This window comes from Bacillus rossius, chromosome 1 (genome assembly GCF_032445375.1).
Source record: "Bacillus rossius redtenbacheri isolate Brsri chromosome 1, Brsri_v3, whole genome shotgun sequence".
Classification (NCBI taxonomy): domain Eukaryota; kingdom Metazoa; phylum Arthropoda; class Insecta; order Phasmatodea; family Bacillidae; genus Bacillus; species Bacillus rossius.
The window spans coordinates 261,978,089-262,040,016 of record NC_086330.1 but is presented as its reverse complement, the minus strand read 5'-3'; the positions used below and the strand labels follow the sequence as shown (position 1 = coordinate 262,040,016).

The 61,928-nt window shown below is 37.6% G+C and overlaps 1 protein-coding gene across 1 annotated transcript; it reads right to left on the bottom strand.

Annotated features, from left to right (window-relative positions):
- Positions 1 to 26,378: 26,378 nt before the first annotated feature.
- On the bottom strand, positions 26,379 to 56,068 carry LOC134527536 (CLIP domain-containing serine protease B4-like). Its single transcript, XM_063360295.1, has 7 exons — positions 55,909 to 56,068; positions 43,240 to 43,372; positions 41,303 to 41,547; positions 38,487 to 38,586; positions 37,851 to 38,047; positions 31,604 to 31,702; positions 26,379 to 27,573 (listed from the first exon to the last, which is right to left on the bottom strand). Exons 1-7 carry the CDS (start codon positions 55,964 to 55,966, stop codon positions 27,263 to 27,265), a joined length of 1,143 nt encoding a protein of 380 aa, XP_063216365.1. The 5' UTR covers positions 55,967 to 56,068; the 3' UTR covers positions 26,379 to 27,262.
- Positions 56,069 to 61,928: the final 5,860 nt, after the last annotated feature.

The following is a 61,928-nucleotide window of genomic DNA, read 5'->3' as shown; positions in this document are numbered from 1 at the left end:
GGAACACTTTTTTCGTCTATTGAGAAAAAGTCTGAGTTTGGACTGAATGTGTGTGGAATTGGCAAAAATCATCACACTTGGGCATCTGTATCGTCAGCATTTAAATGTAATGATATAGCAGGATCGAAGAAATGACAGCAAGATACAGTATTACAGGAAGAAAATAATGACAAGTTTTCTAACATGAGTCATGAAGGATTTGATCTTCGTACAGAATTCTCTGATGGATTTTATGTTAATGAAGCTGAAGGATTGAATAATATTAGTGTAAACAATGACAGCAACAGTGACTTTACAGAAAATGAGAGCAATATAGAAGAATTTTAAGCTACCAATGATGATGCACTGAGACCAAAACGATGGAAACTTCGTGATAAAATACATTATTCCGATAGAAATGAGGCCGGGCCCCATCAGAGTCCCAATTCCCACTGCAAGCATAAACTGTTGTTACCTTCCACAAGGTAAAAACTTGCCCAGATGGGGCCTAACCTGCATATTAAATTCAAACAAAGGGATAAAACCTATGCTTATAGTGTAAGGTGGCAGATAATTGACCAAAATATTATAATTTACACACAATAAATACTATATCTAACTTTATAGTTTTCTTTGGTATAAAGCCAATATTTATAAGGTACATGCTTAATATCTTTACCAACAAAAAATATTAACCAACCCATAAGGCAAGGTCTTTGGAGTGCTAAATAAAGTTATTGAAAACAATATGGCCACCAAACAATAAAATGCACAGGAGGTGCAGAAAAATGTAACAAGTGCAAAATCCACATTATGAGCACCTAAACAACACTTTAAGTTTAAACAGGTGCATCATATTCACAAAAAAAACACAAGTCTAACAGATACTACACACTATCAAAGTTATTATCATCATCAAAAATTCAAACTCTACTGGCCATTTCATGATTACAACCCTACCAATACTTATCTCTCCAAAACACCTGTCCTGCTGTCAATGTGTCTCTTTCTCTCTCGCTCTCTCTCTCTCTCTCATGCCTCATGATGTTGGTGGTGATGGTCCTGCTGCTCCATGCCTAACTGGTCAAAACCCCGAGCTTATGTACCCATTTTCTCTCTCCCCTTCCCTCCTATTGCCCCTCCAATAGTCTGGTTTAATAAAGATGATTTTCGAAAGTTCTAGAAGGTTCTTCATACCAGTTCACATAATGGATATATAACCTATTTCCGGGATTTATTCTTCTTCTAATTCCGGAGTTGGTAACACTGAATTCGATGTTGTGTTGGAATGAAGTCTCCTTTTTGTCTGTGGTTTTTGTGTGAAAGTGCACTGTCTTTTGCCGCACACAGCCGTAGCCTATCTATGAGTCGTGGCATCACAAGATGTCAGTTTATTTCTACCCGCTAACATGAAAGGTAAGCTTCTTCATGTCCTTAAATGGTTGTGTGTAGAATCTTAAATTAACGTCTCGTGACCATACACGGTCACAAAGCTTATGATGATCACTGGGATGATAGTGATATTAAAAATATTTATAATAAATATGCAAGTAAGATAACAGCGTCAGAAGAGATTGATTAGGGCAGGAAGCTATTCGCACCTCAAAGAAGTAGCCACCATACTCAAAGAACTAAGAAATGCAATAATGAAAATAAATGAATTATTTGGATTTGAAAAATTATTGTTTTATTCTCTTAATCAGATGTCTAACTGAGAATGAGTTCTCATAGTATCCTACCAGTCGTATCCTTGTGTCGTATCCCTCCAATGCAATCGTATCCATGCGATGAGATTGTATCCCTGTGACTAGATCGTATCCCTGTGACCAGATCGTATCCCTGTGGCAAGAATGTATCCGTGTTGTGAGAACGTATCCCTGTTGCGAGAAAGTATCCCTGAGGCGAGAACATATCCCAGTTGTGAGATAATATCCCTATGGCTAGATCTGATCCCTGTGGCATATCTCTGCGACGAGATCGTATCACACTGAGTTAAATTTTCGACCAAAGCTATGTTCTTTTCGTTAAATTTCCTCCAAATGTGCTTTGTTTTTTAATGTGCTTCCTTTTTTGAAAGTGCTTCCAAATGTGCTTACGTTTTCGAATGTTCTTCCTGTTATGAATGTGCTTCCTTTTATAAATGTGCTTCCTTATTTTTCTATGTGCATTGACAAGGCTGTAGTCAGGCCACGATTGATCTCGTGGTTCGGAGATGCCTGGTATATATACCTGACATTGAACATGACCTGTTTAAATGTTCGTCGAGTATCGTCGAAATATATATCTTGGGTTGGAGACGCTTGGCTTAGACGCATGATTTTGTACATGAACTGTTCAAATGCTCGCCGAGGATCGAAGAAAAGTACTTCTTGGCTACTGCCTGGATGTTTCTGACCATCTACTGGGCGCCTGACTACCAACTAGATGTGGCTGGCCACCTACTGGACATGAGTGTCTGACCAACTGTAGTGTCCGGCTGCCCTCTGGATAACCTAGAAGTCGCAGCTGGACCGTGGAGTATTCATACACCGAGCGGACGTGTATCGTTGCCAAGTTTAAGGGGTAGGTACCCCAGAGAAGTAACCGCAGACATCAACTTGAAGACTATCTTTTATTGAGCATATCTCTACTCTAACTCCATATACGTTTTCTACTTAACAGATTACAGAAGAATTACATGGCACGTCCGACGCCAATCAGTCCCACACCCAAGAGTGTCCTCCCGCCTTCTCTTGCCTTGCCCTCTACCACAGATTTAGATTTCCCCTTCCTCCAAGTCCATCGGGCAGTTCTTGGTCACGAGGCTTGCCTTCCCTCGAAGCTTCCATTTTTCCACGAGCACACAAGCAGACTCACGCGTTTGTTTACACAGGGCAACGAACAAGTATACATGTTTATTGACATGGCTGCCACTGTGTGGTTCCTTGACGTCAGACCTTAGTACACTATGATTAAGATTTTCACAAACATTCTACGCGCATCATCCAGCCTACTGCGCGTGTATTTTAACTATAAGCTGCGTTTTAATATACAATATGTATAATCCTTATAAAACATTATATGTTATATAATTATTTATCCGCATGATATAATATTATAATAAACATCAATTATAATTCTGTCATATTCCCTGGTACATGTATCAGGAGTCGTTCAGCGACTCCGGGTCACCACACAACCTATCTGACTTTCCCAGACAACCAACTGTACGTGGCTGTCCACCTACTGGACATGACTTCCTGACAACTGGATATACGTGTCTGGCCACCGACTTGGCGTACCTTGCCACCAACTAGGGGTGGTAGCCTTTCCAACCGACTGGTCATGCGTGTCTGGTCAACCGACTGATGTGCATAGTCACCGACTGGACGTGGCTGGTTAATGGACTGTCATGTGAAGATGCTCTGAAAACACATGTCAAGGCACGCAAAGGACCCGCTTCGCCTTCTAAGAAGACTGCAGACATCGAGAAATGTTAGTACTTTGATGTTTTTGTACTTATAGAATTTTTGTATTTAATTTTTTATTTCTAATTTTGTGTTGTTTTATTTATAGAACCTTTAACTTTTATGGTATTTTTAATTAATTCAACTTTTTTTAAAATCCATCAAGGATCGAACTGTGGCGATCGAATCAATCAGATAACGTAACAGGTACCTAAATGTTTTGCTGATTTTTTGGAATTTTTTCAGAATTTCTAGGTTAAATATTAGACCATATCGACTTACAGAAAGCTGGTAGACTAGGAACCTAATCTGCTTTTAGGATTTTGAACATGATTGATTAGATTACTTAATTTTACATAAAATTAATTTTTTTTAGCTTTAGTGAAGTATAGAATCAAGAAAAGGAGCCAATCGAATCAATCAGAACATAAATAAGTTATTTTTGATGATTTTTGGAATTTTTTTCCGAATTTCTAGCTGAATAATTACAGATTTCCAAGATAGTGGTCAAATATCAAGATGGCGTACGCCACAGTAATAAATGATTCCTGCACTCTAGCTGTCCTAATAATGTCAACTAATATGGCGACAGTGCCATCTAGCAAACGAAACCAATGTGTCGGATGCAAGATGGCGGCCTCCAGCAGACGAAAACAAGATGGCGGCCATGACACCATACGACTGATGTAATATCTACCTTGGTATTAGTGGCGGGAAGTCTTTCTGCCGGTGACTTCTATGGAGGAGGGATCCGTCATCATCTTTAATTGAATGACCTCACCAGGTCTGAACCAGTACTTTTTTATAAATTGTATTATTACAATTCGAATAAGTAAATTTTTTATGATAGTAATAACGGAATTTCAATATGTTAGACGAATAAAAAAAGATGTTCTTTTTATTAAAATGTTATTAATTAATATCTTATTAATTATAAAAAAATTCCCGATTTTCTAGCATAAAATATACGGATTTTTAAGATTGCGGGCGTAATGAAAAGGGCAATGTTTCTAGAATACAAGTTGGTGGTGTGACATAAGCAATTTTTTTTATTGTAAATAAGAATTTTTAAAAAATTTTCGCCAGCAATCGAACCGGGGACTGTGATGGATTGCATAACCAAAAAATTGAAGTAGGCTAAGCAATTTTTTAGTAAATTCTATTCAATTCAAGAAATTATTGACACATATGTACACTTTACATTGATTTGACATGGTACATTTTATGTTTATGTTCAAGGTCAAAGTCAGGACGTCGGCGGCTTATGGCGGCTTGTAGATGTGGACTTTAAGCACCTTTGCGGACTTTGGGTTCTTTCAAAGGCAAACGTATTTTTAGGTTTTTAGAATTTCGAATTTTAGAATATTTGAGAAATAAAACGAGAAATTTTTATCTAAAAAGGGGAATTTTACCCTTGAAATAAGGAAACTCTTTATTTTTCACATTTTTTGAGATTTTTTTTTGCGGAATTTTTTCATAAGAACTGGAAATTGTGGTGTATTTTGGCGAATTCTGGACAATTTTTGGCAAATTTGAAGGTCAAGGTAAAGCTAATCCAGGATGGCCGCCGTGTGTCATAATCCACTACATCCGACCCCATCTTCCATCCTCAGCCTGAAGCCTGTTCCCGGACCAACATTAACATACTACTAACGTGTAGATACCTTTTGAACAGTGAAAAAGGCTAAAACCAATGTTTTCACGGACTTTTAAGGTAAAAAAAATTACAAAGTATTGTAAACTTGTAAAGGGAATTGCAGGGAACCTCTATCTTAAATATTCCACCATAAAATGGTAGTGTTACCACTTCAAGCTCCATAGAGGCGCATTATCAACGTGAAGAATGCACGCCAGTTCGGTGATGCGCGAGCCAATGTCACCCTTAGGGCCACCTCCCTTCTAGAGCCAGGCGGCCCCTTAAAGGATACGATGAGCTACAATCTGCGCATGCGCAGTAGGATACCACACACAAAGTGTGGAGGGGTGTACATCACAATATAGTCTCTCTTGTGTCCGGGTGGACGTCATCGAAGCAACCGCGTGCAGTTTGTAGTCGACGAGCCATCTCCTCCGCCACCAGATCAAGTTAGACCGTTTATTAAATTAGAACCCTGCTACCCCCAGTTCGAAATATTTTTTTTTGTCAGAAGTGGGATTAGTCATGGCAAGTAAAATGTACAAAAATAATATTCAGCAGTAATTAAAAACATATTTAAGTAGTATGCTTTGGGGGCTCCGAGATCAGGCTTCAGGCTGTAGTGCTTGGTGCCGACCGCCATCTTGGATTGTGACGTCACGGTGGCCATCTTGGATTGTGATGTCACGACGGCCATCTTGGATAAGCGTAACGTGACACTTTTTCGTGCGTGCAGCCGCCGTAACGGGACACAGCGTAACGGGACACAGCGTAACGGGACACAGCGTAACGGGACATAACGTAACGGGACAAGTAGATCACGGCGTCCATCTTGAAACCGCCATTTTGTATGACGTCATTGTGTGTTCTCGAAAATTCCGGTGATGTGTTTTCCGCCATTTTGAATTATGACGTCACCGTTGCAATTTTCGTTACGGCCGCCATCTTTAACTTTTTTATTTATTATCCGATTTTAACGATTTTTTTTAAATTTATAAAAAAATTCACTTAATATAAATTTAATAAATTATTTATAACAAAATTACATAAACGACACGGAGTTCGGAGTCCTCGGTTCGAACCCGACAGAGGCAAAAAAAAATAAAAATGGCGACCGATCCAACCCTCACAGTGGACGCAGGCAGACTGACCCCCACCACTTATGTCAATGCACATATACCATCAGGTAGTATGACATCATGTCCGCCATCTTGAAATTCGGACGCCATCTTGAAAATCTTTATTTATTATCCGATTTTAATGAAAAAAATTCCAAAATTCATCAAAAAATTAACGTATTTGAATTCTGTTTGATTATATCGATGCACGTCCTTGGTTCGATTCCCGACGAGAGTAAACAGTCGATCCTTCCTCCATGAAAGCTACCTAGACTGATCTACCACCACCAATACCAAAGTATATACCGTCAACTGGTATGACATCATGTCCGCCATCTTGTCTTCATCTGCTGGAGACCGCCATCTTGTTTTCGTATGCTAGAGTGTGCCGATACCATGTAGTATAATTATCTGGTCACCACACCTTTGACCTTGACCTTGAAATTTGACCTTGACCTTGAAATTTGACCTTGACCTTGAAATTTGACCTTGACCTTGAAATTTGACCTTGACCTTGAAATTTGACCTTGACCTTGAAATTTGACCTTGACCTTGAAATTTGACCTTGACCTTGAAATTTGACCTTGACCTTATAATTTGACCTTGACCTTGAAATTTGACCTTGACCTCGAAATTTGACCTTGACCTTGAAATTTGACCTTGACCTTGAAATTTGACCTTGACCTTGAAATTTGACCTTAACCTTGAAATTTGACCTTGAACTTGAAATTTGACCTTGACCTTGAAATTTGACCTTGACCTTGAAATTTGACCTTGACCTTGAAATTTGACCTTCACCTTGAAATTTGACCTTGACCTTTAAATTTGACTTTGACCTTGAAATTTTACTTTGTCCTTGTCGACCATCATTGACCCGACATTTAATGTTCAGTACATGCTACCAGGAGCGACCAACTGCTGGAGTACGTCATCTTGTGTGTGTACTCATATTATAGAGTACATTTACATCTGGTTAATTTTATTTTAACCTGCTACAGTGCAGTAATCATTTATTACCAAGGTGCCCACCGCCATCTTGAAATTCGGACGCCATCTTGAAATCATGTAATAATGTAGCTAGAAAAGCGGGAAAAAATCCAAAATTCATCAAAAAAATCACTCATTAACTTACAAATCGAATCGATGGATCCCTGTCCACGGTTCGATTCTTGACCAGAGACAGTTGTAACTAATTATTAAATAAATGTTAGGTTCTGTTTTCCATTACCTTTCGCGGAGTTTATTAATCATTCACTCTAGGAAAATCAACTCAAGTCAATATACCGGACCAACGAATTAAATCAGTGCCGATTAGCCTATTATGAAAGTCTAATTTTTCATTAATCTGAATAACATATAAGCCGTTCATGTACAAAGCCACACATATAGCTCAATTGCCTTCAGTCCATGAGACCGAGTCATGTCATTATCAGACGTATAGGCTAGTCATTTCAGGACCACATGATCTTCGTAATCCATCGTGACATTTTTATACATTCTAAAGGACCAAGTAACCTTGTAAAATATTTTAGTAACACCAAGAGGTGATAAACTAGTAAATATTCAATCACTACATTTTGTACTACGCGCAATCAACAAAAAAGGAAGAACCAACAACGAAAAGACAGCACCACCAACGAAAAGGCAGCACATTTGGAAGCACCGACTACGAAAAGGCAGCACATTTGGAAGCACCGACAACGAAAAGGCAGCACATTTGGAAGCACCGACAACGAAAAGGCAGCACCGACAACGAAAAGGCAGCACCGACAACGAAAAGGCAGCACATTTGGAAGCACCGACAACGAAAAGGCAGCACCGACAACGAAAAGGCAGCACATTTGGAAGCACCGACAACGAAAAGGCAGCAGCGACAACGAAAAGGCAGCACATTTGGAAGCACCGACAACGAAAAGGCAGCACATTTGGAAGCACCGACAACGAAAAGGCAGCACCGACAACGAAAAGGCAGCACATTTGGAAGCACCGACAAAGAAAAGGCAGCACCGCCAACGAAAAGGAAGCACATTTGGAAGCACCGACAAAGAAAAGGCAGCACCGCCAACGAAAAGTAAGCACATTTGGAAGCACCGACAACGAAAAGGCAGCACCGCCAAAGAAAAGACAGCACATTTGGAAGCACCGACAACGAAAAGGAAGCACCATGAACGAAAAGGCCGCACCGCCAACGAAAAGGAAGCACATTTGGAAGCACCGGCAAAGAAAAGGCAGCACCGCCCACGAAAAGGAAGCACATTTGGAAGCACCGATAAAGAAAAGGCAGCACCGCCAACGAAAAGGAAGCACATTTGGAAGCACCGACAACGAAAAGGCAGCACCATCGACGAAAAGGAAGCACATTAATTTGTCATTGACTGCAATATTCATTGGTTCCAATATTCATTGGCTCCAATATTCATTGGCTCCAATATTCAATGGCTCCAATATTCATTGACTCCAATATTCATTGGCTCCATCAGTCATTGACACCTACAGTCTTTTGGTTCCAAAAGTCTTTTGGCCCCAAATATATTAGGCTAGAATTCTTCGAGTCTAAGAGACTATGAGACCACATGGCTACGAGTCTAAAATGATCTAGCTGGTTACGAGTTATACATGGCTTGCGAGGCTACAGAGCTACGAAGTTTCTAGTACACAGGTTTACATGACTGCGAGGATACAGGACTACAAGTCTGCAAGAGTACTTGACTACGAAGGTACTCGTCTACATGACTCCAGTTACCGCATCTGTCTTCGACAGAATTTTCTCTTTTGCTCCAACTGCTCCATCAGCATTATGTTATAAGATTACAAGGCCTCTTGCTTACGTAGCTTCAAGTCTACGAGCCTCCAATGCATCATGACTACGAGACTACGAGCCATGAGGTTACGAGTCTATGCGATTGCGAGTCTTCTAGGTTACGTGATCGCGAGGCTATAGGACTACGAAGCTTCCAGAACGCATGGTTACGAGACTGCGAGGCTACAATTCTACGAGGTCCCAAGACATCCTGGCTACGCGACTACGAGCCATGAGGTTACGAGACTACGTGACTACGAATCTTCAAGTTTACGAGACTGCGAGGCTGCAGAGCTACGAAGCCTCTAGTACACAGGTTTACGTGACTGTGAGGATACAGGACTACCAGTCTGCATGAGTACTTGACTACGAAGCTACTCGTCTACAAGGCTACAATTACAGCATCTGTTTTCGTCAGAATTTTCTCTTTTGCTCCAACTGCACCACCAGCATTATGTTATAAGATTACAAGGCCGCTTGCTTATGTAGCTTCAAGTCTACGAGGATACTTGAATACGTAGCTTCAATTCTACGAGGTCCTAAGACTTCATGACTACGCGACTTCGAGCCATGAGGTTACGAGATTACGTGACTACGAATCTTCATGTTTACGAGACTGTGAGGCTACAGAGCTACGAAGCCTCTAGAAAACGAGTTTACGTGACTGCGTGGATACAGGAATACAAGTTTGCATGAGTTCTTGACTACGAAGCTACTCGTCTACAAGGCTCCAATTGACACATCTGTCTTCGATGGAATTTTCTCTTTTGCTACATCTACGCCATCAGCATTATGTTATAAGATTACAAAGCTACTTGCTTACGTAGCTTCAAGTCTACGAGGCTCCAATACATCATGACTAAGAGACTACGAGCCATGAGGTTACGAGACTATGCGATTGCAAGTCTTCAAGGTTACGTCATCGCGAGGCTATAGGACTACGAAGCTTCCAGAACGCATGGTTACGAGAATGCATGACTAATTGGCCGCATGGCTACGAAACTTTATGTCTCTAACTGACTACAATAGCACTATTCAGTGGTGAGAGTTAATTTATTTCATGCAAAGGTACTTGCTGCAAGCTGTTCCGCTTTTCAACATCAGATGACGTCACGTTTTGCTTGCAGGTAAAATAATATTTATTTATTTTATGCGGGATGCGGGTTGTTCACTATCGATCGCATAAGAAGAATGGCATCGATAGTCTTCAAGGAGAAGGAAGTTCGTCCTTCCTGCTAGTGCTTCTCAGATTTCTCACGGTCCGCCATATTGGATTGCGACGTCACGGCTGCCATCTTGGATGGGTGTGACTTTGACCTTTGACCGAAACCGCAGGAATGATCGTAAGCACTCGGATTAATCATCAAAATATTGATAAGAATAATCAGGAGCACACGGAGAAAACCATCATAATATTGGCAAGAATAATCAGGAGCACACAGAGAAAAACGACACACGTTTTCTTTGATATCATAAAATTACAGAAAAAAATATTTAAAAATAAAAATAAATTAATAAAAAATTTAAAATAAAAACAAAAAATACATAAACAGATTCTGCTAGCTTGTAAACTTATCATTGTTGAGCAAAGATAGAGTTCTAGTACAAGCCAGAATTTTATGTATTTTTTGTTTTTATTTTAAATTTTTTATTAATTTATTTTTATTTTTAAATATTTTTTTCTGTAATTTTATGATATCAAAGAAAACGTTTGTCGTTTTTCTCTGTGTGCTCCTGATTATTCTTGCCAATATTATGATGGTTTTCTCCGTGTGCTCCTGATTATTCTTATCAATATTTTGATGATTAATCCGAGTGCTTGCGATCATTCCTGCGGTTTCGGTCAAAGGTCAAAGTCACACCCATCCAAGATGGCAGCCGTGACGTCGCAATCCAATATGGCGGACCGTGAGAAATCTGAGAAGCACTAGCAGGAAGGACGAACTTCCTTCTCCTTGAAGACTATCGATGCCATTCTTCTTATGCGATCGATAGTGAACAACCCGCATCCCGCATAAAATAAATAAATATTATTTTACCTGCAAGCAAAACGTGACGTCATCTGATGTTGAAAAGCGGAACTGCTTGCAGCAAGTACCTTTGCATGAAATAAATTAACTCTCACCACTGAATAGTGCTATTGTAGTCAGTTAGAGACATAAAGTTTCGTAACCATGCGGCCAATTAGTCATGCATTCTCGTAACCATGCGTTCTGGAAGCTTCGTAGTCCTATAGCCTCGCGATGACGTAACCTTGAAGACTTGCAATCGCATAGTCTCGTAACCTCATGGCTCGTAGTCTCTTAGTCATGATGTATTGGAGCCTCGTAGACTTGAAGCTACGTAAGCAAGTAGCTTTGTAATCTTATAACATAATGCTGATGGCGTAGATGTAGCAAAAGAGAAAATTCCATCGAAGACAGATGTGTCAATTGGAGCCTTGTAGACGAGTAGCTTCGTAGTCAAGAACTCATGCAAACTTGTATTCCTGTATCCACGCAGTCACGTAAACTCGTTTTCTAGAGGTTTCGTAGCTCTGTAGCCTCACAGTCTCGTAAACATGAAGATTCGTAGTCACGTAATCTCGTAACCTCATGGCTCGAAGTCGCGTAGTCATGAAGTCTTAGGACCTCGTAGAATTGAAGCTACGTATCCAAGTATCCTCGTAGACTTGAAGCTACATAAGCAAGCGGCCTTGTAATCTTATAACATAATGCTTGTGGTGCAGTTATAGCAAAAGAGAAAATTCTGACGAAAACAGATGCTGTAATTGTAGCCTTGTAGACGAGTAGCTTCGTAGTCATGTACTCATGCAGACTGGTAGTCCTGTATCCTCACAGTCACGTAAACCTGTGTACTAGAGGCTTCGTAGCTCTGTAGCCTCGCAGTCTCGTAAACTTGAAGATTCGTAGTCACGTAGTCTCGTAACCTCATGGCTCGTTGTCGCGTAGCCAGGATGTCTTGGGACCTCGTAGAATTGTAGCCTCGCAGTCTCGTAACCATGCGTTCTGGAAGCTTCGTAGTCCTATAGCCTCGCGATCACGTAACCTAGAAGACTCGCAATCGCATAGACTCGTAACCTCATGGCTCGTAGTCTCGTAGTCATGATGCATTGGAGGCTCGTAGACTTGAAGCTACGTAAGCAAGAGGCCTTGTAATCTTATAACATAATGCTGATGGAGCAGTTGGAGCAAAAGAGAAAATTCTGTCGAAGACAGATGCGGTAACTGGAGTCATGTAGACGAGTACCTTCGTAGTCAAGTACTCTTGCAGACTTGTAGTCCTGTATCCTCGCAGTCATGTAAACCTGTGTACTAGAAACTTCGTAGCTCTGTAGCCTCGCAAGCCATGTATAACTCGTAACCAGCTAGATCATTTTAGACTCGTAGCCATGTGGTCTCATAGTCTCTTAGACTCGAAGAATTCTAGCCTAATATATTTGGGGCCAAAAGACTTTTGGAACCAAAAGACTGTAGGTGTCAATGACTGATGGAGCCAATGAATATTGGAGTCAATGAATATTGGAGCCATTGAATATTGGAGCCAATGAATATTGGAGCCAATGAATATTGGAACCAATGAATATTGTAGTCAATGACAAATTAATGTGCTTCCTTTTCGTCGATGGTGCTGCCTTTTCGTTGTCGGTGCTTCCAAATGTGCTTCCTTTTCGTTGGCGGTGCTGCCTTTTCTTTATCGGTGCTTCCAAATGTGCTTCCTTTTCGTGGGCGGTGCTGCCTTTTCTTTGCCGGTGCTTCCAAATGTGCTTCCTTTTCGTTGGCGGTGCGGCCTTTTCGTTGATGGTGCTTCCTTTTCGTTGTCGGTGCTTCCAAATGTGCTGTCTTTTCTTTGGCGGTGCTGCCTTTTCGTTGTCGGTGCTTCCAAATGTGCTTCCTTTTCGTTGGCGGTGCTGCCTTTTCTTTGTCGGTGCTTCCAAATGTGCTTCCTTTTCGTTGGCGGTGCTGCCTTTTCTTTGTCGGTGCTTCCAAATGTGCTGCCTTTTCGTTGTCGGTGCTGCCTTTTCGTTGTCGGTGCTTCCAAATGTGCTGCCTTTTCGTTGTCGGTGCTGCCTTTTCGTTGTCGGTGCTTCCAAATGTGCTGCCTTTTCGTTGTCGCTGCTGCCTTTTCGTTGTCGGTGCTTCCAAATGTGCTGCCTTTTCGTTGTCGGTGCTGCCTTTTCGTTGTCGGTGCTTCCAAATGTGCTGCCTTTTCGTTGTCGGTGCTGCCTTTTCGTTGTCGGTGCTTCCAAATGTGCTGCCTTTTCGTTGTCGGTGCTTCCAAATGTGCTGCCTTTTCGTAGTCGGTGCTTCCAAATGTGCTGCCTTTTCGTTGGTGGTGCTGTCTTTTCGTTGTTGGTGCTTCCTTTTTTGTTGATTGCGCGTAGTACAAAATGTAGTGATTGAATATTTACTAGTTTATCACCTCTTGGTGTTACTAAAATATTTTACAAGGTTACTTGGTCCTTTAGAATGTATAAAAATGTCACGATGGATTACGAAGGTCATGTGGTCCTGAAATGACTAGCCTATACGTCTGATAATGACATGACTCGGTCTCATGGACTGAAGGCAATTGATCTATATGTGTGGCTTTGTACATGAACGGCTTATATGTTATTCAGATTAATGAAAAATTAGACTTTTATAATAGGCTAATCGGCACTGATTTAATTTGTTGGTCCGGTATATTGACTTGAGTTGATTTTCGTAGAGTGAATGATTAATAAACTCCGCGAAAGGTAATGGAAAACAGAACCTAACATTTATTTAATAATTAGTTACAACTGTCTCTGGTCAAGAATCGAACCGTGGACAGGGATCCATCGATTCGATTTGTAAGTTAATGAGTGATTTTTTTGATGAATTTTGGATTTTTTCCCGCTTTTCTAGCTACATTATTACATGATTTCAAGATGGCGTCCGAATTTCAAGATGGCGGTGGGCACCTCGGTAATAAATGATTACTGCACTGTAGCAGGTTAAAATAAAATTAACCAGATGTAAATGTACTCTATAATATGAGTACACACACAAGATGACGTACTCCAGCAGTTGGTCGCTCCTGGTAGCATGTACTGAACATTAAATGTCGGGTCCATGATGGTCGACAAGGACAAAGTAAAATTTCAAGGTCAAAGTCAAATTTAAAGGTCAAAGTCAAATTTCAAGGTCAAGGTCAAATTTCAAGGTCAAGGTCAAATTTCAAGGTCAAGGTCAAATTTCAAGGTCAAGGTCAAATTTCAAGGTCAAGGTCAAATTTCAAGGTCAAGGTCAAATTATAAGGTCAAGGTCAAATTTCAAGGTCAAGGTCAAATTTCAAGGTCAAGGTCAAATTTCAAGGTCAAGGTCAAATTTCAAGGTCAAGGTCAAATTTCAAGGTCAAGGTCAAATTTCAAGGTCAAGGTCAAATTTCAAGGTCAAGGTCAAATTTCAAGGTCAAGGTCAAAGGTGTGGTGACCAGATAATTATACTACATGGTTTCGGCACACTCTAGCATACGAAAACAAGATGGCGGTCTCCAGCAGATGAAGACAAGATGGCGGACATGATGTCATACCAGTTGACGGTATATACTTTGGTATTGGTGGTGGTAGATCAGTCTAGGTAGCTTTAATGGAGGAAGGATCGACTGTTTACTGTCGTCGGGAATCGAACCAAGGACGTGCATCGATATAATCAAACAGAATTCAAATACGTTAATTTTTTGATGAATTTTGGAATTTTTTTCATTAAAATCGGATAATAAATAAAGATTTTCAAGATGGCGTCCGAATTTCAAGATGGCGGACATGATGTAATACTACCTGATGGTATATGTGCATTGACATAAGTGGTGGGGGTCAGTCTGCCTGCGTTCACTGTGAGGGTTATATCGGTCGCCATTTTTATTTTTTTTGCCTCTGTCGGGTTCGAACCGAGGACTCCGAACTCCGTGTCGTTTATGTAATTTTGTTATAAATAATTTATTAAATTTATATTAAGTGAATTTTTTTATAAATTTTATAAAAAAATCGTTAAAATCGGATAATAAATAAAAAAGTTAAAGATGGCGGCCGTAACGAAAATTGCAACGGTGACGTCATAATTCAAAATGGCGGAAAACACTTCACCGGAATTTTCGAGAACACACAATGACGTCATACAAAATGGCGGATTCAAGATGGACGCCGTGATCTATTGTCCCGTTACGTTATGTCCCGTTACGCTGTGTCCCGTTACGCTGTGTCCCGTTACGCTGTGTCCCGTTACGCTGTGTCCCGTTACGCTGTGTCCCGTTACGGCGGCTGCACGCACGAAAAAGTGTCACGTTACGCTTATCCAAGATGGCCGTCGTGACATCACAATCCAAGATGGCCACCGTGACGTCACAATCCAAGATGGCGGTCGGCACCAAGCACCACAGCCTGAAGCCTGATCTCGGAGCCCCCAAAGCATACTACTTATTTAGTATAAAGAGCTTCATTGAGTTTTGAATGTATTAATAATTATAAGTTATAAGTAAAATTTTAGTATAAGATAGCTATAGGGCATAAATTATGTTAATTAGGATTGCAGCTTTAGTGAAATAAGGAATTAAAAGAAGAATGAGATGAAGGAACTGAAGAATAGCGGAAAGAAAATGGAGAGTAGCAAGTATAAAATGGAGAGTATCATGTAGAAAATGGAGAGTAGTCAAGATGTAATGGAGACTGAAATTAAAAGTGAAGTAAGGAACATCCAAGAAGAGGTGAAAAAATCTATAGAGAAATATTTTACAAAATGAAGAGCCAGGAAAAGATTAAGTAGGCACAAAAATATATGCGAAAAGAATTAGTGGCAGCATAAGAAGAAATGCAGAGATATAATTAGTAGCTGCTCTGAAAGAAATGAAAATGGAAGAAACTGCATGAAGATAGAAAGAAAAGTGCAGTGCTTAGAATAACAGTTGGCCTAACAAGAACATTATCTAGCTGAACACGAGTTCGTAGACTTAGCTGGGGCAGACCACCAAACCGCATGTGGCAACTGTAACTTAATAATGCAAACGAAAAATTAAAGAGGCTACACTTTCAGTGAACCGGAAGAGTGTTTCAAGGAAAATCAAAGTAGAAGGCTGTACTAATGATCAATTAAAATTAAACCATTCATCTTCGATGGCCAATCTTCCTGGGCAGTATACAGGTTACAGTTTGAGGCAGCTGCAGAAGTGGTTGAATGGCGCGAGGAAGAGCAAGCCACAAAATTTGTCTTATCTTCACAAGTACCTCCGATCAAGTTGCTCCACAACATACTAGTTCTGAACCAGAAGGGATATTTAGTATAAGTAGAAGCTCTTGAGCTGAAGTAATGATGATCGACACATGGGCGTTTTGTACAGAACTGCTTTGAAGACACTGCAGCAGCGATAGTTGGAAACCCCACAGGAAAATGAGTCTGATATTGAGAGGTTTTTACGCCTTTACTACTCAGAAGCTTCGGCAGAGTTCCATAAAAGTTAGCTACCAGTACATTTATAGATGGACTCAGGGATACCAAGGTACAGCAAACACTTCATTAGCCTGTCACAAGAAGAGCTATGATGCACTTGTACATGCTTTAGAAATAGAATCAGCGCACGGTGCATATATGAACAGCAGCATTAAGACAAGAACAAGATAAGAATATTGTCAGGAGATACCATCAGGGCATTGAGAAAGCTGAATATTCAGTGGAACTGCCTGACATGCAAGAAGATATAGCAGGGAAACTAGCAGCAGATGGCATGAAGGAGAACATGCCAGCTCAGAAAATAACAGCCCCTAGTGTGTTTCCTGTTTTCTTACTCCATTGAGGCAAAGGTAGTTTTTAATAAATTGGTGGACAACAGTCAGTGTTTACTTACTGACGATACCGGAATATCAGCATCTATAGTTCGCACTTACTTTGAAAAGCTGGGAACACCACATTCATACAAATTGAAAACATGAATTTATTAACAACACACCACTGGTGCATGGACAGCTGGCCATGGAGATAAGGATCTGGACTTAGACATTATCATGTATTTTACTTGTTGCTGACATTACTGCTGAAGTAATCATGGGTATGGACATCATTAATCAATACGAAATTGTCCATGACAATGCGCCGCCTGAGTATTGGAGTGCTCTATGTCCACTTTTTAGGTTTTTTATGCTATGGACACGAAATTAATATTAGTATTCATTTGCACTATATCCACATAAGTCTACACACATACAAATGTTTGTTCTTAATTTAAGACCAATATTATTTTGTTCTATGTCATGCTGTTCATAGTTATTTGAACTTTCAAATGCTTATATCTCAGTTCTGACTTAAATGGACATAGAACACTCCAATTCTCAGGCGACGAATGAATGACATGTATTGCATTTAAGAGGAAACAATATAGCATTTCTTACTCCCAAATAATTAGAAGTACCCATAATGCGAGTAGTATTCGATTATACTGTTTCAGTTCCAGCCAAACATTACCATATAATAGCAGCCCAGATAGAGAGACCCTACGGGCAACGTTGTATACATAATCGAGCCACAAATGACAATTGGTCTAAGAAACTCCTGATTGTTTACAGCATCACAAATATTGGTATGAAGGATTTAAAGTAAGACGAACTAGTAGCTGACTTTGTACCAATCCTTTGGCAGCCCAGTGTGAAGCTATTTTTCTCTAATGAGAACATTCTATCACTACAAAGCCCTGAACTAGAGCAATAATTATTAAACCAATTAAAGGATAACCTTGCACCCAAAGAAGTGGAATAAGTTACAGGTTTTCTGTCAGAATGTGCTCTCCTTTGGGAATACTCCGCATTAACATACGGAATAAAGAACCAATCCAGCAGAACCAGGGCTGCTTCCTTTAGCAAAGCAAGATGAGGCCGAGAAGATAATTACAGAGTGGAGGACTAGAGCCATCTGCGAGTCCCTAGGCATTCTCAGTCATTTTGGTGTCAAAGAAGATTGACAAACCGAGGTTCTGTGTAATCATAAACTGAATTACATCACCAAAAATGACAGCTAACCATTTCCACATATCGATGGTACTCGGGACACACTTGCTGTCACTAAGTGGTTCTCGACACTGGGCTTGAAGAGCGGTTTCTGACAAGTGGAGCTTCACACAAAGGATATAGTAAAGACAGCTTTTACAAGAGGAATATGTTGATCCAGTTCACTCTGCTGCCATTTGGATTATGTAATGCTCCTGCAAATTTTTAAAGACTGATGGAACTTGTGTTTCTAGGCTAGATTTGGATAACATGCTTGGTACATATGAATTCAATTATGGTTATAAATACTGTAAAGGAGCATCTACAAAATCTCCAGGAAGTTTTTAACCGACTTTGCCATGCAAAATTGAAGTTAATCTCTTGGAATTTCTTCTTGTTCCATCACAAGGTTAAATTTATAGGGCGTGTGTTATCGTAGGAGTATAATATGGAGTACGAACGGACCCTGAGAATATACAGTCTAAAAAAGGAGTGGCTTCAACCTAGAAATAACGATGAGGTATGGAGTTTCCTAGAAATTTGTACATTCTGTAAACAAGAAAGAGCTGGGTTCGCAACAATTGAAGAGGTGGATTCCAAAAGGGGTTAAGTCACATTTTAGCGATTTTGTGTTTATATGTGGAATAACTAACTTTTTATTATTCGCATCTATGGCTGTAACAGGTATTCCAAAAGCGCTTAAGTTATAGCTGTTATGCGGTAGTGAAATCTGGGTTTCTTTCCAAAACGTCCTAAGTCAGCAGTGTTTTCCAAACAAGCCTTGGTTAGTCATGCACCGATATGCGCATGCATAAACAGGTATTAGTTACTCTATGGTGAAAGTATTGTCATGGTTTTGTACTGCATAGAGGTTATGTCTGTTTATTATTGTTATTGTGGTGGTTTGTCTTGTCAATAGTTAATGTATAAGTAAATGCCAAAATGAATGTAAGTGAACTACAAGATAGCACATGTTCTGTAACAGATATGAGTAGTACACGAAGTATAAAACGAGCAAGAAATGAAGATAAGTGGGTTAAAAACCGTAAAAAGTTTGCCAGAAACAGCAGTGAGGCCCATGGTGCTCCTTTGGTTGCATGCACGCATAAAGAAGGTGGTAATAGTTGTAAGGCTGCTTTGCTGTCTACAGCAGATATAAGTGCATTTTATGACAAAATCTATAGACACAAAACAGCTGCTGAACAGAATAGCTTTGTTTTCAAGTATATTGTCGCACAAGAGCCTAAACAGCGTAGGCCTAGAAGCCGTACCGTTACTAAATATTTCATACGACAGACAAGCGGTTGTATTCTAAATGTAGTAACAAAACGTTTTTGTCTGTAACGAGATTTTCTCGTAAAAGAATAAACACCTTAAGCAAACACATGGAAGTATATGGGGAATGCCCACATGAAAGGCGTGGTGGGGCTAGGTTAAATCCCAAACACACTGCGATAAAAGACTCAATGATTGCATACATTAAAACGTTTAGATGCAATGAAAGCCATTATGGCCGAGGAAAAAGTGTTCGTGGTTATCTTAATCCTGAACTTTCTATCAAAAAGTTGTGGCGAATGTGGAAAGATAACCAAAAAATAGAAAACAAACCAATTGCTTCATTATCTAAGTTTTTCAAGGTGTTTCAAAACAACTTCAATCTCAGCTTCGGAAGCCCAAAGACGGATGTGTGCTCATTTTGTTACAAGACTAAGAACCAAATCAAGACGTCACGTGACCTTGCTGAAAAGGCTCGATTAATGACTCAGTATAAGCTACATACTCTTAGAGCTAAAATTTTTTATGAAATCATGAAGAAACAAGAAAACAATATAATAAGTGTTTCATTTGACATGGAACAAAACCAACCACTGCCCAAATTAAGCATTGGTGAGGTCTTTTATGCCAGACAAATCTGGCTGTACAATTTGACATTTGTTTTGATGGAAAACCAACAAAACACTTCCAACACATCTGTGTACACTTGGACTGAAGACCAAAGTGGTCGAGGTTCCAATGAAGTATGTTCGGCATTAAGTCATTTTTTGGAAAATCTTGAGAAAAAATTGGCAAATGTACCAAAAATCTTTTTGACTCTGAGATTATTTTCAGATGCCTGCAGTGGGCAAAATAAAAACACCAATGTTATGATGTTCTTACTCAACTACGTTGCCAAATCAAGAACCTTTGCAAAAGTGGAACATAACTTTCCAATCAGAGGCCATAGCTATATGCCCCTGACCGAGTATTTGGAAGATTTGAAAAGGAATTATGGAAAAAAGAAACAATATTAGAGCCTAGTGAATATCACAAGGTATTTGCGACGGGTGCTACAGTAAATGTGTTAGGCATAGATTGGGTGGTCTCAAACTTTATGGAAGCTTCAAAGAAGGCCATAGTAAAAAGACTTCCCTTTAAAATGCGTGATCAACGTGTTCTCATCTACTCAAGAATGCATGACAATACTATTGGCATTCAAAACACATATTGTGGTCTGCCAACAACAGTCAAGGTGACTAAATCACGTACAGTATTGAAAGAAGCGTACACAAACGTTCCTGTTTCGCCAGCAGAAAACTATATTAGTGAAAAGAAGCGACAAGATGTGAAGAAAATTCTGCAGTTTGTTTCACTCAGTCAATGTGCAAGACAGTTTTACCAAACTGCTCTGACTAACAATGTAGAAGGAAATAACGACAACAATATTGTATTATATGATGAAGAAGAGCCATTCCTTTAAACATTGTAACCTTAATGTTCACTCAAAAGACTTGACACATTTTAAAGATCATAGTGTTGCTTTTGTTTTGTACTATGCATAAGTCTACATACATATTTTGTTCAGTATTATGTAAACATCACACTTAGGCCTGTCAATCTGGTAGGACTAATATTCTTCAATTACATGTTTTTCAAAAAGTCCTCAGTCACTGACAAGTTTTCCAAATAGCTCTAAGTCACTGATGTTCCGTTTTCTTAACCTAATCACAGGTAATATATTGAACTCATAATCACAATAACTGCCTGAGAACATGTTCTTAATGTAAAACATTAGCATTATGTGGATTTTGTGCTTGACATTATCAAAATACACATTCACACCAAAAAAATTGTTTCCTGGAAAAAGTACATTTTTGACTTAGCCCCTTTTGGAATCCACCTCTTCAATTGCCAGACTACTCCATCAGATAAATGAGGAAAATAAACTGTTTTTGTAAACTTATGAGTGTTAGGGTGCCTTTCAGAACCTTTAGGAATCACTGTGTTCTTGCCTCTTACTCGCTTACATCCTAGCAGTAAGGAGAGTATATCCACGAGATGGATGCATGCGAAGATGGGCTAAACACTGTATTTTCCCAGGTTCAAGATGGAACTGAACGATTCATAGGGTACTACAACAAAGTTTTATATAATCCTGAACCTAACTAACCATACTGCACTTAATTGCCTGCTGCAGTTTCAGAACAGAGAGTGAAAACTCGTTAGGTGGATTGAATGGGTACATCAGTATGATTGCTGAATCTGAAGGGCCAAACTCACCGCAATGCTCTCACCATTCAATGCAGAGTACAACCATTGCAGGGTAGAGAACAACGAAGGAATTGAGTACATCCGATGTACGAGTATCGTTAACAGTGAGAATAAATGGGACGATGGTAGCTTAAAAGTGTCACAGAAAAAAATAATCTGACCTAGGGCCCATTACAAGTTGGTTACAGAAAGATTCAAGATGTCCATCATGGCATGATATATCGAGTGACTGAAAGGCTTTGAAAGCTTATTCGGTACAATGAGTTTCCTTAACGATTGTGGATGGAATATTGAAGAGGGCTTGGGAGAGTCGAAATGGAAAAGTGAAATCCATGCAGCTACTCTTTCTGAATAATCTAGTACCAGAAGCTCTGAAAGAAATGCACGAGACCTCGGGTGGTCACCTTAGAATAAATTAAACTCTAGCTAGCCTTCAAATTGGAGAGACTTGGTGCAAACAATGTGACATGTTTAGCCAATAAAAAAAAGGTCCAAGAGTACCAAAGTTCCATTTGTGAAAAAAGCCAATACATTTCTGTACCATTTCCCAAGACTAAAAATGGTAACCGGTATATTATTGTGGGAATTGATTATTTCAGTGAGTGGCCAGAAGTTTATGCTCTGTCCAACCAGGAAGCAACACTATGGTGGACGCATCAGTCAACTACCTCATCCGCAGATTCCAGGTAAGTACTAATGGAGCTACACTCAGACCAAGCCCAACAATTTTAAATCAATTTTATTTCGAGAGGTGTCTGTTACTAGGAATAAAGAAAAAACAGGACTACAGCCTTACATCATCAGTATGACGGCATAATGGAGAGATTAAATAGGATCCTAGAGGAACAACATTCCCAGGTTGTGGCTGAATACCAACAAGAATTGAACTAGGACATCCAATTGTTCCTTATGATATAGAGAGCAGCCATTCTTGACTTGACTGGACAGAATCCTGCGAATATTGTTTTTGGACAGGAGTTGAGGTTACCCTTTAATATCAAGTTTGGCCATCCTCGCCAAGATCCAACCAACACCACCGACTGTGTGTCATCTGGAGAAGCGTATAACTCTTATACACAATAAGGCCCATAAAAACCTTCGATTAGCTACGAACTGGATGAAGACAAGTTTCGACCTAAAGGGGAAATGGCATGGTTCTATAACCCTCAACGACAGGAAGGCAGGTATCCTAAACTTCAAGCAGTTTGGGAATGTTTGAAGTGCATGAAGTATTGAAATGGCAAAATTATCTGGTCTACCGCATTCATAGAAAACATAGAGGGGGCAGGTGGGGGTGGGGGTGGGGGGCGAAAAAAAGTGGTAAATTTGGACCGATTGAAGGAATATGCCAGAAGAGATGTGTTACCTGTTTGGAACGAACAGGTTTAAGGAAGGGGCAGTGTTGCGAAGCTGCTAGAGGTGTTGCCGGCTAGCCGGCTAGCCAGCCCAACACACCAGCTTGCCGGATTCAAAAGGATAACTCCACCTCCTTCTGGACTTAGGTAATGCCCATCCCTCCCCCTCTAACCACCACGGCGACTTTTCATTAGTGGGCTGCTTTCTGACAATCATAGTCCTCTCCTCCCCACCTTCCCATTGAGACCAGGTACTTTGATGCCCAGATCATTCTGTGGGTTCACAGATCACTGTCGTGTGAAGTGGTGTAACTAGACGCCATTGTTCTCGCAGTTTCGAGTGTTCAGTCGGGGGCATTGATGGCACTACAATTCGGAAAGCTATGAGAACTTTCCATGGCGTAACATGTAGTATAAAAGCGAACCCGACCGACGAGTTGCAGTGAAGAGATCCTTTGGTGAGCGTTAGCGGGCGACGAGCGACTGGCTTGGTGTGCGAAGCTTGGAGCATCTGGAATGGTGGCACGTCGTAGCGGACGAGCGAGTAGCGCAAAGCAGTGTGATGGGACAGAGGTGGGTGGTGATTTACGAACAGTACAGAGCTACTGTGTCAAGCCGAGCTCCAGGGGGAGAGTAAATAGTTGACCTATTTAAGTGTTATTAATTTGTGGACAGTCATTTAGATTGTTGTAACTTAGTAAAATATTGTATAAACTAATTATTAGCTAAACTCTAATTAATTAGTTTGGGTAAGCCTTTTCACACCTGTAATTTCCACTCATGTAACAATATCAATCATAAAACAGTGTTTGTGTGTGTCAGTGTGAAATTTTTCATACTGGGCTCTCTTTATTAAAACTGCCTCCATTCCCTTTTCAACATATTAAAGTGGAATTTTTGTGATTATGAAATTTGTCCAACTGTAGAATTAAGTAAAATTAAAATTACCGTCTGAATTTTTTAAAAAAAGGGTAAGATTACTATCCACATAAGATTTCTAAAAACAACCCAATACCCCTTTCCCACCCCTTATAGCTTAATTTTGGTAAATATCTTGGTCAAATTTTGCACAATTGAAAAAAAAAATCTACTGTCTATAACTAATTTAATAAAAAAATAAAGTAAGGAAAATAATTGCAAACATATGATTGTGATAAATCACCCTGTCCTACATTCGCACCCCTTAAAAAGATTTTGGGTACTTGCTAATGAAATTTTGCATAATTGACAAACATTACTGCTCACATATAATTAAAAAAGAGTAAGTTTTTGACTAAGTAATATTTCAAAAACCACCCAATCATACTTAAACACTCCTAAAAAATAATTTGGGTTCTTGATGAAATTTTGCACACTTTAAATTACCATAACACGAAAATTAATGTCTACATATAATTTCGACGAAAAAACAACTCCCATCCCCCTTAAACCAGAACTTAAAATTTCTGAAAAAAAAAAAAATTATTCTGGAGCATACACATAATTAATCCTGGCGTTTGTATGTATAAGAAGGGGAAAAAAAAGGGGGGGGGGGTTGTGTGTGTTTAGAAACTCTTTGCATGCTGTTTACTTTCAAATTACTTTTGTCAGTTGGTGGTAACGCTTTTTTTTTGATTTCTTAGGATTTTGGGGAGCATCTAATCCTCCCCCCTCCCCCAATTACTCTTGTGTATGCCTTGATAATGACATATTTGTATTCTAATTACTCTAAAAAAATTAGTCGTTTTCAACTGAGTGACTCGCAGGAGTCAGCTCTCTTTGGTGGCCGTGTCACGTAGAACAGTTGCATTGCCACAGACTTAGTATGTTACTTATACACCTAGTATGAACAAAAATAAACATAATTCATTGGTCAGTCGGTCGTTTTTAGTTTGTAACATCTTAGCTCTCGGTTAACGACATTTGGTGGGAGTAATTTCATGAGTGGATGGAAGTCAAGGAATGGAAATGTGTAACCACCACGGTGCTGCCATCTGTGGCAGATGGCACTAACCAAAGTTAAGGTATCAACAATTTAATAAATTTTAAAAAGATGGGTAGGATATTAATTAAATTTCTGGTCGAAAATCAGGTCCAAAGCCAGGGTTTAGTATTTTTTAAAAGTGTTTTTCCTTTTTTTTTGCATCCTTTTCATTATCTAGTTTAAAATTTTGGTCTACTGATCAAATTATTCACTAATAGACACAGCTGCTCCGGCAGCAAATTCTAGCAGCATGTGCAGAAACTACATGTAATTCATGTCAATAAACGTAGTTGAAAACACAATTTTTGTATATTTATCTCGATTAGCAATATTTTAAAGAATGCTGCGTTAAGTTTGGTGTCCGTGTTTCGTATTTAATTGCAACACGAGAACACGTGAATTTGCTCGTAACCAGGTTAGATGTACTGAAAGACTAGACTGCATTTGTTTTTACGTAGCACTTTCATAATGTCGAATCGTGGGACTACTTATCCTGATTTGCAGCTCACTTGACCTGGCTATGTTTGTGTTGCACTACATGCAGTTTCGGAAAGTTATTGTGTTTCAAGGGCACATTTCGGTTGTGTTCATATAGGTCTGAATAACTAACTTATTAAGTGTTTTTTAATGTAGGAAGAATGCCAGGAAAACTAATGATCCGAAGGGTACTGTGCTCAACTTTTTGTGTACAGAGTTTTGTTCCAATCAAGGCATACACATTACGAAAACTCAATTTTGCTATTCATTATAGAGGACTTAGCCCATTTTTAAATGGCATGGTCATATACACATTAAGCTTATGTGTGTGGATTACTCGTATATACTAACATGAATATCTTAGAATTTATTTACTTCAAATATTTAATTAGACAATTTTTAATCTTAAACAAAAATTTAGTTTTGAAACTGGGAAAAATTAATAAAATTGTGTTCCACACATTAGGGTACAAAACAAGTAAACACTCTACTTTTTTATGAATTTGTACAAAATGCAACAGTTTTTCTAGTGCTCTTATGACTGTTTTACTAACAAAATTCAAATTCTTCCATTGACACTTGCAAATGAATATTCAGGCTTATCCAGCCTAATATGTAAGTATTTATGAACTATAAGTTTTATGTTGCTTTATGCCATATATAGCGTACAATTGTATGAATTTCTTGTATGCTTTTTATAGCTAAAATGCACATTTATGAAGTTAAAACACTTATTTCAAATTAACTTTATTCACCTAGTATTATATATGGCTTACTTCTGTTTGTAGTAATCCTTGAGTACGACATTAATATTACTATTAGCAGAAGATATCAACTTAATTATAAAAATATTCATTAATTTATTCAATATGTTTTTCCAAACATGTTTCCATTACTAGGCAAAAAAATTACATTTTACTTAAAAAATTTTATATTTAAAAACTTTAAAAATGGAGAAATATTACTGAAAAACAACAAATTTTGATTCAAAAGTAAACATTACATAGGTAATTTAATCTTTATAAATGTTATTGAATGTTTTTAATTCATTTGTTATTATGTTACAAAAATACTTTTTAATTCATTTTTTATTATGAGGCAAGAATAATTTTTATTGTTTCTATTAAGTGTATAATATGCTTACTATAACATTTGAGTTTATAAAATTATTGTTTTATTAAAACAAATAAAACTCTCGCAGATCTTCACAAGAAAACAACAATGTTTCAATAAACACAGCACCATAATAGATTTGATACAGTCAACTATACACAAGTAAAAATAATTAAAAAACAAATCACAAATTTTTACATACATGCTTGCGAACACATGATTTTAATTTTAAAAAAACCTCCATATCTCAGTTCTTTAGAGATACTCAGCAATGCCTAAGATGCTCTCTTGAATGCAAAATATTTTTGGAGATAAAATTATCTATATTTCAAAGTAGAACGTTTTGCTCTTTATTATATATTTCCGAGCACAAAAATAACAACGTATTGAAGTGCAGCATTTGAATATGACAGCCCGAAAGTGAATACTTAGCGCCCATCGTTACCATCTGTCCAATGCCTTAGGAATTTAACGCTGGTGTTAGGACCTTTTGGCAAGAAGAGGCGAGGATACTTTCCACACAGACTCATGGCGAACCAGCCACACCGCAGTTCATGCGAGGGCAAGGATCCATAGTTTTTTTAAAAAAAGTATCCAGCCTATGTGAGGTCCTACTCATGTTCACAGGCTTGCTTGTCCAGACGTAAAATAACAAAGCTGGCACTAGACCACTAGCAAGGGAGTTGTTGGATCCTTATGCATAACGATTAGGTCCATGTGGGCAGTATGGCTTCATCCGTGAAGTTGCACCTCGTGTTGTAATGAGGCATGCAGAAGCAAGTGTTTGCCATGGTTCACTGCCCTTGCTGTGTACACTTGGGGTGGTGTGATGTGGAAGCTGGCGAGGTGGTGAGATCACGGCCTCATGCTCGCGAGGATCCAGTCCATGTAGGCGCCGACGCGCGTGTACACGCCGGGCTGGCCCGCAGTGCCGCAGCGCTTCGGCCCGAACGACACGACGCCGAACTGCATGCGCCGCACCTCGCCGTCCACGTCGCCCACGTACATGAGCGGGCCCCCGGAGTCGCCGCCGCACGAGTCCCTGGCGGCGCCGCCGGCGCAGATCTGCGCCTCGGAGATGGGCACGGCGCGCTGGTAGATGGCCGCGCACTTGTCGAGCGGCACCACCGCCACCGTGGTCCACAGCAGCACGTCGCTCGCCAGGCCTAGCGTGCAGCCGGGCACAGCCAGGTGAGGGGCGACAAGGTGGCGCACAATAGTGCAATGTGGGAAAAGGAAAAGTATGATAAGGAAAGGCATGATAAGGAAAGGTATGATAAGGAAAGATATGAAAAGGAAAGATATGAAAAGGAAAGGCATGAAAAGGAAAGGCATGAAAAGGAAAGTCATGAAAATGAAAGGCATGCAAAGGAAAGGCATGATAAGGAAAGGTATGATAAGAAAAGGTATGATAAGGAAAGGTATGATAAGGAAAGGTATGACAAGGAAAGGTATGATAAGGAAAGGTATGATAAGGAAAGGTATGATAAGGAAAGGTATGATAAGAAAGGTATGATAAGAAAGGTATGATAAGGAAAGATATGATAAGGAAAGGTATGATAAGGAAAGGTATGATATTGAAAGGTATCATAAGGAAAGGTATCATAAGGAAAGGTATCATAAGGAAAGGTATCATAAGGAAAGGTATCATAAGGAAAGGTATCATAAGGAAAGGTATCATAAGGAAAGATATGAAAAGGAAAGGAATGATAAGGAAATGCTTAAAATGCTAAGGTATGATAAAGTAAGGTATAATAAGGCAAGGTATAATAGAGCAAGGTAAAATGAGTTACCATTAAATAAGGTAAGTTGTTAAAGTTTTAAAACATTGCCAGTGATCATTCGTAAAAACAAGTTAGAAATGCTAATGAAAGTGATGATAAAGAGGTTTCCTTCAGATCGCTTATGTTCCATCTATGTAATTTCTTAATCTCTCATCCAAAATACAATGGTTTGAATACCTACACTTTCTTGCATTGTTTGATTTAAAGATTAATATAAAAAAATTGTGTCTACGCTTGTATTGAATAAACAGCTTTTGTTTCACAGTTCGAGCCTTCTCAAAGAGGTAGGGAGGGAAACATTCGGGTGAAATCTCAATCTAGGTTCTATGAAATGAAGGATACCACTAAGTGCCTCGTTGCCATGTATACATATCGATACTAGTTTCTAAATGGGTCCAGCCCAATTCGTAAAACACACGGAAAAAAATATTTGGCAGACTAACTTACAAATCAATTGCATGTTTGGTCAATGCACATTGCATACCTACATTATAAGTGTATCGTTTTTTGATTATATTTATTCCAAACAGAAAGACACAAACAAAACAAACATCAAATGGTATATATTGATCTACAACAATAATATAACATGTTGGTATAACATTAAAAAAAATTAAAAATTAAAAATTGCTCCAGTCACTGACCTCTTAGAGATGGCTTAGTTTATTATATTATAAGCAAGTCAGCTACTAAACAACATGATCACAGTATTTCATTGATATCAGGTGTGCTGTAGTGCAAGTGATTATTTGCTTAAAGATTGGCACCACTTACAATAATTTAAAGTCTGGTTTTTTAATAGTGTTGAGAATAACTCTGTTTTCATAACAAAACAATAACCAGTATATTTAAAAGATTTGCCAAGCATTAAAGCTGGACTTCAGGATGTTAAAATACTAACATAATTCACTGTATTCTTGCAACTAGATGAATAACTTTTGAAGTAGGTGAGGAAGATTATTACGATGATGTTTTGATAAATAAAAGTAATTATGTATGGCAGGCATCGGGGTTCAGCACTAATAAATCGCCATAAACCTGAGGTAAAAATCCAGAAATTGTGAAAGTTCATGAATGAGTGAAGCTCTTGAAAGCAATAATGTCTGAGGAACTATTCCCCAGCTCTGGCAGAGTGAAATAACTGCCATCAACTAAAAAAAAATACAGCCAGTGTTATCACGCTGCAATTGCACATCGTAACACCAATCACTTCAAGTGATTTCTTGAAGTTTGCTAAGATTTCAGTTTGATACAAGAGTCTTTAATCGATGCAATATATTCAGGGACTGGAAGTAACGCGCTACTAGTAACGACGTTATTTGTAACAGTTACTTTTTATGGTAACGCTCATGGTAACGCAATATATTAAGTTTTCAGTAACTGTAACTGAATTACATTTTTCTGCCTTAAAGTAACGATAATTTTCGTTACTTTTTGAGTTACATTTTTTAAATGTATTTCTTATTGAACGAACAACGATTTGTTGATTTTTTTCAATCCCAGAACGAAAATCCCGACAAAAAATATTATTTGCGATGGTATTGCTTGTACTTGTAAAACTGCTGTTGGCTAGCCTGCGCTCGTATTTTGTTTTGATTGTCATTTATTTAATATTTGCGACATGCGGGTTTACTGCTGTGTTGTTTAATTAATTAACCTACCTGTGCACATGCGCGAAAGCAATGACAGAATCTAATGAAGCGAGAAGCCGAGAAAGCAGTCCAGAATTTTTGTTGCCGTGGCCTTCATATTCTAATTTTTTCGAAGTTTGGTCGAGTGATAAAAATAACCTTACTTTGAAGTGTTTGTTGTGTGGTTCTGCGAACAATTTTGTAGTGTGAACTAATTACTCAATGTAATTTAAGACCTATTTAATTTTTTTCAGTTTAAATAAACATATATATTTACTAAACACAATATGTTTTATTAGCTTTTAATTATAACAATATTACGTAGGTATCACATTTTTAGTTTATCACAAAGTAACTGTTAAAGTAACTACAGTTACTTTTCTCAGAACTGTAACTGGTTCATTTCCAGTAGCGTAACTTGTAGTTGTAACAGGGTTACATTATTTGTAACTGTAACTGAGTTACTTTTTAAAAGTAACTTTTCGGTCCCTGAATATATTTAAGTAAAGTTGAGTACTACAATAAAGTCCAATAAATCTCTCATGTTTAAAACTAATCACCAAATCAAGATTGTAACTAAAATTTACAAATATTTAGCAAGCATCTCTACAGCGCACAGCTCAGGACGAAATATAAGCTTGTTTTAAATGTCTCAATTTTATATTGTGATAAAACTGATGATATATCTGACACATACAGACCTAAGAACACAAACAAACTATTAGGTCCTGCCATAGAATCACTGAACTAAGATATACTAACACAGTTCACAAAATAAATATGATAAATAGAGATAAGGTTCCAAGAGTTAAACTTCTATTATCAAGAGTGCCATCATTTCAATAGTATGGGAGAGAGATTTATCACACAATATGTCACTAGTTCATCGACCCATGTGCAATGAATTAAGACTGACAATAAAAGATGACTGGAAACACTTTGCCCATGTATCAACATTAGGGCCATCTCTGCCGGCATTATATATTTTTACAGCTACTTTCTGTTAATGCAAATAGTACAAACATTATCACTGATATGATTTCAGTTCAGTTCTAAAGTAAATATTTTTTGGGTGGAATCTGCAGCTGGATGGACCAAAGAAGACATTAAATGAAATTTTTTTTTCAGCATGTCAGGATATTCTAGAAATAAAACTTGATTTTTTTCCACCTTAAGTAAGTGTCTGAACTAAATAATAAACCAAGAAATAACTTTTATGTTATTTCTTCAATGCAAAATGATGAAACTAATTTTTTCTATAATGAAATAAATAACTAATGATAACATAAGTGCAATATGAAGACTTAATTGTTTAATTTTTCTATTGTGTAAATTTTTTACCCAGAACAACTAAGACTTTTGTCATAAATAGTTTTTTGGTATCGATGTTCTTATTTAATTTGTTTCAAGAATAGTTTTTGTGCATTATATGTACAACAATTTGCATTTTTTCTCCATTAAATTTAGACGTATGTTCCCTTTGAATTATATGTTCGATAACTTTTATTATTTGTCAAAACTATTTATACATGTTTGGTATGGTGGTTTTCGTCACATCGAAATACTGTGGTTTATTGTTTTGATAAAGATGGACGTTTGACGGCTTCAATCTTCGATGTTAGGGGCTATAATGTCATTGAATTGAGCATAAATATGATTTGGTTTCTACCAATAATGTTATTTTGGTAAATTATTTACACTTCTTAAACATATACACACAAAAAGCGGGTGGTTAAAGTCTTAAGCTAGGAAAATAGGTGAACTACAATAGGCAAAGATACCTGTTTCTGTAGCACCCCAACCTGTGATGATAAGTTTCTTTCCTTCAAGTGTTTCCCGCTGAGGTTCTCCAATTGGAAGACATATGGGCTTAACAGAATCTGCAACAGTAGATTCCCGTAAAACATTAAATTAAAATACTGGAAACATTTTGGTAACTAATGAATCTTGCAACATGTCACAAATTCTGAACAGCTTGTGCCAGAGCAGAATAGCTCTAAATGGAATTATCGTGAATTAAAAAAAGGTAGGAAATAATCCAATAGGTGGTTAAGTATATGATTCCTTAACTTCACCACATAAAATAAGTCCTTAAGAGGCCCACCTCGTCAGGGGTGTATGTGTGTTAGTGAGGCGGAATGATAAGCTCGACGCTCGCTGGTGCTTCTGGCGCGGTATAGTCTCTAAGCGCAAGTCTCTGAACTGGCGCCCAGTCTTCTCGTCGTCACAGGACAACTGTGAAATTTGAGCGGTGACCGTAACATTATATTGCCGAGAAATGAAGATAAAGGTGTAATCCAAGTCCCTTAAGTACTTTCAAGAATCTGTTTCGGTTGTTTTACGCCTTAATATTACTCTGAAAACTCGGTTTTTAGCCATTTTAACTCTTCTAAAAATACAGTTTGAAAACTTAATATGAAATCAAAAGTACTTTTCGGCCCTCATCGAACTCTTAAATGCTTTTCGTAAACAGAGCCCACTCGGATATCTGACTAAATTTGAAATCGCGTTGTTTTTTCCTGAAGCTCTACACACTTAATGTGTGCCCGGGTAGGCGGAGCTCTTCACAGAAAAAAATAAACCCAAAGTCACCAAAGATAAATCTCATAAGAAACCTAAACATAATCAGCCATTGTAATTGAGACAATTTGCAATTGATGAATCATTATTTTTAGTATCCTCTGCTTTAGCAGCTCCTCCTATATTCAGTTCTGATTTTTTATAAAAATTGGTTTGCTTATTTATCCCCAAAATTGAAAATTTAAATTCAACAGATTGTGAATATTAATTTTGTATTAGCAGGTTACTAACACAGAAAAGAGTAAATGTGTTAGAAAACAGTTGAAATAGTGTAAGTAATTTCTTACGGTGCATCATGACAATAAACTTCAAGAAGTAGTTAGGCAACTTTGTAGTCAGTTTTTGGATGTTCTGAATCATCAGTTAGATCACACTAATCTGATTGAATAAGATGTACAATAATTTAATCCTGCAAAGGTGAAATTTCACCAATATGGACTTTTTACACCAAAAATAAAATTTTATAATTTGTTAAATATTAAGTGATTCCCACTTACTAGCCTTCTTTTTCCTTAAATGTGAAGGTTATTGTAAATTAATTTACTACAGGATGCTTGGTGAATATATTAATCTCGAGTTCGATACTTAACTTAAATTTTTTCTTGGGTTGTAAACAGAGCATAACTTATGACAACAAAGTTGACTTGAGCAATTTATACCACCCATTAAAGTATTCAGCATTACAGTGATTCAAAAATACCACATATTTCCCTGTTTAAATTTGAATTTAGCTTATCACCTAATACTTCTTCCAAATCATCTAAACATCTCACCAGTTTTTGTCTCCCATGAACCTTTTTACCGTTAAAAGGTCGTCCTAAATGGTTTAGCTATTGGTGCCCAGTTGATTTTTTTTTGCTTGATAAAGTACTGGAAAGGTAAAATGTATGTACTTTAAAAAAATATTTTGATGATGTTGCATAATCAGAAAATTGTGAGGATCATTTAAACAATTTTAGTAATTTAGTACTAAAAATGTGGCATAATACAGGTTTACCAGTTAGTACTAAGAAATTAAAAATTTGCTGTACAAGAGATTTCTTTCCTGAAACATTTTGTTTTATCAAATAGAGAATTATAAGTGATTTAAATCGCACCAAAACTCCCAAAGAAAGTCAAGGGTATCGCTACATATTTTGGCATCACCAAAGTTTATGCCATATCAATATATAATTTCACTTAACATGCTACATCTCTTAATTAAATACACATAAATGAATGTCCGATTTCAGCAGAGTCCTGAAAAACAAACAATTTTTAAATTACTGAAATAAGCATTTGCAGGGCAACCATATCTACAAATTGAAGATTTTACATAACCATTCACACTCCAAACAGATGCACTAATCATTTAATCTGACAACCTATACATTTTTCATCCAAAATGCTCCCTTAGATTATCACGGTTCAGCATGACCAAGCAATTTGGACATATTAGATGCTAGATAGTAAAATATTGTGACCCTCAAGTCAAAATTTAATATTTCGGGGCACGCATATTGATGTGGCTTTTCTTTGTCCCGAATATTCGAAAGTCCTAGACCAGCCACCCCCGCAGGGAAAGTTTCTCATACTTTTAGAGCCCTTCTTACTGATTTGCTCTTAGCTTTTTCAGGACCTTCAAGCACATCACCAGACTGATCCATATGTTTCTTATATAGTGGATGAAATCAGATTTTAGTTCATGCAAGTGTTTAAGAGACCTGTTTTTGAAGCCTCCTCAGTCCCGGATTGTTTTTACCCAGAAATTGAGAGGCACAATATTTACATATTACCATACCTAACCATAAATGCACAATTCAGAATATACAATGGCATTTTTTTTGGAAATATGTAGACCATATATTTGAGAAAAAATAAAATTTGCAATCTATTTGCTCTAAGCCTGCCCAGAATATCGAATTTGGATCTTTATTCTCAGTTTTTGCCAAGAGACCATAGCAAAAAATAGTCATCGATGTTGTTGGACACTATTATCATTCTTAATCTAGTCTCACCAATCTGCTAGTGTGTACCTATTGATTCATTCACGAAATAACAGAAAGCAATTACTGTAAAAACAATTACTGATCTCTGAAATAATAACTTTAAGATTTCAGGACTATCTTCAATTATTGTATCAGAAAATGGTTCGCAGTTCATGTCAAAAATATTTAAGAGCTTTATTTTTTCTTGTGGCATTTTTCAGGTCACCATATTACCTTGTTATTCACAATCGTTGCATGCAGAGAATTTTAATATAAACCTATACTCAACTCGCATATCCTATCTTGCAGATGCACAGGATGGATGGGATACAAATTTTGTATGGTTGTAGATGACATTAAGTAATGCCTGCCATTGAGATCATGAAGCTCCTTCATTTCAACAAATGTTCACATAGAAAGGCATACAAAAATCTTTAATGCCCATTAAAGAAATTTAAGCACGGTATAACGGAAGGAGATTTCCTAATCCATAGGATTGAATATATCGTGCTATAAAGAGCACACTTATTGTAAGGCTATTTATACAAAAACTACAAAACTCTAACACAGCTCGTTAGGTGTTTTATAATACCATTAACTGCATTGTTTGCAGATACCAGCAACCAAAGCTCATATCTCACACTTTAAGAAGTTACCACCTGATTTGCACTCATTACTTCTCTGTAAGAAAAATTCGGAATTTCACGTACAATGCTAGTTAAATTGGAGACATCTCTGAATAAATAAATTACAAGTGTGTAAGTGAATAAAAGAAAGATGATACTACTAGTATAGGTTTTAAGGAATCCCCATATAGTTTTTAAGTATGTATATGTGATTGTATAGCCATCCTCTGTAACTTCCCAGTGTGTATTATTATTGTAATGATAGTTTGAAAGTCAATGTTTCCTGTGCTAATGTTTTTTTTTTTGTATTTTTCACTAAATCAGTGTTATTTACACATGAGTTTTAAATGATTGTTTTAGTCATAAACTAGAAGTCATAGCATTAGAAAGTTCTTCTGACCCTAGACTCTGCCTTTGAGCTTGGACATATGTTCACTTTTTAAATTAGTTTGACGTCGACCGGGGCTACGCCCTCCCTAAGCTCGATGTGCCTCACGTCTCGCCCGGTCCCTCCCCTCCCATATTCACCCTGTTTCAAACCTCCCGCCATCAGGAACCATTGTGAGTGCGTGTGTTTGTCTGCCCTGGAAGAGGCGATTAGAGTCAGGGCCACGCACCCCTAAATTAATATTTTAATGAATATTACTTGTAAATTTACTTATGTAGTTATAACCTCTAGTGTTTTGTTTTCTTTTAGCTTAAGTAAGGACGGAGTAGCGCCCTATGCGGCCGTTACCAGAACTAGCCCCGGCGCGGGCCTCTCTCATTTAAACTTAAATAAATATCAAGCAGTTTTTTAGTTAATGTGTTATCAGGGTAACATGTATTATTTTTAGGTAACTAGTTGTGAAGGGTTGGTTCTGTTACGTGTTCTCTTACACAGTATTCGGCAACTAACGGTAAAGAGGAAGCTTCCTGCCGCCATGACACCCTGGCAAAACCCCAGTCCCTCTCGATCGCCACCCGGAATAGGACGTAGTCGCTACACCTCGTGGACTTCAACTGTTGCATCTCTGATCCGTTAACATCCGTCTGGTATTATTTAATTCTGGAACCTTTTATTCTGCTTCGGGGTCTTATCCGGGAGGTAGACTGTTTTATTAATCACTTTTGTTCCTAGGCGGACATTTCGAACCGGACGACGATTAACGGCTAGGCCAGGACTGGGGTGTCCTGGCCCGCCTTAAGCAGATTTATTTGCCGTTGGCATTTGGTAACTGTGTTATTTCGAGACGAGAGTGTGATTAAGGTGTTGAATGCAGAGTCAATAAAACCTGTTCAAACTGTGACATGTGTTCTTCTCTACGCCGAGACTGAAGCGTGTGGGCGGCCGTGAGAGCCCAGACAACCATCCTTCGGTAAGACTACAGCGTGCCTGACGCTTAGAGTGGGCTGGCAGCTCAGAATTCATTTTATTATAGGGGGTTGCGAGACTCATCGCACTTGGGATACGTCACGGCCCTGATAGGGGATAGCTGAGTCCATGTGCCCTTAAACCACGTGGTGGCGCCCATATCCGATAGAAAATCACAACGCGGAACTCTTTAAACCCCAGTGCGACAGCAAGTTTATAGCACATATAAATGTTTATATTTCAATAGGTCATGATTTTAGTAATGAATTTAAGGAAATTTTATAATTTAGAACATTTGATATTTTGTGGGTTCTTCAAATTTAATTATTCTTCATGCCTCACAGCACATGGCCTGAGCATTCTTCTTCAGTCTTTGCAGACCATCAGCAGTCTTTCCTTTTCCCTCTCCCAACATCGCTAAACAATCAATACCTCTCCCACATATCGCTGAGCAATGCCTCTCCCACACACTGCTAAGCAATGCCTCTGATAGCCGTCCATGCTATTGTGATGCGACATGCACCGCAGCTGATTCGGTTGTATGCACCATGCAACTTTGAGCATGTAGTCCTTTCTGGTCCCAGTTGAAAGGTGCACATCGTATCCGTTTCGCAAGTCAAGCAGACTGCTACACCACTTCACTTCTTATGGAATGGTAATTTCTTCCCCTCGTTTTGGACTACACAATTTCTCTTGTACTGGTACAACATTACATAATGTTACATAAAGTTACATAATGATGCATTCACAAATCTAATGTGTGGGTTTCCACCTAGACCACTACATTTCCATTGGTGGCTGCTATGTGGTGTACTGCAAAAGCCAAGGATATTAAATTTTCATCCTTGTCTAAATTACAACCCAGCAAAGAATCATTTAAATTATAGAAATATTTTAAAATCAAGTAACAATAATAAAACAGTGATGATTATACTAAACAAAAATTAATGTTATTAAGTGTCATAATTTTTATTTAAAACATGTATTCAGCTTGGTCAATAAATATATTTACTATAAAATCCAGAGTTATTATGATGTGTCCTTTAAATGTGTTTGTGTGTTATATTTAAGGTTTTATCTCAAAAGTAAGTTAGATGTTTTCTGCATATTTTAAAAGGTTTTATTGGAAAATATCATCCTATCATAATTTTAATAAATTATTTTAGTTATCACGTTAAAATAAAAAAAAATGCATTCACATTATGTACCTACATTTTGAATAACCCTTAAAGAAAACACGATTATAAAGTTTTCCTGCAAATGTAAATTTCAATTTAAAACTGATTAAAATTATTTTAAAACATAATTTTACACTTGAACTTAACCACACCATCCTCATTTCTAAACCGTTTTTTTTAGTGACACTCAAACTTTGCTCTTACTAATAAGCCACTTTTTTGATACCAAAAAAATTATATAGACAAAATAGTTTGTGCTGACCACAAATGATTTACTCCAGTGCGGTGCGAACCCACATGTGGAGCACCCGGAGACTGTTCACCTGTGGAGAAGTCTGCATCTCGGCTCAAGCGGATGAGCCCAATGTCGTTCTGCAGCTTGGACTTGGAGAACTGCGGGTGCGGTATGACCTCCTCTATCGTGAAGTTCTGGTAGGGCGGCGCGCATATCTGGCCTTCCAGGTCGTCCACGCAGTCGAGCTCCTTGCTCATGTCGTGCTCTCCCAGGCGAACCCCCACCCTGCGGCGTCAACAACACACTTCACTCGAGCGATGGCCAAACACCTATGATGGGGAAAATCGACATTTATTCGATTCAATATCGGAAAAGGAATGCATGCATTTCAAAATCTGAGACTTGCTTTTTACTACCGAGGAGCACATCTTAAAAGTGCATGCATAGCAATGTATTTTTCCCTTCCTTTCTGCAACATCATTCATACAAAGCTTTTTAAGTTTCCCCATAACTTCAAGTATTAGTTAGAAGTGTCTAATGAATGATCAATAGTTTCAGCATCAAGATGAATACTATTTGTAACCCTTAAAGTCCCTCCACACAATATAATTAATGAGATACTACTAAGTAATCCAATTCATCAACTTAAAAAGGTTTGATATTTAGTTTATAAAGTTCCTTTAAACTGTTTAGTAACCGAGGAAAACCTCAGACGAGCACTTACAGTTTCTGCGAGGGAGGCAGGTTGGTGATGCAGTGCGCTGCAGTGAGGATGTAGCGCTTGTTGATCACTGTGCCGCCGCAGCGAAACTGGATTCCTCGCCCTGGAGGTGCGAAAAACAAAACCTTTCAAGCTTCTTAGCACATTTGTAACTGCATGATGCGAACAATTGACCGTGTGTCGGTTAGCTATTGATTTCGCGCCAATCGACTACACTTTTGCATGCAACAGGAAGCTTTCACAACGAAGAAGAAATAAAAGGTACTTTAACTCAGAGTATTCCAGCTAGATTGCTGTTCACAAAAAAGAACAATATATGACTACTAAACACAGTTTTAAACACGTTAAACCCTAATTACATTCTAATGAGGAAATTAATATATGATAAAAATTAAACAAAACTATATATTGCCCAAAAATATTTGTCCATAATCTTTTAAACACATATTTTGGATACATTTAAACTGTTTTATGAGGCTACTTGCGATGCCACATGCAAAACATATCGCCCTCCCTTCTAGGACCACCGGGAACCTCCAAAGCCGAACCAGACGCACGCCAACACAAATTATAACACTTTAGATGGCTCCTAATATAGAGAAGAAATATATCGAAGATGGCATCTCATTCCTGAAAGATTATCGACGTGTCGCGATGATGGCAATGCGATGGACTAAAGTGAACGTTCTGGTCTGTTCATCTGAGACGACTTCAATTAATAACTGGTGAGTATCCCGATTGTTATTTTGAGAATGCATGATTTCCATCTCACATGAATTATTTACTTGTTAACTGAGTAAATGGTTGATGTCTAAAAAATTATATGATAAACCCCTAAATCCCATCTTTGTTAATATAAGAGCCTGTAAATTATATATATATATATATATATATATATATACATATATATATACATATATATACACTAGCTGTACCCTGCCACGCTTCGCTGTGGCAAATTGTGATTGAATAGTTGAGAAATGAGAAACAAAACAAAGAACACATTTCATATAAGTTTAATTTGTGGATATACAATATTTTTTTTTGTTTTTCCACTGTATGCGTAGATATAAAGACTATCTGGTTTTCCGACTCCGGAACACGCAACATACAGTTGTCCATGTGAAAAGGAATCCGCATCTAAATCTAAACCACACAATTCTAAAGATTGACCTTGAGCTTTATTGATTGTGATTGCAAATGCCAATCGAATTTGGAATTGCAGTCTTTTAAATTGAAATGTTGTATCGGTCGGGATCATGGGTATTCGAGGAATGAGGATATTTTCACCTTTGAAAGGCCCCGTTAAAATCGTTGCTTCCACTGCGTTATTCATTAATTTCTTAACTGAAAGTCGCGTGCCGTTGCAGAGTTTTGGCTGATTAATATTTCGCAAGAGGATAATTGGCACACCTATTTTCAATTTAAGTATGTGTGGTGGTATCCCTGGCAGATCAAGTGAGTTTAAAAATTCCGTTGGATAATTAACTACTTCATCTGCTTCCACAACGGTGTCTATCGACTAATATGTAATTTCATCATTTTGAATACTGGATTGAATAACATAATTAAGTTGATAGACATCTTTATTTTTTGCGGCAAGGATAATTAGTCCCATATCGGTACGCTTAGTCATTTTTTAATTATTGCACCTCACAATAAAAGCATTCTCATTGTATATAGCCATTTCCCGCTCGCTTCACTTGACCTTTGAATATATATACTGTATAGAAGTCGCCAGCCCAGGTTAAAATTTCTAATACGGTTTTGAGGTGTTGGTTAATTCACCGCCGCAATCGCCACCATCTCTAAGGCATCGACTTGTGGTGGTCCCTAGCGGACAAGTGTCGAACTCTTCAAACACCCCTTCCCCCTCCCGTTGAACGACCGTGAGCTGCAGCGAATGATGGGTGGGGGGTGCGGGGAATGACAGCGGGCGACAGTGCTGCGCCCTAACGGGTAAATAACAACTAAGACGATACAGGGCGTTACGGCAGCGCACTGCAGCGGTGAAGTTCCCAAGCTGCTCATCATACGCTTCTGAAAAACGTAGAGTAAATCCTATCCACTCGCGACTTCTATACAGTATATATATTCAAAGACTTGACGTAGTTTTTTCCATTGCTAAGAGAAATCCTTTGGCATGGAGAAACGTTTCCATAACAGAAAATGTGTGTTTATTTTTTTTGTTTTTATTGGTGAGAAAAAACATTAATAAAATGGCGCAGTTACTTTTTCGCGGTCGCGGGTATGTTGCTGACGTGAAAAGTAGATAAAAACAATCCTTGATGCGGGTTGTATATAATGGTAAAATTTCAGCTCGATCGGTGCAGAACGTTTTGAGTTTTTGAAGCGTACACAAACCAACATAACATTTATATATATATATATATATATATATATATATATATATATATATATATATATATAGATATAGATATAGATATAGATATATGTTTACATGATTATAATAGAAGAGGAACTGTGACTGACTTGTCAGAACACTAGCCTCCCATCAAAATGACCGGGGTTCAATTCCCGGGGAGTCAAACCAGGATAAAAGTCTGACGTTGTCGTGGCTTGTGGGTTTTCTGGGGGTACTCCTGTTTCCCCAACCAATTCTATGTTGCTTCTCCATACCTCATCTCATATCACCTCATGCTGGCCGGAACGACGGGTCTGTCCCTCGGGTGTCAGCCCCATTACATCCTTATAGGCTCTGCCTCAGGCAAAAAACTATACATCGATATTCGTTTTCATCACCACGTCATTTATAACATGGCAGACCCACAATTGTAGAAGTGTCCAGGTGGACTCACACGTGTCGTATGCCAAGAGTGCCATCCAGGGGTATTCGAAGAGTGCGGTCTTGTTGCCGCCGATGATCCTGTTCTGCGCCGGAGGACTGCAGATGTCCAGCGGCAGCAGCCTCAGCTTCACGTCTCCCGTCACGTCGACCAGGGGGTCGGTGAGTGGGGCCGTCTGCCCGGGCGTCGTCGTGGAGGGGGTTGTGGGCTGGGCGCAGCACACGAGGGGCATCCTGCTCACGAAGCCGCACTGCGACCTGCGCGGGGAGATCAACAACCAATCAGCGCTCAGCACGTACTTCACACGGGGTCCCTTGATGACGAGGAGCAGTGAGGTGGGAATAAGCATTGCCAGAATGGGCGGGTTGACACCCCGAGGAAAACACTGAGCTCATGGAAAAGTACAACATTCTTTTCAACATGAGGGGAAAAACCCAGTTTTACCCTGGCCAGGATTACACCTGGAATCAAATTTGGTGTTATGTGAGTGAATTGATCGTTCAACCACATTATTTCATTTATTTTTTAAATATATTAATTAAGTTAATTACACCCTTAGAAATTACTGTAAATATACTTATTTTTCTATGACGAATTCACCAAAAATATACACAGAAAACTTCGTAATTTCAGTTAACTGGCTCTTCGTAGAAATAATAGTGCAGTATTTTATGTTCAGAGTTATGTTTTTCGTCACATGCAGGTAAACTTGCACTTGGAAGAAATAAATGTGTTTTTGGCAGCAATCTTCCCCAATTTTTTTTTTTGATTACATGCCAAGATTATTTTGTGGATTCTTTTTTGAAGCAGGTGAACTTAGAACCCGGAAATTTACGAAGATGTCTATCTCGATGATTAATAACTACTGTTCTTCATAAATTCTAGGTAAACATTTTTAACAATATACCACTCGAAAATCATTAGCCCCCTTAATAATTTATCTTTAACCGGATGCCATATTTAATTTTCATTTGACAATCCTTTGACTCTATGACAGCGATTTGACTGATAAGGATGACTACAAATATACACCCATTCCTCTTGCCCTATAATCAAATCCGGAACTCCTCGCATCTAAAGCAGGCGAGCATCAGTCTACTCTGCGGAGGTCGACTGCCACTTGAACTCACGGGTGTAGGGCAGGAGCTTACATAGAATTTAATTTCTTCATTTGGCAAAAGGAGGGGGGGGGGTCGTTAATAGAACCGCTTTGGCCACTGTTTGCTTTAAATTATTTCCTTTTGTTGGTGGGAATGATAAATATTGATAGATTTTTGAGGATCGCGGATTGCTGTAAAAGGAGGGGAGGGGGGGGGGGTAGAAAGATATATCTCCTATCCCCCGATTGAGATTGTTTTATTTGTAAAATTTTGAACTCCTTTTCGGAAGGAGAATAAATTTACAACAATAATCCATCCACATCCTGACTTCAGTTTTCCATGGTCACTCGAATTTCACTTCAGAAAACACGGTTTGTAATGGTTCCCTTCTATTGCACAGTGTCCACAAATATATGATGGCGAAATTCAAGGACGTTTCAAAGATTTCAAGGACCAAAATTGTGTTTTCGAAGTTCAATAAATTAAAGAAAAGTGATAATCACAGCACTATATGGACACATATGTTCCAATACTTTAGCAAATAAATGCACATCGCACACACAATGATATGACTCGGATAAAAACGTGTATTGAGGACCATATTTATCCGATAAAAATACTTTATGAAACAATAGACTCATGCGAAAAATTCAAGCACATTTTCAGACTTTACAAGGAATGAAATTCAAGGACAATTTCATATTTTCAAGGGTTCAGGGACACATGGTCACCGTATATTGGCCTATTCTGATAACTTTCGGGATCTCCCCGACTTTCTCAGTGGCGGTTCATCTTGGCGACCTCGCTCTCGACGAGACACAAGACTGAAATCATTGAATGGACTGTAACCTGCGGAGGAAGTCCACCGCACGAGGGTCCAGTGGCCGGGGACCCTCCAGAAGCATCATGAGCGGCCGGCAGGTGTCCAGCTGCACACAGCTGCCCATCCGCTGGTGCGGCGTCACGCAGCTGTCTCCTTCCACTGCAACACGAGCACCGGCCGGCCCCGCTGATACATCTTCTCCACAGTCATGGTGACAATCTTGTTATAAACCATATAGTGTGTGAATGTGTATGAATTATTATATGAAAATGTATCAGTATTGTTATATGGCATGCTGGAACCAAGGCCGCGGTGCGAGCCAGGTACCTGCTGGTCAGTCTGCCAAGCCAGTGGCTCCCAGGCGGCTGGCGGCCCCGCACGGCCACTGACGTCACGCGCGCATACCGTTGGGTATTAGGGTGGCCCGACCTCGGCACCCTCTGCCCACACTCCCTACTTCTTCGGCGCTGTCATCTTTCCTTTAATGTCCTGGGAATTCCACGAGCTTATGGAGGCCGCCACGTGGAGTGGTGTAATATGGCGCCGCTGTTCTGGATGCTTCGAGCATCGTGTCGGCCCGGGATGACGCGATACATCACAACCACTCCAGTCCTTTCCAGAAGGTTGACCAACAGGTATAAAGGAGGCGACGCCGGCCTCAGCGGGAGTTCCAGCAGGCGAGTTGAGTGAAGTGCGACTTCGGCGAGCGGCACAGACGCGGAGCGACGGGACCGTGTGTGTGTGACTGAGTGGCACGAGACTGTGTGTGTGTGGACAGGTGCTTGGTAAGGGGCGAACCACTGTTGAGCCTAGCTCCAGTGAGGAGTGCGAACTGCGGACTTGACACATACTTAGTGATTCGTGAACAGACATTTATTGTGGTGATTTAATTAGTAATGTAAATATAAGTAGCAAATAAAACTGTATAAAATTAATTTGGCTATCCTTATGAACCCGTTTTTCCGACTCGTAACAGTATTTTTTTAAAAATTATTTATGTCTTGGTTAGTTTTCTAGTTTAACATTTGTCGTAAAATAATTTTAAACTGTTAAAAGTATAGTAGCATTATATTTATAAAAACTTAATTTTTAATAGCTTATAATTTAGGTGAATCAAGTTTGTTTTGTGTGCTATTTTTTTGTTATTTTATATTTACTAGTGATACATTTTTTTAAAATTATATTTGTGAGTTCTTTTCGTTTCACTTGTATACAGTTTTTTTTACTAAGCATTTCTTGCATTTGCTTGCTTAGTAAAGATGTATGTGGTTAAGTGTAAGACAAGGCAGCACACCTTAACTTCGGTACTTAAAATATGACATTATAATGAATAAATAATCTTATTCAAGATGAGTAAATTTGATTAAGTGCACTGTTAAAAATGTTAAATTTCATTTTACGGAGCAAACTGGTAACATATTATTCAGGTACCTTCGTAAATTTACGGTTATCTTCATAAATTTACGGACACTGAGATCACTTTGAATCCAAAAGATCACGTGAATCCAAAAGAATATATTTCGTGTATTAATATTAACAAACCTTTCAAAAGCTTGTTAAGAACACCTTTCTTCACGCGTTAGTTTTCTTTGTTTAGAACGAACATACAACTCGAAAATCAAAATACGGTTTAGTTTCTAAGATTATTCATTATTTGAAATTAAAAAGAACTCTTTGTTTATTGGAGGTTGATTCTTCGTTGAAAAGTCCATAAATGTTCTGTAATTTCAAAACATTGTAGCAATCAGTAGGCCGAAAGTCATTTGACCGAAATGTTGGTGTAATGCCTGTCGGTGAAATGATGTTTCGGCAAAATGACTGGTCTGGTGCCTGTCGGGCTAGTGTCTGTCGATCGAATGATTATTACAAGAGTTTTACGTCGAGATAAATTTTAAGGTTTTCATTATAGTGTCTGTCGGTAAAATGACTCTTCGGCTAAATAAATTTCGGTCTACTGCCAGTCGGCCAACTGCCTTTCAGAAGTTTAAATGAATTTCGGCCTACTAGAGTATCACAAAATTGATTTATCTTTCATCTTTCTCACAAAAAATCCGTTCCTTATCGAGACACGAGTTTTTCGCAGTCATTGGGGTATCGAAATTAAATTTCAAACACACAAATACCTGTTTAACTTTCATAATCGGCCCACAGTTGTTGCACACGTTATGGATGAGCCTCAAACCAAGTGTTAACGAAGTTACTTAGTTCTTTCATAAAGCAAACTGTTTGGCACATACTTAGAACAAATTTTACCGCGTCAAGAGTACGACAGCTTGGTTTTTCTCAAACGTTTTAGTCAATCACGCAGTTTCAATCTGTAGGACAGGAATTGTCTATAATAACCAATCAACTGTCTTCTTGATTCCAAAGATATACAGGTCACCTTTCTCTATCCCATCCCAAGGGATTAATGGTCAATAATGAGTATATAAATACCTTAAACTAAACTAAATTACTTCAGCCACTTTCATTAAGTGACTGAAGCACATCCAGAATATGTTTAAAATGACAATGGACAGCATCCAGCACATGTTAAAAATGACAATAGGCCTACACAAAAGTAATTATTATTGATAAAATATTATGTTAGCTTCTATGTATGTATGAATGACATACAGCATGAAAATTAAATTGTAATCTGATAATTTGTCAACCGGTTCCGTGTGGCACTTCATGTTTCACTTACGTGAGAGAACCAGCATCAACAAGTGCACTTGGCACTGGTGGAAACACGAGCTGGAGACATATTATTATGTTATTAAAAATAGTAAAAAGAAACCTTTACCAGTGGCCAGACTTGAACCATGCCCCTTGAAGTGCGGTAAGCCTTGGGGTAGAAATGACAATAATCGGTTTCCACCTTTTTATGTCCAGCTCTTTTCCCACAACATAAAAAATGTTATACTTTCATTATAAAAATAGTTTTTATTCCCTTATTGCCAATTTACTTTTATAAACTTTTAAAAGAAAAACAATATGATAGAATATCTGTTCATTTCTCTGCCACAGTTTGAAAAAAAAATTTTTCATAAGATGACAAAAACTAGAAAAATAAACCTAGATTCTCTGTAATAATTGTAAGACATAGAATATTTTTTTTACGGAATTAATAATTTTTTAGAACATATATTCATCTCTTGAATTTGTATGTTATATTTGAATCTAGGGAAACAAATTTCTTATGAATATTTGATGTAACTCATGTTACAGGATATTTATATTCTTTATAAAAATATCAGTCTAATTTCTGTGTTTTACTAAGGTTTGACCTTTAGTAAAACTGATTGGAAGTATTTGTGCTAAGTTAAAACCTAGTTTAAACATGAAAAATGATTTTTTATAATATGGTTTATACCAAATTGTTCTAATTACAGGTACGTTGATACTAAACTTTGCAAAGTTTTGGTTGTTTGATGTTACGTTGAAAAAACTAAGTAACGGAAAAATATATTAGGGTATAAGTTTATCAAACTAAATGTCTTCGTCGCTTCGTTAATATACATAAAAAATGTCTGCGAATTCATTTTCTTAATTTCAAGAAAATGTACTATTTTTTTCCTTCAAATTAATGAAATGCGGTTTATCATACAAAATTAAGTAACATTAGGACGTGCCTTCTGTAATCGTTGTAAATCATTTAACACTAAAAGATGACGTTTAATGTGAGAGAAAAGCGGTCAAAGTAAACAACATAGATTACTTAAAAATTCCATCAATATTTATAGAAAGTTATAACATGGTATCTACAGAAAACACTCCTTCAAATAAACTGTCAAAAATGAGTTTATTTTAATAAGGAGTTTTTTTTCTCCTTTTAACTACATTCAAGCAGTTTCTGATAATACAATTCGGGTTACGTTCTGACAACAGGTTGTCAAATGTGAAAGTAGTTGTATAGAAGTCGTTACTTGGCAAAGATTCCCGACTGAGTGCCACCTGAAAATTATTACGTCTATATTATAGATACACCTAACACAGGATTTAAAGGAGCAATTTTTTCCCTAACCTAACTAAAAACTAAGTGCATTTGGGAGGGTCTGGGTTAGGGAGGAGACTAAGTGCGTCTAAGGCAGAAGCCTATACGCTCTACACATGCTGGGTTTAACATATTAAGTAAAGGTAACTTGAATAATGTGCTAGGAGGGGGAGCAATTGGTGCCATGACTAACTCCCCTCACTTCTTAACTCTAGACTAAAAACTAGTTAAGTTGGGCCCACGTAAAACCTGCATAGACAAAGGGAAAACCCTGGACACTTACATGCGGGATGCCAAATTTCATGCACTAATTTCAAGCAGTTTGGTTAAGAGAAACAGAGTGATAGTTCAGGAAGAAGAGTTGGACAGAGTATGAAATAGTCTACCATGCGGGAGTTGGACGCTTGAAAGTTATGTCTGCACTGGATTTGTGGAGTACTGGTGTGTACACCTATAAGTAAATTTATACAAATAAACATTAATTAAAATTTAAAAAAATATTTCGTTTGGTTACATAATTAATTACGAGCTACGAGTTATTTAATTAATATGTTTGTAGTGAGTTGGTGCGTCGGACTACACTTAGGAGTGGATAGAGCTTCAGGTTGACCGAGGTCGGTTAGAGAAATTATCCAATCCTTCATCGCGAGGCCATAACCTGAACTTCTAAAAGATTCAAGGAGAAGATTTTTAGTGCTGTTGGTGACCGACAAAACCTACACTTGTGCCAATTGTTGATGTTAAAACGCCATTGAATGGTAATCTTTAGTTCTATGTTTCTTCTTATTTACTTAGTTGTCGAGTATCTCAATTACTTTCTCTGACATATGATGTACAGACATGTGTCTCATGGTTCTTTAATTCACTATTTAGATTGACTTCCCAGCTTACTCGCTCACGCCATCTCAAACCCCCGACTGGGTGCTTGCAGCACACCAGAGCAGCGCCACATCCAGTCCGTCTAAGACTCGTCAAACCCGTTACAGTAAGAAACAGACCTCTTGTTTCATAATCACCAGCTCATGTGTTCACGTACATAAGCGGTTTCCAAACTGAAAGATGGTGAACAAAATTTAGGTGTTTGAAGGGTGGATTATCAAGTCTTGGGAAACCAGATAATAACTATTGTGATATTACGAGACCACGTGGAAAGGCAACATCAGGTCCCCTATCTTGGTAAAAATTTGATTAAGGGTCGCAACCAAAGATGTTTGATAGCCACTTGAGCGCATATATGACATGCTAGCACCACTGTATCCACCAAACATACCACTCACACTATTCTTATTCATTCTACCGTTTTTCATCTCCCTTATTATAGGTTCCTCACCTGTTTAGCGCCATCTAACTTCATACTTTACCGGCGATATGCTCTGGTTTCCTCTGTGTGCAGCCCTTGCCAGGATGTCCTCTTGACTGTCTCCCACTTCCCTTATCAATCCCTGAGCTATCACGCCCCACCCCCAAGTCTCTGAGCTTTCACGCCCCCCAAGACCCCGAGCATTCACGTTCCCCTAGCTCTTTAATCATTTCGGTTGGCTACCTGTGCACACGTGCACAATCTTTCAAATGTGATGATATTACATTTAAGCTAGTATAAACTCTTTGGGCTATGCGTAGTTTTTTAACAAAATTGAAGGAATCTAATACCTTGAGGTTATATACAGCAAGTTTAAATGAAAATACGAGAAAGTTAATTTTTGGAGTCGACGAAATGATTTTTATTAGTCTTTAAGTGGTCTCCAATAGATGATAATCAATCTACCAGACAATTAATGAAGTTTAATATTTCTAAAAAGAAGACAGTGGAAAATGCATATATTTTAGAAACATAGAATGATGCACGTGATTGCCTTTCGGGAGTCCACAAATAAATAGGTAAAATTTGTATGTCACTGATGTCTGAATACCTCTTTAACCAGTCACTTTCATAAGACTTCTGAAAACAATTATATTTGAATTTCTGGACCTTCTGTCTCATCCAAAAGGAGATCCCAACATTAATTACCTCATCTCCACCCACGAGTGGTTTCCACCTTTGAGTGGTCTCCACCTATGTCCCTGTTATCATTGTTTATATGTTGTTTCTAAAAACTCACTTTGGTTTGGTGGAAATATCCATTTTCATTTCCAAATCGACGATATACAAGTTCATTTTGTCATTGTCCTTAAATTTTTACCTACCTGCATTTTATTAAGACTGCACTTTAACTGCGATAAATAACTGCCTCATTACTGCTGATGACTATACACATGATTGCAGGGACATAATTCCACTGTCACCTAATGCTACATTTGATTAAAATTCTACGTAAAAAAATTGCACACTTAGAGTGTATTTACATTGCAAGACTTCTGATAAAACTATATATAAAACAAAGCCCCAAATTTGACTAACACGGCGTGTTCAACTAAACAACTTCCCCACATGACAAAATATGGAGTAAATAGTTTCGCATTTAAATTACTTTTTTTTACCAGACTTATGATTAAAAATTAATAAAATTGGGAAAATAAAATGTATCGACTCGAACTCAATATTTAACTTTAGAATTTATAAACAGTAAAAATTTATTATTAATATTTGAATTTACGATTAAAACTAAAGTACTTTTGTCCTGATATTGAAAGGAACCAACGGAAATAGACAATCGTACAGTAGAACAGTACTTTTTTAAAAAATTAAGTTACGATGCATGTGTAGCTGGTATTTTGAAATGGGGTTGCAACGATCGAGGAACCTACTAGTCGGCTTCACCAAGAGCGACTCACACAACTTGAAAAAACAGTTTTACACTATTTTGGCAATATGATCGGTTATATAATCATCTGTTCTTTATTAACTGACACAATGATAACAGTAAATTATATAAGTTTTTTGTCCATATCTAATATGCTTTTGGCTTTTTCCAATCGAAAATGACTCAAATCGTATTTTTTGAACTGTTTTTAAATGAAATATTACAATACAATTTTCATATATTTTTCAACAAAAATATTTCACTGCTAAAACAGTGAACTCATTCAGTTAATAGTTTGTTGAACATTTTATTAATCAGTTAATTTTTTTGCTAAAATCACCATTAGCATTTAATAAGTTAATTATTTTTTGAAAACTTAATATAACTGAATCTTCTTAAATGTATTTGTAAACGTTCACAAGTATGTCCTTTACTGAACGAAAACTCTTAGCAGGAACTAAAGTGGAACAAACTATACATGCAAACATCCTAGGTTCGTTTGTAAGCCGAGGAGCGAGTAGCCAATGGCGAGGCAGTGTGGAGACAAGGCGAGGCCTCTTGCAGCCAACCACATCCTTCCTGCAGCTACGAAGAACAAACGTATCGGAAATCCGGGATGGTCCCGTTTTTTCCTTACATTCCAGTGTACCGGGAGGAGGTCTTCTTGACATATTTTGTTCCGACATTCGGACCATCAAAGATGACTCTTCAATGCGCGACCAGATAATAAACAGTTAAAAAAGATTTTGCTCGACAATACCAAGAATGTGAAAATAAATTGTCACTAAAAAGTGAAAGACCTTTTCGAAGATCAATTATGTCGATTGCAGAACAGCATTCAAACATTCTTACCATTAATAAATAACCTAATTGTTTCTATTTTTTATCAATTGTAATGCGAAGAGATTATTTTCCATGGAACAAAAAAAGAACAGACTGAAAGTGGGCACTTTATCTGCAATACTTTAGCGCTCTATATCATGAACTGTGTGTACTTCTAAAAGCACGGGATGAATAATCTTGACATGATACGGCCAAAAGCAATAAATATATGGTTTGGGACATCGCAATCATTTGCTTCTACTATAGCCACGCCCACAATGATTCCATAATTATTGCTACATATGTTTGTTAATAAACATGCCAAATATAAATAACCATAATGTACACCATTCTTTAAATGTTAATAAAAATGAAAAATCCGTATCGCTTCTTCACTGTGTAAAATTAATGTGTAATTTCCACATGATATCACAGATTTCCGTTTAATATTTGGTCATCTTACATGCGGAACACAGAAGTCGTCTCTTTCTGAGAAAAGTAAAAACTTGAAGGAACCAAAATGCTGTACGAGAAACCCTCTCAAACGTTTACCACAGACAGGCTGGGTTGGCAGTAATCATACAGAGAGACCGGGACACGTAGCGGGCTCTTGTTCCTACAGGCTGGCGGATATCCATAACGATTTTAACTTTTATAGTATAGTTATTGTCTGATTAGTACATATACTTTATACACTATGTAGTGGTATTTTGATAGTTAACACTATTCCGGGTATTTTGTGTTTTTTTATAATGTTCATGGAGGTTTGTCTCTTTTAATATTTTTACTAAAATTGTTTTAAATTTAATTTTATTGAAACAACTTTTTGCATGGGGAAAATTTTCGTAAAAAACTAAAGCGTTCAAGAAAAGATTATGAAACTATATTTGATTTGTATGTAACTTAGTGATTTAGTTTTTGTATAATTATAGTAGTTTATTTTTTTTCGTTGTTTTACTATTTGGAAATTATTTAAGAGGTTGAAAAAAATTAAATTTTTTATAGTAAAAATATCGGGTGTGGCGAAAGACATTGATTATTTAATACTTGGTTTTTCACAAGTAATTTAACAATATTTTAATTCTATAACTAAAATACTTAAATTTATTAGGAAATGACTGTCAATAAATTATTAATGAATACTTAAACTAAAAATTCATAGAAAACTCTACACCTGTTAGCCTAAATGAAAATGCGAATTGTTTTCCTTCACTTAGATTTAAATTTATCATTGGAATTACTACTATCTTAAAACATGTGTGTTTCTTTGTCTGACTTGGTAACAAACATTGTTAGTTATAATTACTCAATATAGTATAGATATTAACAATTCTAAATTATGTGAATCGGTAGAAATGATAACTCTTACAAGGAAATTAACACAATTAATACTGTGAATTAGCTATATGAGCTGTCTGATTAATGTATTTATAAATATGTCATAAATAAACTATATTAGAGTAAACTAAAATCTTACTTGTATCCTTTTAATTTCATATAATACTGAATTTTGAAACTAACCTACCAAGGTAAATTCAATCTAGTTAATTTAAATATTTCTCTGTAGTTGTTTTTAAATACCAAAATGAAATGAAATGAAGATAACATATCAAAAATCATTCACCATGTTACATAATATAAAAAAACAGTTACAATGTTTATGTATTACGTATATTTTCAGCGTTTGGTTAAATGGACAGCAACATGTATATCCTACTCCTATATTCTTGCTTTCTTCGGGAACTGCATGCGTGATTTTCTGTTAGCATTCTGGGTATGTGCCGTGTGTATGGAGCAACGAATACTTTCTTCTCTTCTGCAAAAATATTTTTTTTTTCTTTTTTATACCAATAGGTATAACAGAAGGTATAGCAGAAATTGGGCATCTTGTAGGATGGGCTTCAACTTTCAGTTGTAACCACGAAGGGAGCATAAATTCAGACTAGTATGAGGGGGAGGGTAGGGTGGTATAGCTGTTGCGTCATACTGTAAACATCTGTTTCTTTGTCAGCTTATAAGAGAGTGCATATTATAACCACCATATTAGCAAGAGAAATCATCCGGCCGCTGCCTAGCAATGGTTCGTTTTGTTTGGCTTCACCAAATACACTAGAGACTTATACCTGATACCTCCAAGAATTTTGTGTTGAAACCTGGCGTCGTTATCACGCCAGTAAAATAGATGGCCTAAGTTATGCCCAGTATGAACAATGTATCTGTTTAATACATGTGGTGCCATCATTATGAAGACAAAAATAACTTTCTATTCTCTTTGAAAAAACTTTTTTTAATCATTATACAGATTTATGGGAGATATAAAACTCCAGTTCTTAAAGTTTTTAAAAAAGAATTTGATCATGTTTGACACCAGATAATATTTAATTTAACCATTTTTCCATTAAATAATTTTTTGTGGTTACACCTCTCACTGCTAGGTTATTTTTCACACTCGTCTGTGTTGTTGGTATAGAGCTTCACGTTAGTTTGCACATGCCCATCAGGACTCATCCAGTATATTTGTGGTTATTTACACCTTCAAGTAAAAACTAACCCCCAAGAAGATATGAACCTTGCTTTTTCTAACTGCTGGCTGTCCAACAGTGTGGCCCACCGTGGTGAATTGTTTGTGACGACCGTTAATTATTGTTGTTCGTACACTCGAGAGGTTGACTCACGAGAAAGCAGCACGAGGTTGTCCAACTTTCACCACATGCGCCCAGCTCGTGTTTTCCGCCTTCCTCGCTGCAAGTGAACGATTCAGAATATTTTTGAAGTTGGCGACAAAATGTTGTGCGTACAATGCTTATTTTATATTTCCAAGGCCCCCATTTTTAAATTTTTTTTTACTTGCACTTACTTTAAATTAGAATTATCGATATCTTCAAACATCTTAACAATAATCAATTTAATGCAGAAAGAAAACACGAAAAAATTCATGTTTCCTAAAGTTTAATGTCTAGTTTATAAACTACTCAAGAACCTAAACCACGAGACGCAAAATGATCAGCCATAAATTAAGCACGGCTAAAAAACGCAACGCATTATATTGTTCAACTTCCAAATTTCTTTCGTTTGGGTTTGCGTTCCCGACGGCAACATTTGAAGAGAAGTGTTCCAAAAACATTTTAAGACACAAAGGTTTTGTGCATAGAGTTCCACGATGTTCTGTTTAATATATACATAACGATTGCACTTGTTAAATTTTAACACAGTGAAAGAAAATAACATTTTTAAATCAAATTATTCACAATATATTTTGTTTTAATGATAAATAAGAACTATCAAAGAAGTAGTGGTGTAAATTTGTTTCAAAATTTTAAGTTAATGGTCGATAACGTCTTTCCACGTTGCGTTTGTTTTTAAACCCGGCCTTACGATTTCAAGTTGTGAGGTCAATGCCACCTCGTCACATATTTTATGGACGACCCTGGCTATCTTACGTTAGCTACAAGACGCGTCTTGCATCCTTGTTTTTCTTAGTGTACTTTAAATTTTAATAATTCCTGTAGTCACACCAGTTAAGTGGTTGAAATGCCGTCTTTGGGTGGCACCAGAGGGTGTGGAAAACACACTGTCACAGGGCTAAGTATATTATGTTAGGGTACATAGAGCGGAGCAACTTTAGTTGTGAGAACAATACCAGATTAGCATTTAACATAATGTTTTAACGGACATTCTGATTGTAACATACCTTTGTCGTAGCCTGCTGACTGTAAGTTAATTCCCTTGAACTACATTCTACATGTTCCTCTGTTTATAATTTCATAATATAGGCTTAACTATCTTATTTGAAAATAAAAGAAGGTATTTTGCTTCATTCCCAACCAAATTAAATTATGTTCTTTTATATTATGGTGCACTCAAGCTATCTTAACATTTTGTAATAACTTCAGGCATTTATTGCCACCAAAATTTACACAAATTTAACTATTAAGACATGCAGGATGACACGGAAATATTTAAAGAAAAAATCTTAAGAGTTTAGCGCTCGTCTTGACTGAAAGAATGTATTTAGTAAGAATTCAAGTGGTTTAGATCCGCAGGAATTAACTATGTAAAGTAAAACATGCAGTTGCGCGCACAGATATTATTCGAATGGCAGATTATGTAAACAAAATAGTCACGTAACAAGATTTTTCATACATACTTCTGTCAATTTTATTTCGTTTCATTGTGTCGATTGAAACTTCCAAAATACAATGATTACGAATTAACATTGTTGGTTTAAATTAAAAGCGTGCATGTATTTGTGAGTTATTTATTATTTTTTTTACTTATAAATCAGGGGTTCCAGTCAAATACATGTTATAAATTTTAGTTAGATGTGTTAATCAGCATGGATATTTTGTAACGATTACTTTTTAACGATAAACATTAGTTGTGAAGTTATGTGTGTAGCCTCTCTCTCTCTCTCTCTCTCTCTCTCTATCTTTCTATATATATATGTTTAAGGCAGTTAAATATGTTTTTAAAAATTAGTTTGAGGCAATTAAAATATGATTTTAAAAATACGCTCAGGTTTTACCTCAAACTCTTTAAATCTGTTTATGAAATGTCTTGGTAGCTACTATTAACTGAGTCTAAGTATCTATCTGACGTGGAGATAGCCTATCAGCCGTACTTACTGCAGAGCTAGTGGTGATTCATAAAATAGAAGCTAAGAAACATTTGTTCATCAAATTGCTGTTCACTATGAATGCAAGAGGTCCACATTATGGAGAGACGGGGAAAAGTAAGGGCAGTGAAAATTGGTCAGGAAAATTCAAGTAATTTACTTTAAAACCTGTAAGTCATGGTAATTCTTCAACCTAGAATTTGAAAACATTTTTTTTTCTTTTTCTTTTCAGACGGTGTTTCAGTGCATAGTCACACACGCAGTAAAAATGACGTAGGCAAAGTTCTGTACAGCTATAGGGATGGTGGAGGCTTTATTGTCTTTATGTCTTTCAAAATATTGCAAAAAGGAAAATTATTTTAAAAATAATGTCAGAGAAATTTGTTTATTTGGTCATGGCAAGTCATAGAAACGCCAGGGAAAATTGTTGTACACACTGAACTTCCTGTAATGTATTTTTTTTTTTTTTTGGTATTAAATGGCCTGTAGAACACATGCACACAAGATGATGTAGCCACAGCTCGACACGGCTGCTACTTACTTGCTGCGGCCGTGTTGAGCGCCAGCAGCAGCCACACGACACGGGCCGAGCCCGCCATGGCTCGCGCAGACTGGCCGCGACCTCGCTCAACACACACTCGCGCGCACACACACGCGCCGTCTCGACAACACGAGTCGCTCACTGCTGACAGAATGCCGCGCCAGTTCGGCCGCGGCTCCGGCCGATGCTTCTCTCGTCGCGGTACGAGCCATCCCAAAAATATGGTACGTCAACGAAACAATGGTACGTTCTTTGAATGGTTCTTGCAATGGGCAAGATTGATTCAACGTGTTATTGGACACACGCCATTGCTGGTCATACTGTATGTCATAAGGTACCTCAATTGTGCCTGAGGACGGAAATAGATATCGGGTCCCGAAACGTCGCAACTGTTTTAGGTAGCCTACTGTGTTCGTCGTGCTGTTGTCGTTGTGGTGTCCAGAATATCTGTTTAATATATCATCGTTGAGTTCGTCTTTTTGTCGCGGTGTTATAAAACGTAGTTTATTGTATTTATTTACTGACCTTCTTGATACTGTATCGTTGTTTTAGCATTCTGTGTCCATTTGTGCCGTAACAATTTTTTAACTAATTCCTTCCTCTAAATTTTCTATGGTGCTAATGATTTTAATTTTTTGACATCGGCTGATAATTAGCTGTTTTCTGTGTGTTTGCATGTTTATCTTTTTTTTTGTAATTTTCATAATATTTTGTTCGTTACTGACCTCAATATGACAGACATATAGAGTAACCAGCAATGGCATATGTTTAAAATAACATCATGAATAAAAATAATGGTACGTCCCCAAAACATGTCTCAATTTTTGTGCGAAAGCTAACTTTTTTTCATAATTTCTTCTTAATGCCTGTCCCACAAAGCACGGAAAAAAACTGCAATCAATGAGACTGAATTTCACTGTTACAGAAAATAAATTTAATTGAACAAAAATTTGAGATATGAAAACAAAAATAAAATGTCAATATTTACATATATAATAACAATATTACGCAAATTAATGATAGAATACTACATATTATTGTACTCTAATCAATTTTTAACGTATTTAAAACGTAAACAAACATGGCTACCGCCGCGGTCAAATGCTCCGCTTCTATTCGGAGCAACGTAAACGAAAGAGGTGGGCATTGCTGATCTAATTCGTGCGAGTCGCTGTTCGCATGCGGGCGTTGTAGGTACTCCATCCCGTGAGATCCTTCTCCGTTAACGTGATACGTCTCCGCTTCCGTTGTTTGTTGAACGGGTCTAAGACCACAACAAGTATTGTTGACGTGGAACATTTTAGCTTTCGCTATACGGCATTTGGTAGGAGTAATTTCGTAAATGGAACGGAAATGTGTAAACACGGTGCTGCCATCTGTGGCGGATGGCCGAACCAAAGTTGACAAAAATTACGGAAAACTTTATAAGTATTAACTATTTAATGAATTTAACACGATGTCGGAAATAAGTTTCAAAGCCAGAGTTTAGTATTTTTAAAAGTATTTTACGCTTTTATCGTGCCGTTTCATTATGTAGTTTAAAATTGCACTCTGCAAATCGAATGATTTAGCTGCTCCGACAACGAATTTCAGCGGTGGGTGCTGAAACGAACAGTGAGTCGCGTCCAGAAATGTATTTAAACACAATTTCCGTGTATATTTGTCTAGCTTGGCTTTATTTAAAAGAATTCTACGTTAAATTACGTGTCCGATATTCGTATTATATGTGTATTTGCACTACGAGAACACATGCATTTTCTCGTTACCGAGGTTAGATGTACTGAAAGACTTGATCACTTTTTTTTTGACATAAATTTCTGACAGGAATAGGAATGTCTTTAATCTCGGGTCGGCTGAGGATTCGACACAGCTTAAAACTCGTAAAATATGAAAGTTACAGAGCTGAAGTAAATATATCTTAGGGCCAACTTCACCACTGACGTTTAAAATTTTAAGAAGAGCTTAACATCTCTTGAGCATCGTTTAATAGCGAATTTCATTTCACCAAATATTTACTTTCGTTTAAGATACACTACCATTGATTAACTTTAAACATCGATTTCGGTCGTTTAACTTATTAACAGTTGTTTAGCACACACCTAAATGCCCGCACAATAGTGTCAGCTGATACATGAAGACAAAAACAAGACACGTAAATAACCTAAAATTTTTAAGAAAGAAAAAATAGTTAAATATGATGGTGATGATAATGATTTTTTTTTTTTTATTTAACAAAATAAAGAATGTGCTAAAGGAAAATTAACATCTGATTGTGTTTCCATCCAACAAATGCCGCATATATTTTTTATGAAGAAATATTTTCAAATAGAATTTTATGTAATAGTTTTAAAATAAATTAGTTAATTTTCTGATTTTTAATTAAATACTTTAGTTTTTGGTTTTGATAAAAGTTGTGTATAACTATTTACACTTAATGCGGCTATTTTTATTTCCTATTCATTGGTTTGAAACAAACCCGAACCAGCATAGACCAACGATCCAAGGTACCTTTCTATTTATTCCATTAAGATTAATACAAAATGCATGGAAATCTTTATGAGTTGAATATATCATTCATCTCTAACATATACAATTACTACGAATTAAGAGCTACATATTTATTGAGAACATGTTTTAAAAATTAACTTAAGAAGAAAATTCAAAGACCAAAGTTATATTTCGTATATTACTATCAACTATCTAAATTTTACATGCACATTTGAACACGTTGTTACGACATTTTCATAATTTTATGGCAGCCAGGTATACTATTTCATCTAACATAAATAACCTAACCTAATAATAAACGTTGATGTGATTAAAATTAAACTTGTTTATAAAATTTATATATAACAAATGTTTAAGTAATTAAAATATATATCATTCTCTATTAACTATATTTGTTTCCAAACTTAACTCATTATGACCCTTAAACGAACCAAATAGAATAACCATAACTTTTAATTGAATTTATATCGCTCTTTAATAAAGTTAAACCTTGCTTAACTATCCAAAGTTAGGGAAACACAAGAAATGTGTGCTGGAGTGAAAAAACTTAACAGTTCTATAAAAAGATTAGGTAACTTTAAACTACCCTTATTTAGAAATATTAATGACAGTGTGATGAAATTGGCCCTTAGTAGAGCAGACTTTGCTCGTGGTCGTTCCGTATGGCTCACCCGGTTAACATTTGCAGTGATGACGTAATGAGCGTTGGTAAGGAGCGTCGAACTGAAGTTAATGAAAGCTGTAACTCCGAAAGTAATAGACATTTTTGCGTCTTTTAAACTTTTATATACTCGTGAGTGAGCACTGAGTGGTGCTGTTTGAGTGGGATAGCTATAATGTATTAATTTTTGTTTTGGAGTAATTAATCGCAAAATGCCTAAGCCAAAACTGGTTATGTTGGAGAAAAGAAAGAAAACAAGCAATATCGCTCGAGGAGAAGCAATCAGAAATGCAAAGAAGTGTCGCAGGTCCCGAATGGGGCAAAAAAGCAGCCGAGAGAAATGAGTCATTGAGGTAAAACGAGCCCCCGTACGAGGCGCGAAATTTGCTCTCGAGCGAGCCTCAGCCGTCCACCTCGCGAGAAGCGACGGGGAATACACAACACTGTTTGGTAATGGACGTGGATGTGCTCGCTGATGTAGATATGGAGTCAGCTCAGCCGGTGATTGGGTGTGAACGATGGGCCGAGTTTGTCGCGGTTTGGTGTCGCAATTTTTTTTCTGGCGTGACTGCCCGACCGTCAAATAAGACGTTCATCGAATTTAAACCAAAAAATAAAGAGACATCAATTTTGTAAAATTATTTTATTTATTTAATATACAAAATTCCCGTCAAGTGCGATGGAAATCCACGAATCAAACCTCTGGCGGCTGTAGTCCAAAATACAGCCCACCCAGATTTTGTTTTTTAAATGGATAGTTTCTAACACGAAGCCACAAGCACCGCCGACGAGTCCACGGAGCGCCGCGGAGACTGGGCCTCGTGGCGCGGGGAGTCTGCGGTGGTTACACCCCGCCCCCCGCGGAGTGGTGGTCTGTGACTGCACCAGGAACTACTTTACGAGTGGAAAATCTCCGGCACGACCGGGTATCGAACCCGACCCCTCCAGCTGAGAGATCTGACCACTGGACACACGACCTGGCACAAGAACTGCAAAATGGCTTGAACAGAAACAGTCTGCTAAAAGAATCCATGTAAACAAAATTATTTGATTAAACTTTTTATATATTGTACATTATTTACCAACGTTAGAGTTGTTTTGATTAAAGAAGATTTTATTTGAATATTTTTTAAGAAAATTGCTTATATTCATTCATTTTTATGATACCTATCCATATAAATAAAAATGTAAGTGTTCGTTCGTTCAAAATTTAAATCTTCCAAAGTTCTTCACCGATTGCTTTGAAATTTTGAAGCAACATTGCATTCGAATACGTGATTGTTTATATATATATATATATATATATATATATATATATATATATCCCACCCGTGGCAGGTAAAAAGATATATCAAAATATAGACAGGTAAAAACATAGATTTTAATATTTTCATTGTTATAGAGTGACACACACATATATAGGTATATAGAGGCTTGAAGATAAAGAGAGATAGAGATAAATATATATGTAGACAGAGATATAGTGAGATATAGAGTTATAGATAGGGAGATAGCCAGAGAGCTAGAGAGAGAGAACGAGATAGAAAGATGGTTTGCATATACCTATGTACCTTCTTCAAACAAATAAAAAATAATAATTAAGGCATTGCAACGCTTGCCGGGCATTAGCTAGTGTGAATATATATTTGTAAAAAATAGATTCGTAAATATATTTTACAATAGAAAAATTACTCTATATAAACATTATTAAAAAAACCCACTAAAATACACATAGTTAATTAGTACAGGCGACTCCTAACTCAATATTTCTGGTGGAAACATATCACGATATTTTCAAGGTGAAAACGTGGTGGACGTTTCTATGAGCCGGTTTTTCTGTATCTCCCCTCATCGTCTGTAATTAGTCCTTAATGCTCTCATGTGTTTATTCATGCATAATACTTCTACGTATTCACGCTCCATGAAAGTACGTCAAAGAGGTCCACCGTGGTGCCCAAAGATCAACGTGCCATAGCAGTGGACCTCGTACCGTAGTGATGGTCCTCGCGCCGTAGTACCTACTGGTTCGCGCGACAGCCTTGCCGCGTCTCTCGCACTGCGCATGCGCCGCCCGTCAGCCTCCGGCGAGGCTGCGCGGCGTTGCCGCTGTTAAAGGCCCTGCCGCGTCTGTCTGGTCCGACTGACCGTATTGTCTGATGAAACTGGTTCACATGATCCTACATAGATGGCAGCACTGTAGATTCTTATATCGGCTTTACTCAAGAGTTTTATGCAAAGTATAGTGTGTGTATATATATGAAAATGGAGTTTCGATATATATATTTTCAAATATATAAGGAGTTAAATATATATTTGGAGCAAACATATATATTATTTTTTCAGGTACTTCATTTTCCATTGCAAAGCAGCATAAGCTGAAGAAAAAAAAAGATAACCAAACGATATTATATAAAAAGTAAATCTAATAATTTTGTTTGGAAATAAATATTTTTGCGCAATTTTACACTTCTTTTATACTCATTATGCTTCTCATTGTTGAATATTTTTCATGACGTCAGATGCTGATGGAGCTGACTGACCTGTCAACCTCGGGAGTTCAAGTTCGCCAGCTCTGGTCAGACAGATCCTCTCCACGCGACTGCGCCAGCATGTTACATGTTAGCCAATCAAATGGCCCCTCCGCATCTGCACTAGACTCTAGACCAAAAAAATCAGACTGGAATCCCAGTCTGAAATCAGCTCGACATTCATTCCCCTTACGATGCCCCCATATCGGTTCGCCATTTCCAACACAACTGCGAGCACTCCAACGATCCCAAGATCGGGCCCGTTGTCGCTGGCGACATGCTCGTCTGGCAGTCGACCTGGTGAACTACCATAATCATCGACG

What these genes read in the sequence shown, in the direction of transcription:
- LOC134527536 (XM_063360295.1), bottom strand. Translation starts at nt 55,966, where the DNA reads ATGGCGGGCTCGGCCCGTGTCGTGTGGCTGCTGCTGGCGCTCAACACG. An exon ending in GCGGTGGACTTCCTCCGCAG is followed by an intron (nt 41,548 to 43,239) that starts GTTACAGTCCAT and finishes CTCCCCGCGCAG; the next exon opens with GTCGCAGTGCGGCTTCGTGA. An exon ending in ACTCTTGGCATACGACACGT is followed by an intron (nt 38,587 to 41,302) that starts GTGAGTCCACCT and finishes TCGCACCTCCAG; the next exon opens with GGCGAGGAATCCAGTTTCGC.